The sequence below is a fragment of the Podarcis pityusensis genome, assembly GCF_964106645.2.
Source record: "Podarcis pityusensis genome assembly, chromosome: 7".
Lineage (NCBI taxonomy): Eukaryota > Metazoa > Chordata > Lepidosauria > Squamata > Lacertidae > Podarcis > Podarcis pityusensis.
In genome coordinates, this window is record NC_138031.1 from 52,358,586 (window position 1) to 52,430,674 (window position 72,089).

General features: G+C 41.1%; 1 long non-coding RNA gene across 1 annotated transcript; it reads right to left on the reverse strand.

Annotated features, from left to right (window-relative positions):
- Positions 1-9,100: 9,100 nt before the first annotated feature.
- Positions 9,101-37,920, reverse strand: LOC308481705. Its single transcript, XR_013988829.1, has 3 exons — positions 37,789-37,920; positions 33,700-33,774; positions 9,101-9,420 (listed from the first exon to the last, which is right to left on the reverse strand). It is a non-coding gene; the product is annotated as an uncharacterized lncRNA (long non-coding RNA).
- Positions 37,921-72,089: the final 34,169 nt, after the last annotated feature.

Genomic DNA, 72,089 nt, shown 5'->3' on the forward strand with positions numbered 1-72,089 from the left:
CAGAAAGTGGATCTATGAAAATAAGGCTTTGAATGTACTTTAATCTTTACTTTCTGTATTTCTGAAAATCTTAATAAATATCATTAAAAAAAAAAAAAAAGGATCTAGGAGTCTTGGTTGACCACAAACTTGACATGAGCCAACAGTGTGACACGGCAGCTAAAAAAGCCAATGCAATTCTGGGCTGCATCAATAGGAGTATAGCATCTAGATCAAGGGAAGTAATAGTGCCACTGTATTCTGCTCTGGTCAGACCTCACCTGGAGTACTGTGTCCAGTTCTGGGCACCACAGTTCAAGAAGGACACTGACAAACTGGAACATGTCCAGAGGAGGACAACCAAAATGGTCAAAGGCCTGGAAACGATGCCTTATGAGGAACGGCTAAGGGAGCTGGGCATGTTTAGCCTGGAGAAGAGGAGGTTAAGGGGTGATATGATAGCCATGTTCAAATATATAAAAGGATGTCACATAGAGGAGGGAGAAAGGTTGTTTTCTGTTGCTCCAGAGAAGTGGACACGGAGCAATGGATGCAAACTACAAGAAAGAAGATTCCACCTAAGCATTAGGAAGAACTTCCTGACAGTAAGAGCTGTTTGACAGTGGAATTTGCTGCCAAGGAGTGTGGTGGAGTCTCCTTCTTTGGAGGTCTTTAAGTAGAGGCTTGACAACCATATGTCAGGAGTGCTCTGATGATGTTTCCTGCTTGGCAGGGGGTTGGATTCGATGGCCCTTGTGGTCTCTTCCAACTCTATGATTCTATTCTATGATTCTATGACAAGGGAAGAGGGGGTTCTTCTATCCGAGGGTTTGGTTACTAATCATCTTAAGACATTCTCAGAAGAGATCACACATACACAGAAGCATTTATAAATGGGGGGAAGAAGAGATCTAAAACACTTCTGCATGCCCAAACTGACAATCACCCTGTCCTAGTTGAAGGCATCTGATACAAAAAGCTTTGCTGTGGGCTGGAAGCCAAGTACTTTATGATTCAGGCTAACAATAGCAAATGATTTCATTAGCATGGGCTCTTGAGTTCTGCCAGTGGCCTTGACTCATTTACCCCATCATTTCCCTTCCCACTCAGCCCCTTCCCTGTTGTCCCTCCTCAGCTGGGATCACAACATTGCCTTGCTTTGCTGAATTCTATTTTTGTCCATACCAATCAGTCTTCCACATAATGTATTCCCAAGCAATTTTTTTTTCCTGAACAACATCTCAAGTGCCAAATACCAGACTTCATTAACTCTCCAGGACCCCCTATCCCCATCCCCAGCTGCCTCTTAGGACACAGATATCTAATGACTGCAGAAGCCTACCATTCCTAGATTAGTCTTCACCCAACCAAACATACTTTCTCCCTTTACAGTAACCATTTCTATCAGCAACAATAGCAAAATGTAACCACTATGTTCAGAGGCAGTATCTTTCTGAAGAGAAGACCTTGGAGACAAGCAACAAAGGGACACATTTGTTCATTCTTCACTGCTTGTCAGCTTCCCAGAAGTTTTTTGTGTTGCCACTGTTGAAAGCGGTGGGCTAAACAAAGACAAGTGATTTCCCCCCTAAAACCACAAACTGGTTTCAAGGCAGGGCTAGGGTCTAAGCTGAATCATGTCTTTCATCCCAAATTTGCTGCTACACAGAATGCAAAACAGTGAAGTTGAGTGATAAGAGATTTGCCTGTTAGCAGAGAAGGAGGATAGGAAAATGCCCTGATCCAGCATTTAAGCATCTATGCACCCTGACTTCCAAGATTTCAATTTATTCCTCCAAATCCAGAGAACAGCTTATCCCCTTGTGGCAATGTCAAACTCCTGATTTGATTGAACAAAGCTTGCATGGAGGATGAACTATGCTCGGTCTGTATTGAGCATTTGTTCTGATTTGCTTATGGTGAGGTTGAGGTTATATGGCAATCAACACTCATACTGATTTGCTTATATGGTGTTTACACTTATTCCCATTAATCAATTGTTCCTCCCACATTTTTCAGTTCATTTCCCTATCACTTTCTTAACAGGAAAAAAGTCAGATCCTTTCTTAAAGTGAACTTGTTGTGCAAGGGCACCCAAATATCTACTTACATGTTTTTAACTTTTAGTGTAAGGTAAAGGTAAAGGGACCCCTGACCATTAGGTCCAGTCGTGGCCGACTCTGGGGTTGCGGCGTTCATCTCGCTTTATTGGCCGAGGGAGCCGGCGTACAGCTTCCAGGTCATGTGGCCAGCATGACTAAGCCACTTCTGGTGAACCAGAGCAGCGCACGGAAATGCCGTTTACCTTCCTGCTGGAGCAGTACCTATTTATCTATGTGCACTTTGACGTGCTTTCGAACTGCTAGGCTGGCAGGAGCAGGGACCGAGCAACAGGAGCTCACCCCGTCGCGGGGATTCAAACCGCCAACCTTCTGATCGGCAAGTCCTAGGCTCTGTGGTTTAACCCACAGCACCACTCACATCCCTCTAACTTTTAGTGTAGAATATGCTTATTGTTGCTATTATTATTATTTTACAGAATTCAGAATTCTGTAAATAATGCAGAATTCAGAGAAGTGCAAATTTCAAGACACAGCTGTTTCAGTACATATATTGTTTTGGAAAATGACTGGTAACTTTGCCTTTAAATGCAAATTGAATTTCTCCCTCCTATCCCTAGAGTGATGGCATGTCATCAAGACACAGCTCTCTTGGAGCAATTGCATCTGCATTTCAGCAAGAGTGAAAGACAACAGAGTATGTTGACATGAGACTCGATTTTAGTGTCAAACCATGGTTTGGTGTTGTATCTAAATCAACTAAGAAACAAAACGTGTTTGATTTGATATTAATTCTGCCAAGAAAGAAGTTGCAGTAAAACATCAGGAAGGAACTATGGATGAAATGCTTCGTCTAGGAAGCAGAATAGCAGTTATTAAATCCAACAATGACAATGATTTGTCAAAATATGTCAAAACTAAAATCTGCCTATAAATTGTAATATTCCATTTTTTGTGACATTAACTACAAAATGAAATGGGACTGCTGACACACTGGATGTTTCAATAGCTGCTCAGTGTTTCCAGCTTTTGGGCCATTGCAATGCAAATTAAAACCCACACAGTAACACGTTGCTTTAGGCATATAGCACACGGTTCTACAATAGCTTAGTGCTATGTAATGGAATTAATGTCATTGCTGATTTCACCCTATGGATGCTATATGCAAAGAGTGATGGAATGGGGCCTTACTGTCCTGAACAGCCTGTATAGGCCGTAGGAAAGCATATGTTTCTGTGTATATATATTGGGGAAATGTATATCTTTCTTGTATGCACTGCTGCATCTTGCAAAAGAATGGATATTTTTGAGGAGCATAGAGTTAACTTGAAGAAAGGCAAACGAAGGAAGAAAGTAGATCAAGGGATCTCAGCATGAAAATAGAAGTTTTGAAGTCTGAGAAGGCTTCAAGGGACCAAGTAGGGATTTTGCTAAGAGACTAGTGAGTTTTAGAGTCTGTGTAGACCAGGCATAGAGGGTTGTGCTTATCTTTGGATGACTTTAAAGATGACTTAGACAAATTCATGGAAAATAAGGCTATCAATGCCTATTAGCCATGATGGCTTATTCTGCTTCCACTGCTGGAGGCAGTATGCCTCAGACTACTAGTTATGGGGTGTACAAGTGGGGAGAGTTCTGTTGCACTCAGGTCCTGCTACTGGCTTCCTACAGGAAACTGGCTGGCCATTGTGAGAACAAGATGTTGGACTGGATGTGCCTTTGGTCTGATCCAAAAGGAACTCTTCTTCTTGTGTTCTTATATAAGGAAACCCTGGAAATGTCAGAAATGGCTACAAAACCAAACAAAACATAGTTGGAAAAGTGGAGGAAGGAGCTCAGTAGTAGTGAGAGTAACACAAGTGGATAACTGAGTTCCTGGTAAAACATAAGACTGTACCTCTGTCTTTTACACAGTCCCTTAAGAAGCTAGCACATATTACAACATGCAATATGCCTCATTTTTTTCACAGTGAGAGTCAGCTGGTGAGAGCCAACCTTCAAATCCATTTTGGTAGTGAGAGAAAAGTGACAGAAAAGCATTCTGCGTATGATCAAAGTCTCTCTGCCTCCCTCCCTCTTGATTTCAGACAGACACTTTTCTATAGAGCATCATGACAACTGACAATTACTCAGGGCATAATTAGGATCCTGCTTTAGAGGAAGTCCTACATAGGTTACACTTCTGGCCTTTTTTTTCTGTCCTAGCATGGTTTCTGGAACTGTACAATCTTAAGAAATCTATTTTTACTGAAAGTCCACCTGGAAAGACATTTCCCTGTGTGCTGTGTACATGTCAAAATTGTGGATATTTGCCAGGTCAGTAAAGAATACATGTTGCCACCATCAAGTATGTGGGGGAACGATTCATGCACCTGCCAAAGAGGCCTACAGGAAGCAAAGTCCCTTTCAAGCTAGCCTGTCAATGCTCACATCTAAAAGGCATCTAACAAATCCCTTCCTCTGAGCTTTTTCTATCTTTCTCCATTCTACTTGCTCAAATAAAACTGACTTCATTTGAAGTGTAACACTTCCCTGCAACTTAAAATGCAGTAGCATTCCTGCTGATTCTGGTGCCAGCAATCTGCCATCTCTGAGCTGAGCAAGGTTGTTTCAGATCTAAGTGGGATGACATTGTCCCTTTAAGGGATCATTTTTTCCCCTCCCACAGCTTTCAACCTCCTAGAGAAACTCTTTCAACAGATAAGGACATCATAAAATCTTTTCCAGGTTTCTCAATTTTATTTTCTTTGACAGCATCTGGGTTTGTTTTTTTTTATTTAAAGAGATTATCTGGAAAAAAATATTGTTCTTCACTGTGTCACCTGTATCTCCTTTGCTTGCTTTTTTAAAAAAGTGAAGATTAAAATGGGTAACATCATGATCAGATATGTAGTTCTACTATGTTATTAGAAGATTAGAATTTCATCTTTAAAAGTAAATACATTTTAGAGTCTCTTTACATGAGCACCTTGGTAGACTGTAGGTGTAGCATGGTGAAATCTAGTTTCCAGAGCCATTGAAAATAGTTGTTCATCTCTGTATAATGGTCTCACTTTCAAGTGTTGAAACACCCATTGTCACTTACACAGCTGCCAGTTAAGGGATATTTTATTCTACCTGCCAGCCAGCAAACATGTATCAGCAGGGCTGATTTCTGATAACCAACCATTGTGAGAGGTTCTCTTTTTTGAAGTCCTCATATCATCTTAATTTGAAGTCCTCCATTGTTTTCTCACTTTATATTTGATTTGGAGACTGTATATCTTGGCTATCAGTTAAGAGGAGGTTTCAATGGAAAAATTAACATCTCCTCTTGTGTTCAACCTTGGTGAGATTACAGGCAATGGCTTTAAGGAGGGTGAGGAAAGATTTGTTACCTGAAGGCAGTGTCCCCACATTACAATGAAATTAAGCTGCATTCTGATACTGTCAGAACTGGAGTTCAGTAATTCATGTATAGCTTATGGATTAGTTCTGCTTTCCAACAACATGCCTCCCAGCTACTTCTCTGACCTTTATGCCTTCAGTTGGGAGGTCTTAAGGGGCCTTTTATCTATGTTGAGCTACAGGTGGTCAAATGTCTCCCTATGATCAGGAACCCTGGTTACCAAAGGCTTCCAATTGCTGTATGTTCAGCTGAGCATGGTTAGAAGACCTTTCCTTACCTTTGTGCTAAACACCTGAAGTGGAGCCCAGTGTGGGTGTAAATGTTGGTGGCAGCCAATTCTTATTAAGTCTGAAACAAGCTACAGGTAGGGTGACATTCTGTTTATTTAGAACAATAGGAAATACTAGAATGTGATGGGAAGTATAGGATTTTGTTATTGTGTGTGCATGTAACATCTATCATTTCCTTTGCGTATTCTTTCCCCCCCACTTTTGGTCTAGAGTCTATTGACAGATATAATTTTTATTCATTCCATGACCATATCCACTGAAAGTTCACCCAGCGCAAGGTTGTGCATATGCTCCTTTGTGACCACCAGTGACCAACCATGCAACTTTTAGAGAAGACTACAAAGTCTCATGGGCTGTGGCATGTTAAAAACTAATGGTCTCACATCAACAGACTGAATTCACCTAATAAAGCCAGTGTGGTGTAGTGGTTAAGAGTGGTAGTCTCCTAATCTGGGGAACCGGGTTCGAGTCTCTGCTCCTCCACATGCAGCTGCTGGGTGACCTTGGGCCAGTCACACTTCTTTGAAGTCTCTCAGCCCCACTCACCTCACAGAGTGTTTGTTGTGGGGGAGGAAGGGAAAGGAGAATGTTAGCCGCTTTGAGACTCCTTAAAGGGAGTGAAAGGCGGGATATCAAATCCAAACTCTTCTTCTTCTTCTAAACCTGTGAGTAGAGGCCTTATGCAAGGGATTCCACTTATGAAATGGGGCTTTCTTCCTTTTCCCCCCTGCACCCCCTACAATTGGCTTGGAGGGTTTCAGGAGAGCCCTAGAACAGCATGCAGCAGGGAGGAGCTTCCATCTGGGAAGCTGCTATGATTGCAAAGCTGGAACATTTGTAACAATGCAATTTTGAATTCCACTCAACATGTTGAGCTTTCGTTTCCTTCAGATTGAGTAACTATGACCAAATCACCTGCATGTCAATAGTATGTCCCCCAGGGTCCACTTTAGGAACTAAGTAATGGACATTCAGCAAGGTATAATTTGATTGACCCTGGCTGCAGCTGCTACCTTAGATGCTCCAGGATGTGTTGTCCTAGCAGTTCTGTAACCACACAACCTTGTGAGGGTGGGGAGGTCTCCACCAGAAAGAAACAGTGGGGACCACCAGGTAGCACAGAATTATAGGATGTTTGGGGCCACTGCATGTGGGGAAAATTAAGATGGTGGCTGCCCAGAGCCTCATCAGCAGGCATCTTCATTGGTTGTGGGTCCTGACAGATGTCCTGAAATGTTAGGTGATGATGTTGGATCTGATGGGAACCATTGAGCTGTCAGTTATTTGGAGCGACTTTCTTAGTTAGTGTGGCATTTGGCCCTGAATGTCATTACAACCATTGATGGCAATGCCCCAATTTTTCTGACCCAACTGCCAGTTTAAGAAAGGAATCTCATTTTTCCTATACAGCATTAACATACAAATACTATAAAAATCTGACTGTTGTTAATCATTATCTTTCAGCAGTTATTTTCTTATTTTTTTAAATATAAAGTTCTTTTTCCATGCTGATGATAAAAACTTGTTTTACTGCCTGCAGTGTACCCTGTGCTTTAGATTTCTATGCCTTCATATTTTGTATCCTTATCTGTTCTTCCATTTTCTGCAAAAGACTTTAGTACTCAAAGAGCAGAGGGATGCTACCTGCCATGATTTCTGCCAGTACAGTGATGTATTTGCAGTATGAGACACAGACCATTTTCTCCCTCTGGAATTACAGTGAGGAGAAGTGTTGGGTATGCGTGCCTGTGTAGTATTATTATTTTCCATTGAACTGGGGCACTTTAAACTGTTCTGAGAGACTATGTCCCTAGTCCCTGACTTAATACGGAAAAATAATAATGTAAGAATAGCAGTGAATCGTATACAGGAAGGCTCCAGCTGTGATTGCTGGCTTTTTAGTCTACAAAGCAGCACTAGGAGACTCAACTCAATTTAAGGGCTATGGCAGGCTCTATTTCACAAATGAGAAGTTTAGGCCACAAGGGAAGGGGAGAACAAGAATTGTATGCATGTGTTCATCATTAGAGTTGAGTGAACCGTTCACTAGATAGCTTAGCTTTAAGCAAATGGATATAAGAAATCTTTATATACACTGATTCATTATTAGACTGATCAGTAACCCTAACCCTAACCCTTGGGAAAGAACTGGACTGATTGGGTCAGTCAATTGTTCCTTCTTACCTCACAGAGGGTATATTCACACCAGGGCTGACTCTACCATAGAACAGTGCTGTACCACTCACAAAGCCTCTCCAGAAGCAGGCTACATCACAACATAACATCATCCAAGAGGCACAACTGGGGAAAAGGAACATAGAACACTCATACAAATGTTCATCTCTCCCAATAGAGCTCTGTGTGATGAAGTTACCATCCCAAGGCCTATTCACACTGCAGGCAAATGGGATGTATCATGTGGGCAGGATATATCCATGTATTAATAGAAGTGTTAATTGCATGGTATTATCTTCATAGTGACATGTATGAAGCCGACTTACAAATCCCACTCATTTATGGCAATTTATTTTTTGTTGTATTGTACTGCTGGTTTTGTATACTGCCTTTGTGTATTTCAGTAAAAAATAAATAAATAAATAAATGTGGTGGTAACAACAACAACAACAGCCCATATAAATGATTCTGTTATATGAAACCATTATTGCTGATGTGACTCTAGGAAAATTGCATTGCCGCTATACGCCATATGAAAGCTATCCAGAATTTTATCCAGAGGGGTTACTCAAAATGCATGGGCCAGCTTCATCATCCAGATACTAATGCATATTCCAGCCATGTCCCCCAGCCTACTTGTGACCAACATCAGTCTGAAGGAGGACTATGTGCAGGGATACACAAGTATGAACACTGGCTTTGTTGATGTCACATCAGCCAGCAGGATGCAGACAGTGGAGGTTACTCTATCAAGGCAAATGGGGTACTTCCTCACCATCCTCAGTTCTTCCAATTCCAATTCTGCCCACCTTCCTATTTAAAAGTGGCCAGCTTCTAGTGTGGGCACTAGCTCTTGTGTTATGGATAGCCTCTTCATACTTGAATATGGGTTATGGGAGAGGTTTGCAATGTTGTGTGAGAAATCCCATTGAATCCTGAGCGAATGCTACAAATGTGAACACTATAACATGAAAAGACCATATTTTTCAGTCTATGAGACGCCCCCTATTTCGGGGGACTCTGATTTAAGAAAATGGAGGGCGATGGCCCCGTGTTTAAGATGCCCCCTAATTTTGGACATAATTTTTAAGGGAAAAAACCTAGACTTAAACACGGAAAAATATGGTGAATGGTGTACTCCGAAGCTGATGAAAAATCTCAGGGCAGGTGAGGAGGCGTAAGTGAGCAGAAAAAGCACACAGGCTAACTTCCATAGTTACCAACACTTTAGTTATACAGACAAGCAGCTTTTATTCCTCAGATGTTTGTTATAGACCTTGACCTGTAGAGAGCCACAGATGATTTATATTGTATTAGTGGTAGTTCTTCCTTGCTCTCAACAAGCCTGACTGATATGTTGGATTAGCCGTTGTGCACTCATGTTTTCTGCCTCATTTTCCAGGGTAAGGGTTTGTTTGTTGGTAATCCTCTTTATAGCTCTCTTTCTTCCATAGCCCTTATTCAGCAAAAAGCATTGGACAAGGTATACTGTTTCTTGCTCCTGGGTCTGGTAGATATTGACAAATCTCTGTGGAGAGGAATATAAGGCCCAGGGTTAAAAGTGAAGAAGTGTATCCAGACAAACTTAGTTGTGCTTACTTCCAGTTGAAATCAACGGGACTTAAATCATTACTAGCATGTCCCATTGATTTCAGTGGGAAGGAGAAACAAATGGTAAGACACAGATTCCATATATGACAACACCAATCACAGGAAGAAAAAGCAAGATGACCTTAAAGAGCTCAGGAAAAGGTTTATTAGGCCCAACACATTTCATAATAAATCCTGTGTCACTGATGTAGAGATAAATAATATAAAACTATGAAATACTTATATGAACCAGTACTTAATGGTAAGACTTTATATGGTCTCAAAAGATCAACAGCAACCAGGAACAGGACAAACAACTAATCCATTGTTTAGAAAGTTCAGACTGGATTAAACTGGATTCAGCCCAATTTCTTTCTTTCTCATCAGCAGATGAAGCACACCACAGTGAGATCTGATTGAGATAGACGTGGTTTAACTTCATGATATTTTGCATGTAGCTTGTACACAGTTTTCTTTGGGATCTGAACATATGGAAGAGCAGTCAGTGCTTTCCTTGCTCATTGCAAGCACACTCTGTGCCCTATTTGCCATACACACCATCTGTTGTTAGGGCATATGGATTGGGCCGTTGTCATGTGCTGAGCAGATAGTTGTACCACCAGAGATTAAGCAAGTAAAGGAGGAGAAAAGCAGCAATGACTGGATGCAGTCAGGGGTGAATGATGCGCTACTTCTAATACTGCTAATTTATTTAGTATTCAGACTTCACTGAAGAACCTTTTGTCACATCATCCATCACAGAATGGCACTGGAGAGATGGAGTTTAGAAAAATTAAAAACCTGTTTGTTACTGTAAACCAAAGAGCATGAACAACATCCATCAAACACAGACAGAGGTGGAAGATAAACAAGAGTTGGTTGGAACCAATTGATGTGCACTGATTTTTTTCATAACTCCAATTTATTAAAATGCTTCTGCTAGAGATTAACTATCTGTAGTGCAATATTTATCTTCTCTCCCCTTCCATCTGCATGGCTGCACATAGCAATTTCAAACACTTAAAAAAATTAATTGGAGAAAAAACATGTTTCTTCTTATTTTTTATAGTTTTACAGCTTATGCTAACGCCTGTATTTAGAAGACACACCACAGCTACATTTTTCAGTATGTTATAGCACATGGCAGGCATAAAAGGTATGCCTCCTACAGTAATGCTAAAAGCTGCTTGGCTTAATTCCCCCTAGTGTGTGCACAAGTATATGAGCTCATCCAGTGAATGGAACAGGCAGCCTTGGGGAGGTTCTATCTATCTCAGCTTCCATTTTATTTTATTTAAACATTTTATATACTACTTAACACAGTAGTCTCTAAGAGGTGTACAATAAGATTTAAATAAGCATAATAATGATAAAATCAGTTAAAACCATAAATAAAGGAAGTATTTGCTCAGCACCAGAAGTTCAACAGGAATTGGGGGAGGAGGGCATGTCTGATCTCAGCTGGAAGTTTGACAAAATTGGGCCCAGAATTGAGCACATGGCTCCTGATAGAGGTGAGCTGTGCATTCAAGCCACCACTAGGCATGACTCCTCCAGATGGTCCTTAAGGTATCCTGGACCGAATTTGTTAAGGCCCTTGTAAATTAATAGAATAACCTTGAATCAGTTTCTCTGTGAATTAACACTTTTCCATGTCTAAACTGGGTATGATAGTAATTGTACAATCTCACAGGGATTCTTGTTTTGATCACACACCAGAACCTTAACGAGCATCTATAATTTTAAATGGAATTTATGGGGATGCACAGCTATAAATAGGGATGTGGGTGGCGCTGTGGGTTAAACCACAGAGCCTAGGACTTGCCGATCAGAAGGTCACTAGTTCGAATCCCTGCGACGGGGTGAGCTCCCATTGCTCGGTCCCTGCTCCTGCCAACCTAGCAGTTTGAAAGCACGTCAAAGTGCAAGTAGATAAATAGGTACCTCTCCGGCAGGAAGGTAAACGGTGTTTCCGTGCGCTGCTCTGGTTCGCCAGAAGCGGTTTAGTCATGCTGGCCACATGACCTGGAAGCTGAACGCCGGCTCCCTCAGCCAGTAAAGCAAGTTGAGCGCTGCAACCCCAGAGTCGGTCATGACTGGACCTAATGGTCAGGGGTCCCTTTACCTTTACCTTTACAGCTATAAATGATCACCAAAACAGCGATAATCAAATATCCTGGAAGTAATTCAAAGCAGTACTAAACAAAAGTCCTTTAGTGGTGTCATAGTTGGGCTAGAAGAATGGCTTGTGCAAGATAAGGCACAGGAAGTCAGCATGGGTCTCATTACTGGTTGTACAACAGATTGTTGTAAGCTCCAATACTTCCTGTTGTGAAACCTGTTGCATGATAAACTTTCACTAGTGCAGCTGTTGGATTTCATATGGCACAGCCATTATTCTTGCTCTTATGCTAGCACAACCCTTGCACTGGCGGTCAGAGAACATTGAATCTGGAGTCATGGCTAGTACCAGATGGTTCCAGGCTGGTGTGCAATGGGTGTTGCACAACCTAAGAAGGTATGATCCTACCTTGGGAAAATTGCCACTCTTTTCAAAATTATTTTGATTTCCTTTGGAGGTTCTCAAATGTTTTAACTGTTTAAGAACCTTAAAATTTGCTTCTGATTCTACACTAGATAAAGATTTTGCTGCTGCTTGAAGGATTCTTAAAATTTGGATGCTTAGATGACACTAAGCCACCTTATGCACTTTTGAAAAAATAAAAGGAATAATAATAATAATAATAATATGCAGTAATTATGACAAATCGTGATTCGTTCTTTCCTGTTTGGCATCTCTAGTATCCTGCAGAACAACTTTTAGATTTACTGAAAATGACTCTGAACTTCACTTCAGTTTGAACACCTCTAAACTTCAACCATTCCCATGTATCATCCAGACTCTGTACTCATAACACTGGGAAGTAGATGCAATTTTCTTTTAAGGCAAACTTAATTATATTTATGCCTTTTCAAAATGACTGCTGCCAAATTTATATCTGAACTCATCATATCAGTGGATTAGACATTCTGTATCATTCCCTGCTGCTGACTTCTGAGCATTATTTACTTGATTATAAAGCCTGGTTTGATGGGACACAATCACATTTCTGTTCTCAATTATCAGCCCAAACTGTGTTAGTCAGAGATCCCTTTGAATAAAGAAAATGACCTAATGGGTTAGTTCTCTGCCATGGAATTCAAATGTCTCTATTCAAATGTCAAACCAAACTCACTTTCGCTCCCCCTAACCTTTTTAAGTTAGCTAAAAGTATGGAAGCAACAAGCAATTTGATTTGCAACTTAGGGGCAGTTCAAGCATTATTGAAACTGGCATTCCTGTATATGCAGTGGAGCACAGGCTACATGTCTGCTGCCTATTACATATCAATTATAATGTGATTCATATATCTGCACAAGTACACATAACCTCTGCAATCCATCTGCCTTGAAGGAGGAGGAATGGACGCTTTAGAAATTATGAATCGTATATCACAGCACCCAAATCCATGCTGTGTGTGCACCAGTAATCACTACTATCCCAAACATGCTTTCTTTTTTTTAATTCACAAGCTATATATATATAACTGTCACTATAAATAGCATTTATAAGCGGCACCAGGATGACTGTGAAACTCTTGTATTGTTTTGAATGTGAGTGCATTATACTGTACAGAGTCAAACGAAAGCCAAACCGTTTAATTATTGCTTTCTGCATTCATATTCCTTGGACATGATTCTCTTGTTTCCAGTCTTCCTTTTCTTTTCTCTCTGTTAAATATGAAATGGGAGTAATTAATTTTAGACTCCCTAGAGCCTATTGCAACAACCTTGGGAATTGGATAACAGTCTGCACGAGGCAAACCATGTTGTCAAGATAATTTTTACTACAGCTTGATGTTTCTTGTGCTGTTCTAATAAAGACCACTCCATTTCACGCACATAAAACTATATTGACAATCAATCCTCCACACTCTGGCTATTTCAACCATTTGTGCTCTTCCTTTAATGCCCTAGGACACCTCTGTGTTAACTTATAGTGTGGTAACGTCAGCTGCTTGCATGCATAAGAATTTAGACAGCTGCAAATTTTATTGCAGCTGTTTATCTATTGAGGGAAGGGCAAGTAAGCATTCTTCCCCCATCCCTTTAAATTGCACAGCAGAAAACCCTTGGTACATTTTCAGGCTATGTTTTCATTGACTCCCACATAGCACCAGATCTATTTACTCAGATTACTACCTATTGGTAGAACCAGATTATCACCACAAAGATAGGAAGACACATGGAAAATAGGATGCTGAGTCAGACAACTCATCCATCTACCTTTGTATTATCTGCGCTGACTGGCAGTGGCGCTCCATAATTTCAGACTTGGGACATTCTCAGCCCTAACTGGAGATGCCAAAGAATGAACCACATCTCACATTAATTTCTCATTCTAATTCCAGGTGCTCAGCTTGTGGAGTCCTTGAGTTTCCATTCTTCTCTAGCTGAGCTTCTAGTGAAGCACTTTCACATCAGCTGGCTAACAGCTCTAAGATGGCTAATTAACCTAATTGGCTTATCTTAATGATTTAGGACTATCTACAAAGGATCCATACAATGACCAAAACATGGAAATACACCTCAGCTTCCATTTTATCATGATGGTGATTAGAAGAAAACGAAGCTGATTTTACAGAGGTGACCTGCTTGCTAAACAGAGCTCTTTAATATCAGCTGCAAAAGGTCTGAAAACTACCAGTTTGGAATAATAAAGCTTGCCATTAAACAACGTTATCCACTGGTCTTGCTGCCAGCCCAACAGAGAGCATGTGAGAAACATAGCAGGGTTCTGTAGTCTGTTTTGTATTGTTTCTGCATCTTGTCTTGCACATTCAGGGATGAGGTTGTATGAATTTTTCAGCATATATCCTGCCCAGCTCTGGAAGCTCAGAGCAAATGGTTCAGAACAACAGATGATCTCAACAACTACTTAAAAAAGAACAGATGGCCTAGGTGAGGCAGGTATCACTAAGATCTTGACCCTCATGAGGCTGGATGTGGGGAAACCCTTCATGCCTCAAGGGGCATAAAATGTCTTTGACCGTAACTAGCTCTCTGTGGAAGGGCTCTTGATCCAGCAGATGTTACCACATGAGTTGAGGTGATATTTCCTCTGATCTGCCCTTCCCACTATAGGACCCTGCACTGCCTCTCATGATGCTCTGGAGGGTCCACCAACCTTCTAGAACAGTTAAGGGAGCAACAAGGCTGCAGAGAAGATGTATCTTGTGAATGTCCCTTTGTTCATCAGACCCAAGCAGATGTTCCCCTCCTGTTGCATCATTTAGACAGCATTGGGATATTTTTTCACCCAGGCATTTGTTACTTGAAAGGTGGCAGGTTTCAGCAGAAAGTGTTACAGGATTCAAATTGGTTTATTTAATTGCTTAACTTTTTGTAATTGTTTAGTTATTTCCTTGTAGAACTACTAAAATATAAACTCTGTTATGTTGTTTGTTTAATATTTCGTATTTGGGGCAACATTTAATTACCGGTATACATATTTATTTATTTATTTTTAAAAAAGAAATTACCTATTTAATTGGAAGCAGAATGATGATCAGAACAGACCATTGGCCTGATCCAGTCGCTCTCCTTATGCCTTCAGAGGCTGAAGTAGTCTCCTGACTGCTACCTGTTACCTGTAGGGCAGGTGTGGGCAACTTTGGGCCTGCCATAAGTCAGACCCTCCAAGTGTTGCTATTTTCCAGAGACAGTCCCTGATTTACACAAACCATCCTGGTTTCTGATTTGATCTGGAAATGTCCCACTTTTCCTTCGGGTGCCCCTATTTTCATCAGAGAAATGTTGGAAGGTATGGTAGGAAGTCCCTCTTTTCATTGGAGGATGTTGGAGGGTATGGAGTTATCTGACCCCAGAACTGTCTGAAAGCAGCCATGTATAGGGAAGTTTTTTATGTTTTTATATATGTTGGAAGCTACCCAGAGTGGATGAAATAATCCAGTCAGATGGGTGGGGTATAAATGGCAAAAATTATTAATATGGAATGGGACATCCCTATTTTCATCAAAGAAATGTTGAAGGGTATGCATAAGTTGTCAAACTACAGCTCCCATGATCCCTGGCCCATTGGCTTTGGTTGCTGGAGCTGATGGTGTAGCAACATCATGAGAGCTAAACATTTCTCATACCTGTTGTAAGGAATGCTGCTGCTCCTGGAAGCATCTAACTGACCACTGTTGAAAACAGAATGCTGAACTAGGTCAGTCCCTGTATTGAAGCAGCTGTCTTCTTATCTTTAATAAGGGTTTTTTATTCAAATGTTCATAGAGTTTCCATCGCTTGCTAAATATAAAAAATTAGACCATGTCACAGTAACTTTCTGGTGCATTTTATCCTTTAGATGTCCTTTGAGAAATCTTGATGTACAACCTAGTCACTTTCAAGTGCTTTTATTCATTGAGAATGTGATTTTAAATGCCTGTTATTATTTTTCAGAGAGACCAGGGTGTGTGTGGGGAAGTCTGCATAACATCAGCACTTCAGTAAAGTGTAAAGCAGAGTGCATTATGTAATAGCCAAGGTTATATATATATATATATATATATATATATATATATTGCAGAGCTGCTAATTGGAAGATGAAACGAGCAGAGCAAAATGCACAGGCGGTGTTTTCCACCATGTACCATATGATTAAAAGATCACCTTTTTTGCTTCATACCCGCCATCTGACTCAGTTTTTTTCTGATGGATTCAGCATCTTCCTGAACTGTATCCAACAGAGAGAGAAGGAGAGGGAGAGAGCTAAAGTAAAATAAAAAAGTAGAGCTTGTTAAGTTTTGGGGGCAAAAAGCAAGCAAGCAAGCCGACAAACAAAAACCCTCTATCACGAATTGTTTGTGTCACTCACAGTTCACCAAAGAGATTTTCCAGAGAACTACACTACGTAGTTTTGACCGTTGAAGTGAAAATCTTTGCGGAGCTTACATTTTCAGGAATAGTTTGTCGTTTTCCAATTGCTTTAGGATTTTCAAAGTTCACTGTTCATTTTGGCTCCTGGTTTCTTTTAAAATTTATGTTACCAGATGAAGGAGCTAATCTCTTTTGATTCAAATCCATTCACTCTGGGAGTTCAATTTAAAAAGTTAGTACGTCCTCAGAAAGAAATTGGGGGGGGGGGAGCCCCAGCAACATGAAATTGGATTACTTTCTTTGGGGGGAAAAAGGTGACTGGCAGCCCCATCTGTAACTAGTTATGCTGATTTAGCTCTATTGATTCCAGAAGGAGAAGGGACCAAACAACTTAAATCTATGCATTTAATTGTGTTATTTCTTCCTGACCATTAGAGAGGATAAAAGAGAAGAACAAGATAAGGAAAACAAAAAGTTGCATTAAGCTATGAAATTGACACCCAAATCTTATGGATCACCTCAGACTGCAGTTGCGGCAGAAACCTAATCACATATTGTGGCAAAACCTCCCTCTTGCTTTTCTGCCTGGCCCATTTCCACCTGTGCTGGCTGGTTGAGCCCTGCCTGACTACATTTACCAAGGCTGCTTCATTTACTAAGGGTGACTAGAGATCATGGATCCATTCAGAGCATGTTATGGGAAGAATCATGGTCATGTAGGTTTTTCTGGCCCCTTGCAGGAGACAGAGGAATTGTTGGTGGGTGATGCCTTAGAGCTTAGATCTAAAGGGTGACATGAGACAAACTGTTCAGCTGTTGTTTGGCATGCCGTTGACATGTTTTCTGCTACTTTACATTATTGATTGTTAATACTGCACTTTTCAACTGCCTCATTGTAATGAAGTGAATTGGTTTGAAACCTTCTGAGACACCTTACTGATTTAGCATAGCTGGGTAAAGATTTATTAGCTAAAAGTGGTTACAGTGGTACCTCGGGTTAAGAACTTAATTCTTTCTAGAGGTCCGTTCTTAACCTGAAACTGTTCTTAACCTGAGGTACCACTTTAGCTAATGGGGCCTTCCACTGCCGCCGTGCGATTTCTGTTCTTATCCTGAAGCAAAGTTCTTAACCCGAGGTACTATTTCTGGGTTAGCGGAGTCTGTAACCTGAAGCGTCTGTAACCTGAAGCGTCTGTAACCCGAGGTACCACTGTATTAATTTTGTGATAATTGGGACATACCCAACTAAGTTATGCGCAGAGCAGTCCCAGACTTAAGCCTGTTGATTTCAGTGGGTCTGTTCCCTGTTGGATACATATTGTTTGCGTTCTTTTCCTTTGGATATAAATATTGTTTGTTCCCACAAGTTCACAGAGGAAGGTGGTCCATTATGCAGCATGACTCTGAATACAAGCTGCTGAGAATCAGAGGAGCGTAGGATGGTGTTGCACTCATGCCATGTTTGCGGGCTTCCCATGGGCATCTGGTAAGAAAAGGATGATGAACTAGATGGACCTCTGGCCTGATTCCATAGGTTAGTCATATGTTCATTAGGGGGAATGCCACCAGCATCAAAATGCCAACTCCCACCTGCTTACCTTCTTACTTATCTCCAGTCCAGGAGATGGAGCTACCCATAAACTCCTTTCCCCACTTAGAAAAAGGGCTGTTCTTGAAAAATGTTGTAGAGAGGATGAGGAGGACAAAACTAGACTTAGTTCGCTCTGCTTGTTATTGGGTCTGCTTTCACCTACTCCCTGATTTCTGCCCTGCCAGTGCCAATGGGTACTAACCACCAATAGGCATGTATAGACCAAAATATCACCAGTTTATTACAGCAACAGACGAAGCCAAAATATAGCTGGTACAGGATGCAAGAAAAAACTGGGAGGTCACACCACCATGCATAACTGTCATTCTGTAGATAGAAGATGCTGCAAAGGTTTTAGTAAAACACAGCTCTTTACAGTTCAACTATAGATTGCAGCCAAGTAGACTAATCCTGTTAATGTTTATTCAGGAGTCTTAAACTTTAAAGGAGACTTTCCCCCCAATTTGCATAGATATGCAAACTTAATCAAATATAAATTCTGATTTTGAAATTCAGATGGTTTTTATTCAAAAAATTTAAGACTTATTCTGAGATCTTTTTATGACTCTTGGGTTTTACTTTCAGCTTATTTCCATTCACAGTCATTTTTATTTATATTATCCATTTTTTGTTTTTGTTTTTTCCTGTTAACTTTTGCATTTTGATACTTTTCTTCAGCTACCTATGCCTTAATGATAAATGACAAGTCTGGGGCAGTCCATCATCTGGTGACCTGTTTATAATCTATCTTCCTCATTTCTTGATTTTAAAATGGCATTTTTTAAACAAATAAAAAGCAGCCCCTTTTCTCACTGCAATGACTACTGATGCTATGCTTAATATGATGCAATGTTTAATATTCAGGGCTAGTTTTACTGCAGTGCTTTTGGTACAGTAAACCTTTATGCTTTTATGTTTCTCTTTTTTCCTTCAGATTTATTTTATATCAAACATTTTTGTACCCAGCTTTGTTCTTTCCTGATTTCAAGAAGTGTAAAATCAATAGCCATAGCAAGAATACAATGATAAAACTAGAAATAAGATTCCTAAATTAACTTCCAACACTTTGAAGGACCCAGGATGCCTAACAGCAATTAAAGAAATTATACAAATGTCATAACAAAATACAAATATCATAAAAATACATTTAAATGACAACAAATTTATAACCACTTTTAAAGATACAGTAGCAAAAACAATAAATTCTTCCTGTTGATCTTGACCAGCATCACCAAGTGCTGGCAAGATTAATGTGTTTTTAAGCAACATCAAAACTTCAGCAGTAGGGAGGGCAATCCTATCTCAGCAATGGAGAAGTTCCATAAAGAGAGGCCCTGCCCCCATGCCACCACCCTATGGGTCTCAACCAGGGCTGATCCATCCATGTGGCAAGGTGAGGCGACCACCTTGGGGGCAGCAGATTCTGCCTTCAACAAATACATCACCCACTGCTGCTGCTGCTATGGTGAAAGCAGTGGCTGTGGTGCGCTCCTTGGAAGTCAGATCTGCCATCTCCTTGGCTGTCTCCCCATGCCTCCTCTGCAACATCCCATCCCTAGGGAGGAAATGGCAGAAGTTGCCTTCTCCTGGGTTCTGCGCCTGCCCAGTATGATTCAGAATGTGACCTCCCCTGTGTTAAAATTAAAAGCAACAACCTTTTAATTCCCACTTCAGTTGTCAGGTAAGGTTGATTTGACACCCACCCCCCGTTCCCTAAACAGTCGTATCTTGGAAGTCAAAAGGAATCTGCTCCAGAAATCTGTTCAACTTCCAAAATGTTCGGAAACCAAAGTGTGGCTTCTGATTGGCTGCAGGAAGTTCCTGCAGCCAATTGGAAGCAGCAGGAGCCCCGTCAGATGTTCGGCTTCCAAAAGAATGTTTGAAAACCAGAACATTTACTTCCAGATTTCGATCTTTCAGGAGCCAATTTGTTCGGGAGCCAAGGCATTTGAGATCCAAGGTATGACTGTATATATTTTCATTCACTCCTCCTTCCCTGGTGGGGGCATTTTGTGGTTTACCTTTGGTGCCAAAATGTATTGGGCCAGCCCTGCTCTCACCTCTTGGTTTCTGTTGCCCTGTAAACAATGGCAAACAATCACATTGAGCATGTGTCACTCCCCTCTGGAACTAAAGGGCAATTCCCCAGGTTTGCACATGCTCATTGACTAAGAACATTGTTCAGTAACTTGGTTCTGACCTAATGAGAAAAAAAGCGCAAATTATAGGTAATATTTTAAACTGGGAAATAATAAAATTAAACAAAAAAGAAATACTTCAGGGCAAGTTGACTTATCAAGCAAAAACAGCTAAGAACAACAGAGCACTGGAAATTAATTCAGTACATGTAGGTTGGCTCCATATCATTCTGACAGGTCTCGCACCTACCAGTCCTTGAAACAAATAATAAAAATTCTTCCTCACCTCTCCCCATCTTCTCCCATATCTATATATACTTAAAAGTCGTTTTCCCAAGAGAACAATTTACTGTTTCCTTGAATTGGGCATCACAGTTGTAGACAGAAGGAATGCAATGACCCCAATAAAGCAAGTTGCCTTGCCCACAAAAACTGTCAAAGCTTTCTTCCTTATTGTTTTCTAGGTTAAGGAGTTAGCAAAGTGGGAAACTTACTTATTATACAGAATCTGTCTAACTCCTCGCAAACTTTAAACAGACACACTAAGCAATGATGACAACTTTGGCCAAGATTTCTGTTTGTGTTTGTAAAGAAATGTACTGCTTTAGGAAGAATGTTCCTTCTGTGTTTGTGCTCTCTCTCTCTCTCTCTCTCTCCTGCTTTCTCCTTTTAAATGTACATTAAAATACACAGGACTCTTGCAAATGTGATTCTTCTAAATGGTAGTGTGGGAGAAATCAAGGTACCATAGCATAATCTAAACTTTCCAGGATAGTTTCCTGTGGGTTTAAGTGGTGTGCAGATAAGAATGTGAAAGTTCACAGAAAATAGCAGAGCCACATGTAATGATATATTGATTTTGTAAAAGTTCAGCATGGATGCATGTTTCCCAGCTACAAGTGGGACCTATAACAAAATGTTACCGAATGGAGTGTTGAAAGCTAGTTGTGCCAGCCACTCAGCCATACCCTTTTCAAGAATTCTCCATTCCACCACCACTCCTCAAAAAACAGTCAACATTCAATGAGCACTGTGCATGCTCAGGCATCATTGTGCAGTTTGGACATTTCCCCTTTATTTTTACTTTGTTCTGCAAACTTCTAGGTTCACGAAAGCCTGATGATTCCTTTCCATGTGTGTGTGGTGACATTTTGGCTATATAAGTATCTTCATTCAGATAATGAGTCTGGTAGTGGTATATAGGATAATAAATCTATAGCATTTTTCACTCTCTTTTTTTAAAAAAAAAATAAGAATAAGATTCTGATCTCCTTAAGAGTTAATTTGCACAACCAGCTTTCCCATTAGAGGATATATTCAGTGTTGAAAAGAACTTTTACAGTTGAACTTTTCAAGAGCTTTTGTTTGGTTTGGTTTGTTCTGAGTAGTGCCACCAGCTTTGCTGAATACCTTTCCTAGAGAGTTGTGCTAATTTATACACTGTGTTCCTGAGGTACGAGGCTGCCTTTACATTTTGTAATTGTGCTTTTGCATTTTCTATTTGCATTTCAACTTGTGATTTGATTGTTAAAGTTGTTTTGGTTCCATCTTTTATGGCAAAGAGCAGGAGATAAATGATGAAACTGAACTTACTACCAATGTTTATCAGTAATTCAGGTCCATTAAAAATAAGTAACAAATGGATGAGGGGGGCATTTTTATACCTCAAGCTAAACTCCAGTGTATCTCTTGATAGTAAAATGTCTCAATACCAAACCAAGAGTATGATATCAGAAGATATCTGCTTCCATGGGTCACTTTTGTTATGAGGAAGAAGGAATAAAAACAATATCCTGTGGCATTTTATCTCACTTTATATGTCAACATTGGCTGGGACAAAAAAAAGGGGTAAAATCTGTATACAGTGGTACCTCTAGCTGTGGACACGATCCGTTCCGAGGTGCCGTTCGCATCCCAAAAAGTCCACAACTAGAGTGGCGCTTCTGCGCAAGCGCAGAGTGCAATAGAGCACTTCTGCGAATGTGCGAAGTGCGCAGAACACTTCTGCGCACACGCACGTGGCAAAACATGGAAGTATACACGTGTTTGCAAGCCAAAAAGACACAACATGAACCTAATGCAACACGGGGTATGACTGTAGTATAAAATACCTAAAATGTTCATTCAATAGCTTAATAATTGCATCACTAACTTAAGTCTAAGTGAGTTCATTGAGACCTTAGTATAACTAGAATCTGGTTTAGAACCACACCCACACCCCCCCACACACACCCCTTGAAAAAATATACAGGAGTGCACCATTCATGGTTGTGATCTTTCTGTAAGAAAACCATCCCCTTAATTTAAGAAATGGCATTATTGCCTAAAACTGTGCTGATTTTTTTACTGAACTAAATTACTTAATTATAGATTTTGAAAGATCCTTGTTGAAGGGAGCACTGGAGCTGTGTCCATGATTCATGTTCTTAGCATTATTATTCCATTCTTTATCCTGCCTAATAGTCTACCAAAATATCTGAAATCTGAAACTGCCAGCTTTTCAAGGACTTTTTGGGCTTGGATGGTATGTAAAACAGTTTGGGTGCGTGTTTTTTCTGAGTCAGGTGTGCTATTTTTGCTCATATTACTCATTTGAATTTCTAAGGGATCAGCAGCCTGCTTGTCATTGTATAATCCAGGAACGTTAATTAAATAGATCAGCACATAAAAGCAACAATTTTCACCTCAAAAACCAGCATTACACTGAGTAGGTCATGTTTCTTATCTTTAGAGATTGCCAAGAACACTTAAGATGACTATAATTGGGGAGGGGAGGGGAGTGGAAGGATGTAAGAATCTTTAAAGTTCATCTCAGTGTTCAGCTTTCCATGGTTTATCATTGTGTTATGCATTCTTTTTCAGTATCTCGTCTTTTAATCACATTTCCTCCAGTTGGAGAAAAAAGAGGATAAAAGCATCCTGAAGGAAGAACGTAAGAAAAGGGTTGATTTTTGCCCTCAGTCATATTTAATATTTGTTCGCTTGCTAGTGATCAGAGGTTTATTTTCAGTTGGCCACAGATTTCTCTTCACAGTCTGGACAGAAAGAAGGTAGAGTAGCAACATGGACTGACTCTGTAAAACACTGCCATGGAATTCAGGGAGACTCCTCCCCCAATGCATTTTCCTGAATTTTTCAGCCAGTGTCTGATCACTGCATGCATATCAGTTAATATCTTAACCCTGCTCCACTGAATTGAAATTTCAGCCTTCACGACATAGGAAAATGGTCACGTACATAGCTATTTTTGTGGAGGAGGGTCAAAATATTAACTGATATGCATGAAATTTCATATATAGCTATATAATCCCTAGTGCCTTTGGAGCAGGCATTTTCAAAAAAAGAGTTTTTTTATGAACCGCCCTAGTAGGGCAGTAATTGTTCCTTGATAATTTGTAACCCCCCTCCATGATGGCACCTGGGGCGACCCACCCCGCCCCCCTTTCCTACGCCCCTGGCCTGGAGTTGCCTGTGAGGCTCTGATTGATTGCCTGTGTGTAGGTGCTAATTTCAATCATTTGTAATACAGTCAGAGGCCTATTAAAGGGTGCTGATTTTGATGCATTCCAAGTTTGCTAGCACAGTGTCAGTTTTTGTATCTGACTCACCTTAAAACAAATTGCCTGATTTTGACAAACATTTGAAAAATAACCGTTCATAATAACAGTGCCAAATATTAGTGATCAAAACCACAAGAGGACTGATTGACTGACATTTAGAATTCTGGTATTGCTAGCTAGCATATGGAGGAAGAAAAACTAGCTCAAACCAAAGCGTTTATGAATAAAACTGTCATTTGGACATATGTTGCTTCTATTTAAAACTGCTCTTTCCATGTTTATATACAGTCTGGAAAGAGAGAGAGTGAGAGGATCAGGAAGAAGTCAGGCGTTTTTGAGTGTTTTAAAAACAAGTTAAATTTCACTTCATCTACAGAACATTTCAGATTCTTCTGTTTCTGCATTATGCTATTTGTATGTTTCTGCAATGGATAGAAGCAGGAGTCTCTCTATCTTTTTTTGTTCACTGAAAATGCCATTAGTCATAAATACCAAGATAAGCTTCTGAATTGAGCTTTGTACCATTTAATATGTCAAATCTGAAGATAAGATTGGAGTACACAGACAATTAGGGGTGCCAGTTATCTTCCATATATTCAAAGCCATAAAAGTAAAGTAATATGATTTTTCTTTATGTAATACATCAAAGAGAATTTTACAGCAAAGACATGAAGCAGTGGTTAACTCTTCCTCCTTTGGAAATTAGTAGCAAGAAACTCTTCAGGTTTTTCCATAATATCGACTTTATTCAATCAGTTTAAGAAAAAAACAAACTACAGTGCAATATACCCCAAATATACCCAGCCCCCCAAGGAGGACATGCAATTAAAATCTTAGTTCTTTATGTTAGGATATTTCCGTTCCACCTTAAAAGGGAGCAGGCTTTGTGAGTCACAGAGTCTGTGTATTTCCTGTTCACAGGAAGTTTATGTTTTGTCTTTTGCTTTCGTTTCTCTCTGTGTGTCTGAGACACTGAAGCAGGCAGTCATGTTTTCTTTGTTCTGTCCAACGCTGAATAAAGTTGTAAATATGCTCTCCTGAGTGCATCTTTCGCTGTGTGAATTCTGCTGATAGAGCGTGCATCAGCTCTGGAATATGTCAAGCTATTTCCGGGAGCTTGTGTTGCTAATTGCTGATACTGTATCTACGGGAGATCGATGGACGTCCGGAGGCGACGTAGAGTCATGATGGACTTTGTCTCCCTGGCAGTATCCCAACAACAGGTTATGGGACCAGATTCACGGCACTTACAGGAGAGTAAAACTGCGAAAGAGACTGTGAAGGTATGTGTGGGAAAAGCGAAAACAAATGAGGCTTTTCTGATGCCGCGGAAGTCTTTTTGAACTCCGGCCGGCTAATTGGCCTGGGAGTCGAGCCAAGCAGGCCTCAAGATTTATGAGTAGCCAAGATAAGGAGTTTCTGAAGTGAATAAGGCTCACAGCTCAAGTGAAGAGCTGGAATGGAGTTTTTACAAGCTTCTGAAGCTGCTGAGTGCCCAAAGTTAAATCGGCACAATTATGAGACCTGGGCAAAATGGTGTGAAAGTCTACTACGACAGTTTGGAGTGTGGCATACTGTGTGTGAAGCCCCTCCAGTTCCTCTGACAGATTGATGGAAGGCCGAAGATTCAAGGGCCATAGACGTAATTGTCTCGTCCGTCTCTCTGGAGGAAATTGCCACGCTAGCTGGCAACACGACTGCACGTCAGATGTGGAATGCTTTGAAGATAGCCCATCTGCCAGTCATCCCAGCCCAGAGTTTGACTGCATCGGAGGTCCTGGCTGTTTCCCAGAATGCAAGTGAATGCAGGGATGCCGAGGGCACCGGTTGCAAGCTGCAGGAGGAGCTGACTGTGATGTCATCCCAGGCAGCATTCCAACCTCCAGGGGGAGCCAAGGAGTCGGCAGCTGAGAGCTCTGTTTCTTGTGGGAACCAAGGTCATCCTCACAGATACCAGAAGGCCAGAGGTAAACAGAGACAGATGCCTGCAGATGGCCTGAAGAAGAAGGGGGGTGAAAAGCCCACGCCAGTGGAAAACAAGGCTTTGTTTGCTGGCACAGCTTCACCAAAGGCTAAAGGCAAGTCTGATGGCCAGGAGCAGGGGGGCAAGCAGCAAAAGCCCACGCCGGTGGAAAACAAGGTTTTGCTTGCCAGAAAAGCTGCTCCAAAGGCCAAGGCCAGATTTATTATTGATTCTGGATGCACCCGCCGTCTGGCAAAAGACCGGCATCTCTTTATCTCCTTCAAACCTCAAGATGGTGAGATCCACCTGGCTGACGGAAAGACATTACGAATTGCAGGAGAAGGGACTGTGAAACTGGCAAGTCTGCACACTACCATCAAAGATGTACTTTATATTCCAGGTGCTGCAGACAATTTGCTCAGTGTCCCACAGCTGACTGGGCGTGGCTTTGAGATTTCCTTCAAGAGGAGCGTCTGTGTCATCAGGAAAGGCAAAGAGGACATTTTGCATGCAAAGTTTGTAGATGGATTCTTCTGTATAACTTATGATGACAATGGTGCTGTTGTGTCTAATGTTGATTCTTGTTGTGTTGCACAAACTAACAAAGTTCTTCATGCAGGATGCATTCATGATGCACATCGCAGATTTTGTCACCTGTCTTGGCAGGCGCTGGCCAAGATGCCTAAGTTGGTTGAGGGTTTGAACATCAAACCCTATAAGATTCACATGAAATGTGTATCTTGTGCAGAGAACAAGGTGAAGGTTGCTCCAAAAGGCAAGGAGTCTAGCAGGCAGGCTTCCAAACCTAGTTGGTCCACTTGCGCCCTCTTTGGGTGGAGCAAGGTACTTCATGGTTCTAATTGATTCTTTTTCCAGGTACATTCATGTGTTTATGCTCGAGCAGAAATCGCAAGCGTTTCCTAAGTTCAAGGCATTCTGTGCTTGGTTGGAGAACGTTCACAGTAAGCGTATCGGCTGTCTCTTTACTGATCGAGGTGGGGAGTTCACTTCTCAGCAGTTTGAAGCTTTCCTGACTGAGAAGGGAATCCAGCATGACATGTCAACGCCTAGATCGCCATGGATGAATGGACTTGCGGAGCGAGCAAATCAAACGTTGCTTCAAGGCCTAAAAACCTTGTTGCATGATGCCAATCTCCCTGAGAAATTTTGGGGGGAGGCTCTGTCGACTTTTGTTTACACTTTTAACAGGAGACTGTCATCGCCTATTGGTTGTACCCCCAATGAGAAGATGCTTGGTAAGAAACCCAACATCAAGCACATGAGAATCTTTGGTTCTGACATGTGGGTACACACCCCACAGAGCAACAAGCTTGGGAAGCGTGGGGCACATGGTTTGTTCATGGGGTACGAAAAGGGAGCATACAGGGTATGGATGACTGACTCTAAGTCCATTAAGTTCACAAAGAGGGTTGAGTACAATCCTAAGTGGGGGGGAAATGTGGGAATTTTCCAGAGTTACCCAGAGGAGGATGAAGGTGATGTGAAGAAAGCAGATAATGTTGAGGAAGCTGAGGATGATGATGATGATGATCAGAGTTCGGATTCCAGCTCAGTGGGCGGCGCTGCTGCTGGTGTCAGCGACAGTGATGACACAGCAGACTACAAGAGCGCAAAGGCCTCACTCAGACCATCTGATGCGTCTGACAATGAACTGGAAGAACCACTGTTCACCATTGGTCACTTTTCTCCTAAGAAGGAAGAGATGAGTCCAGAAGACTTGCGTCTAGTATGCAGGTCTGAAAGGGCGACGAAGGGCAAACCTCCAAAGAGATTTGCTGATGAGTTTGTAAGACGGCAACTGCTGTTCTTAGTAGCTCAGAGAAGGTGTGGGAACCTTCAAGCTTCAAAGAGGTTCAGGAGTTAATCTCTAAAGATGCTGAGCCTTGGCTTAATGCCATGAAGGCTGAAGTTGATTCCTTGAACAGGAACCAAACTTGGGAACTGGTACTGGTAGTCCCAAGAATGAGACTGGTTGGCAGCAAATGGGTCTTCAAGGCCAAGACAGACCAGAATGGCAAGGTTGTCAGACACAAAGCCAGATTGGTTGCCAGAGGTTTTTCACAGGTACCAGGACAGGATTACCACGAGACCTACTCACCCACCGTCAAATATGAGAGCATTCAGCTGATGCTCAAGATAGCTGCAGAGGAGAAACTGCATGTTTCCCATCATGACATTAATACAGCCTTTTTGTACGGGATTTTGGGGGAGGAGCTGTATATGCTTCCACCTGATGGAATGCAGATACAGAAGGGAATGGTCTGTAAACTGCGGAAATCCTTATATGGTCTTAAGCAGAGTGCCAGGTGTTGGAACACAAAACTCCCTGAGACATTGCTTTCTCTAGGTTTTCACCAGGGCAAAGCTGATCCATGTGTGTTTGTCAAGGAGGAGGGGCAAAACAAACTGTATTGTTTATGTTTTGTTGATGATCTTCTGATGTTTTGGAAGAATCAGGCTTTGTACCAAAGCACCCTAGCTCAGCTGAAGGAGCACTTTGACATGAAGGATCTTGGTGAGGTATCCAACTATCTTTCTCTGCAGGTGGAGAGGGACCAAGCAGGTAATTTTCTGGTACACCAAACACAGAAAATTGCTGATGTATTAATCAGGTTGAATTTGGTTGATGCAAACCCAGCAGACACACCGATGGTGACAGGTTACCAGGTAGATAGTACTGCTGAAGCGTTTTCTGACACTACGTTGTACAGATGCATTCTAGGCAAGTTGAATTTCATTGCTAGATGCTCAAGACCTGACATAGCTGTAAGCACTAACCTGCTTAGCAGACATGCTAACAATCCTACTGTTCAGGATTGGAAAGCTCTGAAGTGCATAGCCCGCTATTTGAAAGGGACATTGCACTACAGGCTGAGGTTCACCAGTCAGAAGACTGGAGGTCTTGAAATCTTTGCAGATGCTAGTTTTGGAAGTGACACCACGGATGGTACAAGCACTTCTGGAGTATGCTACATGTACAAACACTGTCTGTTTGACTGGCTGTGCAAGAAGCAGACGACAGTAAGCCTAAGTTCCTGTGAAGCAGAGCTCAATGCTCTGTCATTTTCACTCATGGATTGTGAATGGTTGATACAACTGTTTAAGGACATCAGAGTTTCTGTGAAATGTCCTTTACAAGTGTATCAAGACAATAGATCCTGTTTGGCTTTGCTGAACTCAGAGAGTTGCAAGCAAAGAACCAAGTACTTGCAGATTAAGCTACATCGTGCAAGAGAGTATATTCAGAAAGGACTCATTCAGGTGTCCTACATGGCAGGAAATGAAATTCCTGCTGATCTGTTGTCTAAGGTTGTTAACAGAGAACAACTTAAGGTTTACGTACAGAGGTTGCAATTGGGTTGAACCACAGGTACTACAGGTTACACGGAAAGGGGGAGGATGTTAGGATATTTCCATTCCACCTTAAAAGGGAGCAGGCTTTGTGAGTCACAGAGTCTGTGTATTTCCTGTTCACAGGAAGTTTATGTTTTGTCTTTTGCTTTCGTTTCTCTCTGTGTGTCTGAGACACTGAAGCAGGCAGTCATGTTTTCTTTGTTCTGTCCAACGCTGAATAAAGTTGTAAATATGCTCTCCTGAGTGCATCTTTCCCTCTGTGAATTCTGCTGATAGAGCGTGCATCAGCTCTGGAATGTGGCAAGCTATTTCCGGGAGCTCGTGTTGCTAATTGCTGATACTGTATCTACGGGAAAACGATGGACGTCCGGAGGCGACGTGGAGTCATGATGGACTTTGTCTCCCTGGCAGTATCCCAACACTTTATTGGCAAGACACCCAATGACATCAGCTCCTAAGGTGCAAGAGTCACATGCACTGCTCCTGCTAAATAGCTAGGCATCTCCTTCTGCAGTATTCTCCGACTCAACAGTTGGAGCAACAGCATGACCATGCCTCCATCAGCACATTTAAACCCCCTCTTCTGATGCAGTGTGTTCAAGCCACCAGCAATTTTTCCTGTGTGTCAGCTCCAGCTACTCCTCCTGTTGTTTTAAGCTTATTCTCACCATTGGAAACTGTGAGGGACTGTCTCTTCCACCTCTGTACCTTCCTGCAGCTCTTCTGCACCTACTCTTCTTCTCCCGTCTCTGAATGCCCAGCCTCTTTCTCTTTTCCCACCTCAGAACCCCATAAATCACTGGCCCCTTCCCACTACTGTCTGCCCCGACACACTAGCATGACAAATACACCAGTGGAGATTCTGCCAGTGGAGCTATGACGCAGCAAGGATGTATAGAGGACCAGCTGAAATGGGGTGGAAATGTGGGCAGCATAGGGAAGGAATGGACTTATGCTGCATCCTGTACTCTTTTCATTGTCACTATCCAATCTCTTCAAAAGAAGCATGCAAGCCATGGGCATGGCCGAAAAGCATGTGTGCTTTTTCCATCAGGGGAATTAATTCTTAATTCTAGAATTTCTCATTGCTGAATTCAACAGCATAATGGAAAAGAGAACCAACCGAAAATTTAAAGCTGCAAGCAGAAATTGATCTTTTCCCATATATATATATATATATATATATATATATGTATAAGATTATACAGGTTGGGCGGCCAACCTGTATAAATCAAGCTCTAAGAAGATTGAGCCTTCCTTCTCTTAGAAATGTCTCATTTTCCCCACTTCAGTGTGGTGCAATCCATCTACACCAAATAGTATACCATAGAAGATATCAATAGACTGCCGTGGAATCAAATGGCTTTATAATCTGGTGAATTTAAGAAGGTTCCCCAGCAGGATTCATATCACTATAATTTTGAAGTCCAGATCCAAACCTCATTGGTTATGACTGATGAACTATGATTGCACTGATGTTGTATCATATGAATATTTGTCACTCTATTTTTGATGTAAACATGTACTGACTAACATGCTCTGCTTTCCAAAGTGCCCACTGGAGAAAAGTAATAATGCTATCACCAGTCATATTCTAGGGGGAAATGCACATGGTGCAAAGTTTAGAATAATATTATATATCTAGTTAAAAGTGCTCAGTCTAAAGCCCAGAAGAATTCTGTCATTGTCACCTTTCATAGATTCCAGTTTTCTTCACAGCTTGGATTAAAGTGACACTTTCTGATGAAAGCTGAGTTATTAAGAATACTCTCATGGAAGTCTATTCCACTGAATTCAGCTAAATGGGTTTAGAAATGAGGCAAAGTATGTGAGGTTACAACCTTTTACTGGGCAACCTTCATTGCTCAAATTAGGAGCATACCTGTGCACATTTGATTATGAATAAAGTCCACTAAACGTACTTTGTGAGACTGGAGTCAGCATTGTCACCCAGGGGAATGAAGCAACTTCAGGCAGCCCTGTGGAATGGTGGTGATCAATTTAGTGGGCGAAATCTGGGCAGCTTAGGATACAGTGGATCTCCAGTTCAGCTTGCTGATTCCCAGCTCATTAAACTCCAAACCCTGGCACAGCTGAAGATACACTTATGTAAATTACTGAGTCAGGGATTAAGCAGCTGAGCTGAGACAGGCTGAATTCAGGTTGGTGCAAAAAAAACACCAAAGTGGACATGATGGGGGTGAAACAAAAGAGGACTTAGGCTGGCTCCTAAGTTCAGTTTGGTTATGTGTACTGGAAACTTAGCACACTATTTTAAAGGGGTTTTTTTGCCCTCTGTTAGGCTTAGACAGAGCAACAGCAGCTGCCCTGCTGCTAGATGGCATTTGGATCTGGTGTAACATTAACTTAACACCAGTGTGCTTTATGCCAACTTTTTCAGCATATGATTGCTCCCTAAGGCAGAAATTGATATCTGTGTGGCACAGGAAGGCTTGTAAAGTGTTCTCCTGTATGTGTAGTGCCATTTGAGATCAACTTCAGGTAGCAAAATGTCATGGGCAGAAAAGCCAAATTCTCATGTGATGTCACCAAGCCTGCGGTGGCATTTCATGAGACGTTGGCGAAGCCTTGTGACACTTGAAGTTGCCTTATGTACCTTTAGCAGTAATGCAGAGGAGGGCATTTCAGCAATGGTAAATCAATTTCATCATCACTTTACCACATGCTGAACTCTTCACAGATCCATTCAGGCCTCATCCTCAGTTTGATTCCAAGAATTGGCCTTGACATTTATTATAATCTGCATTTATTTTCTCTCTGTGTTTAAGCAAACATCATCCTCAAATGAAGTGACTTGTACTGCCTCTTATTCAAAAGGCTGATTATTAAAATGATCTGCTGCTGGTTTTGGATTTTCAAATAAATTTGGTTCCATGGTAATTCTACTGCACAAATGGCAAGGGCTGTGTCACAATTTGCTGTTCTGCAAGATTGCATTGGCCAGTTGACAAGTGAGAAAACAATAGACAACTCAATACTTTCAGTGTGCAACAACATAAAATGGATGGTGTGTGTGTGAGAGAGAGAGAGAGAAGAAAGAAAAAAAGAAAGAAAGAGAGAGAATAGATGGAGGTTTATCTTCACTGTTTTATAGGATGTCAGCTTTTAAAAACACTCATGAGGATGGTCTGTTTGTCCTCTGTATTCATAGTTTATCTTCTTAGGAACAAAATTATAGCCTCATAAAGTTATGCAATGGAACTGTAACTGTTTAATTAGAATTCAGCATAAAGTATTGTAGACACTTCTCTAAAATTGATTGTTTTGGTTAATTGCTAGTAATAAAATAATATTAAGCACATTCATTGATTAAACTTTTATATGCAAAAATACTGTAAGAATATGAGCAAATAATATATATGGTGCAATTATTACATGCCCATAAGGACTTATTTAATTTTATAAGGCTTGTTAAATGCTGAGTATTCTTTTTTCCAACTCTATAATAAGATGCTCCTAGCTGCAGTGAAATAAGTGGTTTCTGCAGGAACGTGTATTGGATAATCTCAGTGCTTGTAGCATTATTTGATTTATAAATAGGTCAATGTTTCAAAAAGATAGCTTTCAGGCAATAAAACAAGCAGTGAGATTATTTCAAACAAGTGAGAATAAAACCACTAGTTAAAGATGATAAATTCTCATTGACCCTACACCGCATGAATGAAGACAGAAATAACTTGGTAGGTTTAACCATCTTATCTTTATTTCCTTACATATCTGCAACTAAACTAGTTAAGGCTAAATAATTATCCTACTGGCTCCCAAGATTAGAGCTACAAACCCTCATTTTCAACAACTCTCCTTGGGCTAAGAGATGCTGAAAGAGATGGGACCTACTATATGAAATTAGCTGAGGCTGATGAGAACTCCTCTAGGAATGACTAGGGCAAAAAAGACTGATATTAAAGTCAAGGTTAATTGTAAAAGAAGAGGGAGTGTCATTAGCTTTAAGCCTGTTTGATGCTATTTCAGGACTCCAAGATTCTATAGGGTGACAAGGTTGCTTAGGATAAGCTTTCTTACAGCACCATTTCATAGGTTTTTATTATTATAATTATTCATTTTTAGTAAAGTCTCATCTGCTTTCATTTACTCCCAACTCCACTGCACCTGCCAGTTGTGATCTGTACATGGTTTGATCCAAATGTAGCAATCAATGAGTCCTTAATACCCAGAAAAGCAGAATAGGCAAAAAAAGAGTCTTTCAGTTAAGTGGTCAGGCTGCTGCTACAGGAAATTTGATGAGGCCTCATTGCCTTAAATTAGAATGGACATGTCTATCCTTCATTGGCCAAGGTGCAATGTGGCAGCATCACCAGGCCAGTGTGTCCCATGTCTCCAGCCGTTTAAGTGTTGGGGGCAAAATGCTGCGCACCGTGAGGAGCATTAACAGATTCACTAAGCAAAAGAGTTGTATAATTCTTGCCTCTCCTAACTACAAATTATATTATTTTCAGGTAAAAATGTAAAATAAATAATGAGTTGCTGAAGGACATTCAGACATGGTTCAAATTTAGCCCGTTAGTCTAACAGCTTAATTATACTGGATTTCTGAAATTTGATTTAAAATACTTCTAGAAAATGTTGTAAGCCCTCTCCCCACTTTTAAAAATACTCATCTCCCCCCCCCAAAAAAACCACTTACCACAATGCTGTAGCACTCTTTCCATTCATTTTAATAAACACACAGTAGTTAGGACTCTTAAAAGGCTGCACAAACCTAAGGAAAAAATAACAGAAGACAAAAATTGAATAATGAATCATTAATGTTTATTCTTATCTCAGTTTATTTTTATTCAAATATCTTTCTGTTTTCTAAGAAACAACTAAATTGGATGAAATGCCCTACCACTCAGCCAAGGGAAGAGGAAAGTATAGGAAAGCTGATTCACACTAATAACAATGACATGCAAATAGGGTTAGGGAGGTGACAAAAACAGCTGAACTGAGACAAAAGTAGACTAAAGTACTGGTTTCAATTGTTTGGAAACAAGACAATAGCCCACTGGTCTTCTAAACACCATTCTTTACCAGACAGAACTCAAAAAGGAAGAATGGACATATGCTAAACAAGGTTACTGCAAAATCCCTCCCCCAATTCACAGCAATTGAAGTGTTCTGGGAAAATAATTCAGTTTGATTAAAACCTAGACCTGTCCATCAAAATGAAAACTGCCCCTACACCTCCATGTCCATGATGCTCAGATCAGAATGTTTTCCGAGTCAACTTGGCTTTGCTTTTTTAAAAAAAGAAAAATGCAGTGATCTCTTTATTTCAAATGACACCCAAGTCCAAAGAGTGACTCAGGACTTTAGAGAACCCCTGATCTGGAACGGTCTGACTCAGGCATGTGAAAATCTCATCTGAATCATCCCTATTGCAATTTTGGCTGCGCACAGAGATTAGATGCACCCCAAGCATTTAATATGGATATAAATTTCATGCAACTGAATGTTGCGGGAGATTATAGAAAAATGTTTGGGCTTGGTTGGTGGAATGTGTTTTATCTTCCCAAAAACAAAATAGGGTAAGGAAGTGGTACTGTTGTCACTATTATTTCCACATTAGCACACAGGTGGTTCTGTGGTCTAAACCACCAAGCCGCTTGGGCTTGCTGATTGTAAGGTTGGCAGTACAAATCCTTGTGACTGTTACGATATAGAAGCAATGCAGCTGCAAACTGCTAGCTTGAAAAGTAAACATGATGGGAATGTTGTGACTGTCCGTGGGAAACAGAGGGACAGTCAGCTCACAGGGCAATGCACCGGAATTAGCTCAGAGTGTAATATGAGCTCTTCCTCTTGCTCTTGTACAGGAAGTACAGGAGGTATTTGTCTCTCTACTGCTGGAGCTTGAAGAGAGCAGTCATGTTTTCTGTTATGCTTCAAAGACAGAAATAAAAGCATGTAAAAACGTTTCTGTCCATCTCCTTTTCCCTGCCGGGAGAGCAGGGGGGGGGGGTGTTCTTCTCACGCTGAGAAGAATCGCCTATCGCGACCTAGCCTGGATCTTGCTGGGAATGCAGCCAGGAAGGTCAACAGGAGACAAAGCCGGGTGCCTGGGAGTGTTGCCAGTTACTCCCTATATAGGCTTGATTTCCGACAGTGACGGGGTGAGATCCTGTTGTTTTGTCCCAGCTCATGCCAACCTGGCAGTTGGCAGGAAAGCATACCAACGTGAGTAGATAAATAGGTAGGAAGGTAAATAGTGTTTCCATGTGCTATGGCACTCATCATGGTGTTCCGTGCACCAGAAGCAGTTTAGTCTTGCTGGCCGGAAAAGCTGTCTGTGGACAAATGCCGGCTCCCTTGGCCTGAGATGAGCGCTGCACCCCATAGTCGAATTTGACTGGACCTAACCGTCCAGGGGTCCTTTACTTTTACCCCTTACCTATTATTTCCATTCTAAATTAATTGAACCAGTACACACACTGTTAGGTGTGCTCACTGCCCAAAAAGGAAGTGGATTTACAGTTAGGAGAGCTTGAAAAGGATCTTGAAGTTTATGGCATGCAAGTTTATATCTATAGATATAGGTAAATAGCCAGCCATTAGCCTAGTTACCATGTACCATTAGTGGCAGCAGTTGCTCAAGGAGGAGATTTTTTACCAGCCTGACTAGCTAAGATGCTTTGAACTAGCGATGCAGCTTAGAACCATATGTTTGTGAAGCATGTATTTCTGAGCTATGGGCCTTGCCACACAACATGCAAGACAAAGACATTCAGCTGGGCCTTGGGAGCTAGTTGAAATCCTCTAAATTCTACACAAGGGCTTATTCTCTCTCCCCCTCCCCCCCGAAAACAGAGCATATTTTGTGCTAAAGCGTTTGCATGGCGATAAACAACGAACCCAATTATTCTGTTTTTACAGAGTCATCTTAAAACAACCCAACATCTTGTACAGGCAATAAAGTCCACAAATGACTTCAGAAGAAAGTGTTCATAAATAAAAGGAGAGGTGTTCTGAATAAAAATGATAAAACTGACATTTTCTCGCCCAGTTTGCTAACAGCATATTCACCTTTTGTAGGCAGGAGAATATGGAGTCAGGTGTTCGTGAGAATAAAAGTATCTGTAACTTGTTGAGGATTTTAAGTGCCAGATAATCTACAGTTTGCTAAGAGTGCAGCTGGAAAGAGGTTCAAACCTCAGGTAGATGATAAATGTGCTTGAAGATATTCATTGTATTAGGCACTCACCAGATCGTTATGTGAAAAAAGAACTGTCCCAATTTTATCATAAAAAAATGCAATCTCAAGAGGTCAGGTCATTTGCCCTTTATAATAAATGAAAATATGGTCAAGAAATTGAAGCTGTAATTTTATTCCCAATCTTTTACTTCTAGCAGTTTCTGGACAATGGTTTAGCGTTTGATCAACTGGTGAAGAGTGCTTTGCACACTATGACTGTGAAGGAGAAATATCAATATAATGATTCTCCAAAGCCCTTTGCAGTGGAGAATGCAGTAACATGTAAATTTGAGGCTCCCAGTAGAGAAGATGCTCTCATTGTTTCACACAGGAAGGCCTTGGAGAGAAAAATACATTTCCCCCGAAATGTCATCTAACAGATGAGGCTAGATGCAGGTTCATATGAAGGGACCTTTAGAAACATTTTTAGGATAATGTTTTTCACTCATGCCATACCATTCTTATGCCAACCCTTTCTACAAATATAAGAAAAAGCCAAGAAAGTTGATCAGGGAAGAGGACTTGATATCCGTTGTGAATAGCTTCTGTGTCTGATAAACATGAAAAGCTATTACATGGATTCTATGCATATTTGCTAGGTAAAAGATTCTGGTGAATAATATAACACAGGAGTCACCCATATGATGCTAAGTAGTGTCCATGAAAGGTCACAGTAATATCCCCTCGAAAATCCACAGAGAGACTGTTTGCTCTTCCTGCTCAGTTCCTGTATGAACTGGCTCAGCCTCTCCTACCTTAAATATACTCATATTTCCTATACAGTGGTACCTCGGGTTAAGTACTTAATTCATTCCGGAGGTCCGTTCTTAACCTGAAACTGTTCTTAACCTGAAGCACCACTTTAGCTAATGGGGCCTCCTACTGCTGCTGCGCCACCGGAGCATGATTTCTATTCTCATCCTGAAGCAAAGTTCTTAACCCGAGGTAATATTTCTGGGTTAGTGGAGTCTGTAACCTGAAGTGTGTGTAACCTGAAGCATATGTAACCTGAGGTACCACTGTATTTCCCTTCTACAACTGGTTGAGCTAGGGATATGAGCTGTGGCATTAATCAAGCCAGATACCTTAGGAAATCAAATGTGGCTTCATGACAGCCTCAGTCTGTGACCCTTATGTGAATAGAATTCACCAAAAGTGAGAGTTTAATGGACAGCATTAGCTTAGGTCCATTAGTATGATGAACATTGGATGCAACTCCAGGATTGTTGATGATACAATGGTCGCTTGCCCCTTTCTGGATGGGCAGAGTTTGCAGCCCCTTGCAGTCCGACTCCATCCCTGGCAGCCATGAATCACAAGCTTGGCCAACCAGTGAGATTCTGACCAGCTGCACTACAGGGTGAAATTGTCGCCAAAACATCAAAATTGAACAGGCCAATGAGGAGCCTGCTTCAAAATCTGTCTGAGGACTGAGAAGCTGCTTTGGAACATTGCAGCATATGAGCTTTAGGATAATGAGGAAAAGGGGAATTGTAGTCTGTTCCCTTATCAAGTGATCCTGTCCTTATCGAAAAGTCTCACCAAGGCTTGGAATGTGCCATTTTCTTTTAGACAAGTCAAAATATGCCTTTGATATCTTCAAAAACATGCTGTTCAACCATGAAAGAAGTTTAGAGTCAGTGTGGTGTAGTGCTTAGTTATCATGTCCGACTAAGCTTTCAAAGTCACACATACAATCATGGAACTGACTGGCCTTAGTTAAGCCACCAACTGTCACTCTAAACTACCTCAAAGGGTAGTTGCGAGAATAAAATAGGAGCGGGTGGTCATGTACCCTATATTGTGCCCCTTTGCAAAAAGAGGGATATCAAGGCAATAGCTAGATATGTCAACATAGATTTTGAAGTGACAAGGCAAATCTGTTAAATCAGTCATATTAATTTATTGCACAGAGGCATCACTTAAAAAAATAACTGCCATTTGGAATAAAATGACACATCACTTTATAACAAACCTCTCTTTCTTTGGATTAATGTGGGGTTTTTTATCCATGAAATCAAAACATCAAATACCCAAATTGTGGAATAAAGATAAACAGTCATTTTTCTACCCTCAGGGAAAGTCTGTCCCTGAATTACTATTCCCCCCCCCCCAAAGCCTTGTCCTCCCTGCCTTATCTGACTATCAGAACAGTGCTTTGCCCCTTTAAAAGTCCCTCAGCACAAGAAATGAAGTGTTACGAATAACAGCTCTGTAATTTCAATATGAGATACATTTCTCATTTTAAGAGGTTTATTACAAAGGTCACTGCTGAATGAATAACATGTGGAAATAAGATATTTAATAGAAGTGCACAGAACTGCAACAGCTCTCTAAAATCGAAGCCCAAAAGAGGCAGCTAGGATCATTTGAAGGACAGACATACAAGTTGCTGTTTTAATGTAACATTCCTTGTAGTAGCTGTTTGCTTGATATTTTCCCTTGTTATCGAACTTCAGAGACTCACTGGTGGTAGCTTTACTGCCTTAAAGTAGAAATTTAAAGGCTACTATATCTCAAAGAAAAGGCAGACACAACTATCTGGTGAGAACAAGAGATTGGTAGATAAATGGATTAATGTTTAACAGAAGCCCAGGCTGTCGTTGATATGAAAGATCTTTTACATCAGGGAGGTGGATTATGAATGCTTCCATTTCTGTCTGACAGGGGAGGATAAGCAGGAAAAAAGGCCTCCTATAATCAACCAAACAATGTGTTTTTAGCAGACTTACAAGAAAAAACACTTTCTGTGCTCTTCTTATCTGCTTATTCCCTTGCTATTTCCTGCTTCTTTAGTTGAAAGGGAAAGCTGATGGAATTTTTGGCGGCTAAAGAAAGAACTCAAAGGGCAAGAGAGCCTTTGCTCAGACCTACAAAGTTCTGGCCAGGTGACAACCTTTAGTAGAACAAACGGGAAATGCAGATGAAAACACTGTTGAAACCATCTGCCCTCTGCAACCCCACAGATGGGGATATTATTCAGAAAAGTGGAAGCCTGACATGGTACAGTTTCTTTCCCCCCTCCTCCTCCTCCTGGATTTGGGAACATCTCACTTTTTATTGTGTTGTTAATTGGTGTATGTTTGTATACTGCATGCTTCCCTTGTTTTCTTATAATGGCAATGGCGCTCACCTGAGAGGTGCCGGAACCGAGTTCTGGAGGGAAAAGCCCTGCTTCCAAGAGAGAGCTTCACTAAAGAGTACACCCAGGTATCTAAATGAGCAAGTTTGTTCTATTGCTTGCTGATCCAAGTACTATTTATACCTAGGACTGTGTTTGCCCCCCAAAAATCATCCCAACTCACTCATCCCAGTGGATCTCAGATTAGGATTGTGTCCTTAGTGTGGTCATTAATTTCAGTGGGTCTACCCTGATTAAAATTAATTGATTACAACCCATTCACATTGACAGGTTGTGTTGCTCTCCCATATATAGAGATAGATAGATGATAGATATAATAATAATAATAATAATAATAATAATAATAATAATAATAATAATTTATTATTTATACCCCACCCATCTGGCTGGGCTTCCCCAGTCACTCAGATAGATAGAACAGGAAGCATGCTTATAACCTATTGTTCATTTCAAAATGAACTGCCGTGTTGAGGCACACTTAGGTCCCATTAAATGTGATATCACATTGAGAAATTGTTTTTCATTGGATTACTCTGCTGCAGTGCTGTAATATTTTAAGGCCCTCGCCCACATGTTCAGGAAGAAAGTTAATCCCTTTTACTTCCTCCACAAAAGCCCCTGGGACCTACGTGTATGTCACTTTGAGGGCTTAATGCACTCTGGGGGTGCTTCTGTGCATGTAAATGTTATCTACTTTGGTCAAAAGGAGGGCAAAGTTGTAACTGGTTTATATTTCCCATACAGAGCTTCTATTGTATAACAAATGTATTGGAGTGCATATTACAGGAAAAAGCAGAGGCTGCCTACACACAAAACTGTTGACAGCAGAAAATGTAGTTTTCCCCCTCCCCAAACTGAAATTGTCCATGTTTTTCCTCAACTTTCAATCTAGATTTATTATAGATCCTGCTGTCCACAAGGGTGGGTGTGCTTTTTTGATACAATTTGAAAACCTTCCCCTTGATTAGGTTACCTGTGTTTTTTCTTCCCTGCACATGCCCCAGGGGAATGAAGAAGGAAGTACTGATTGTGATCTTGGCATTCACTGACCCATAATATCATTGGGCAGATATCGATACACACAGCCCATTGCCAGGACTGCCTACATCTGTTTTCACCTGTTTTCAAATGAACACACCATGAGGTAATGCAGATTCAATCCAAAATTCTCTAATTAGTTTTTATTATCCGGATGAAACCAGTTTCTGAAGAAGAGCTTTACAGGGGCAAAAAAAAAAGAAAAGAAGAAAGAAAAAGCAGTAGATCTAGAATGTGTGTGTACTAGGTTGAAAAACATAAGTACTCAGTCTTCACTGATTCTAGAATAAAACACAGCCAAAGAGAGTGAGCACAGAGTGAATTAGAAATGGATCAGATTTTTTTTTCGTTAAAAAAATAACATCCACAGATAAAGATAAAAAACAAATCTTGAGGTCAGTGCATATGCCTAGTCTCTAGTACTCACAAATTCAGCCTGTTGTTCAGGAGAACAAATTGATTTCTGTGAATGATCAAACTGATGATTATCTACAAATATTTGCCATTCAGTTGAACCTACAACAGAGCATAACAGCTTTCAATAAAACATTCATTATGATGCTATGAGGCCTTCAATGGCACATAAAATAGATCCCAAACTGCACATTACACGCAACTTTCCATTACATACTGCACAGAAATGTCCTTGACATTCAAGACTTTGCTATACATATTTCAGCATGCGTCACTCCAGGGTGTATTTGAAAATACCCTCCACTTGCCTTTAATAATAATGACTTGTCATATGGAATCCAGATCTTGGCTAATCTAACATAATACGAACTTGATGGTTTTTATTAACTGTCAAATGAAGCCCAATTGCCGTCAGAAACATTTTCCCCTTCTGTCATGCATTTGTTCCTAGCATGCTTCATTCCTGACCACTAACGGAAAAGGTTAATAAACTACAGTATTAGATGCCATTAATATTCAATATGCATGGCATGCGAATAATTTTGCAGACTTTTGAATTTTGGAAGATGTGGGGCCATTAATGTGTCTATTCTGCAGCCTTGTAAAAGGGCACTATGCTGGATGCGCCCCCCTAATTTGAAAGCTAAAAGGTCTGTGAAGATTCCTCACCACATTAGTCCCTTCCCACCTTGATTGAAATTCAGGTGGTCGCTTCTGAATTTTGCAGGGCTCGTTTTTCCTTCACTTTCTATCTCCTCTCCCATTCTTGTTATTATTAATCCAATTGTCTTTTATACACATCTTTACTGAATAGCAATGAATGTGAATGGAATATAAGGTAATAAAGACTCCAGATGGCATTTGGGGCCATTTGGTCATTAGTATCAAAAGGTTAGTGATCATCTGTACTTTTTATTTCAACAGCATTATGAACCAAAAGAAAAGAATCCACCAGTGTATACTTGAAGTGCAAAACCACCTCCAAACAACTCCCAGAGTAAATTAGTTGTAAACGGGGATTTTTTTATTTTATTTTGTTCTTTGAAGGCAATTGTTTTTTGATTGATGAAATACTTGATCAGCCGTGGAAAGGTGTTGAGTATGGTTTTCTTTTTCCTTTTTTAAAAAAATGTTCACCACATTTCTTTCCTTTCCCCCCTTTTCTCCCTGTAATTATTATTATTAATTACATAAGAAAATAGCTAGCATTTCTTCACATTTCAAATGACGTCGCTCCACCATTAAAAAAAATATCCATAAATTAGGATAAACAAATACAAAAGTGGGAAAGTTTTTTGTTTTTTGTTTAAGCTGTTGGCATTGCTAGGTGTTCTGGTTTGGCAGCAGCAGAGCTCTGGGTAATGTCTCCATTCATCCTTCCCAGAATGCCTCTGGGTAGCATGTTAATAGCAGGGAGGCTTCCAGGAAAGAAAAGTAATGGTGGTCAAAGCTCAATTGCTGTTGCCCCACACCACCAGAGCTGGCAGAAATACAGTTGGATAAAAACAAACAAACTTTAAATGGAAGGGCAAAGAAAAGAAAGGAAAAAGACACTGGTGTGTGGGTGGGTGTGGGTGGGTGTTCATTTATTGTCAGATTAAATTTGAGATTTTTATGCACAGTGATTCATAAATGAAATGTTTAAAAGGCAAGACCCTCCCACCTCTTGTGGGAATCTGTTCCACTGTTGAACAGCTCTTACTGTCAGGAAGCACTTCTGATATTTAGTTGGAATTCCTTTCTTGTAATCCATTGGTTTGTGTCCCACCCTCCAGAGCAGGAAAAAACAAGCATGTTTCATTTTCCTTGTGACAGCCCCTTAGATATTTGAAGATGGCTATCATATCACCTCTCAGTCTCCTCTTTACCCAGTTCCATCAACTGTTCCTCAGAAGGCTTGCTTTCCAGACCCTTGATGATCTTGGTCACCCTCTTCTGCAGACATTCCAGCGTTGTGCAGAATCAGAACCAGGATTTTAACCAGGATGGCAGAAGGCAGCTGAAATGTATTCAGAGACCAATAAATTAAATAAAATAAAAAAAAAGATAATTAAGTTGGTCCATGGACCACAAGCACAGCTCTGGAACCAGCAATTCGCTAAGGCCTAAAGACAGAAATCCTAAATTGCCTTACATATTTTCACTTCCAATTGCCTATTTTTAATAAATCATGAGCCTTTGTTTAGAAATTAAGATTTTTGAAACAGTGCAGAAGGAAATATACTTTACGGACACATACCTGGATTCGATTTGAAATACCTTTGAACTATGCAGGCATTGTCATTGATTTTTTTTTAAAAGTTTTCTTACAAGACAGAATCTTCAAAGGCTCCACTCTATGGGTTCCTGCAAAGAGATTAAATCATTTAGAAGTCTAATGTACATGTAGTCTAGCTCAAGACTCAGTGTCAGTTGAAATCTGGGTCAACAGATCAAACCTGCTGTACAGATGAAGCCTTGTAGGAGATAATGACACTCTTGAAGTCCCATTTCATCATGAAAGAGAGGGTAAGCACTATCATACTTATGAAGTTCCTACTTCTATCATTTAATTTCCTGTAGAACTAATGGATCATTTAACCCCATGGTAGTCCTGTGTAGTGTGTTTCAGTTTATTTGGCCTCACAGTAATATTCTGTTGTTTCATTCATTACTGTTTGTATATTGATCTGTGTTCCTTGACAGTGTTGAGGTAAAGGATAAGTCTGCTTTAAATTAACAGGGAAAATATCACTGTCAGAAAAATGAAAGCTAATAAGATATTCATAGATGTGAATTAGCAATGAATATTAAAAGGTACCTACTTTGCGTGGACATTCAATCAGCTAATTATCCATAAAAACTTACTGCTTCTTGAATTACTGCTTACCAAAGAGTACTTTTGGCAGACTTTGTGATGAATCCTGGCCAAAAACACTCTTTCATGTACTGCATGGAGGGGAAACCACCTTGAAATAATGTTCAGAAGTGGTAGTATAATTTCTTTGATACGGAGAGAGGAAGGTTGGCATGTTTTATATTCCAGCGGGTAGCTAATTAGATTCAGGAACCAAATGTATACAACGTGTTCTGGTTTAGGCAGCATATTTCTATACATTGTGTGTAGCACACAGGATCTTCATTTTTTATTTTAGTAAGTTAAAAAAACAACAACAGACCATGCACAAATGCACAGAACAAATTTATATCATTCCCCTAAATAGAAAACTCAGGTGTAAGTGCCAACAGAAAAAAGAGCCACTAAAAAGAAGGGAAAGATATCAGCATCCTCCAGAGAAGTTTGCAGAAGGACAAAGGAAACCTTTTAAAAAAAATATCTTGTGGGGCAAACTTCTAGATCCAAAGCCGAAGAAAAATCTGCTATACTTTGCAGTCACAGAATGCTGAATGACAGCAGGCAGCTGTTTTTTCTTTAAAAAATAATGTTTAGGGGTACTTTCATTTTCCTACTCATATTGAAATACTGCCCCTCAATGAGACTAAATTTAGATTCACAAAATGTTTAGGGGTATGCGTCCCCCCATAAAAAAAGCGCTGACAGCAGGAAAGCAAAAACAAAAAATGGGAGCAGGGGGAGAGGGAATGGAATATCCTGGGAGAGGCATGACAGGCTGACTGGAATCCTGAACAGGAGCATTTCTGTTAGTAGGGTCAAGATAAACAGCAGCATTTCCTTAGAGGTCCCACTTGTTCCTCTGTAGTTAAGAGTGGATGTCCTTGTACTTTCAATATGGTTTCTAGACTAAATGTCTATGTTCTCTGTCAACTGCTGGAGGCAGTATGCTTGTGAATACAGTGGTACCTTGGTTTTCGAACATAATCCATTCCGGAAGTCCGTTCAAGATCCGAAACATTCAAAAACCAAAAACTGAAAGCGGAAGCCTCAAAACGGAAGCCTCGACATGGAACACTCAAAACGGAAGCTGTGTTTCTTGTTCAACTTCTGAGGCACATTAAAAAACCAACGTGTTTACTGCCAGGTTTTCGGCATTCGAGTTCTGAAACATTTGACTACGGAGGCATTTGAAACCAAGGTCCCACTGTATCAGTTGCTGGAAACAGCAGGAGGGGAGAGTGCTCTTGCACTTAGGTCCTTCTTGCAGGCTTCCCACAGACATCTGATTGACCACTGTGAGAACAAGGTGTTGGACTAGATGGCCACTGGCACAATCCATTACATTCGTAAGAGGCTACACATTTCTTATTAAGACCATCTATTTATGTACTTACAGTGCTTAGATGTACATAGAAGGGAATGAAGAAAGAACTGTCTGTTGGGATACTGCCAGGGAGATAAAATCCATCATGGCTCCCAAGCCGTGTCCGGACGTCCGTCGATCTCCCGTAGGCACGCAGTATCAGCAATTAGCGACATGAGCTCCAGAAATAGCCTGCCACATTCCAGAACTCAATGCACACTCTGTCAGCAGATAATTCACAGTGAAAGATGCACGCAGGAGAGCATTATTTACAAGTTTTATTCAGCGTTGATCAGAACAAAAGAAAAACATGACTGCCTGCTTCAGTGTCTCTGACACAGAGAGAGAAACGAAAGCAATAGAAAACATAAACTTCCTGTGAACAGGAAATGCGCAGACTCTGTGACTCACAAAGCCTGCTCCCTTTTAAGGTGGAATGGAAATATCCTAACATCCTCCCCCTTTCCGTGTAACCTGTAGTACCTGTGGTTCAACCCAATTGCAACCTCTGTACGTAAACCTTAAGTTGTTCTCTGTTAACAACCTTAGACAACAGATCAGCAGGAATTTCATTTCCTGCCATGTAGGACACCTGAATGAGTCCTTTCTGAATATACTCTCTTGCACGATGTAGCTTAATCTGCAAGTACTTGGTTCTTTGCTTGCAACTCTCTGAGTTCAGCAAAGCCAAACAGGATCTATTGTCTTGATACACTTGTATAGGACATTTCACAGAAACTCTGATGTCCTTAAACAGTTGTATCAACTATTCACAATCCATGAGTGAAAATGACAGAGCATTGAGCTCTGCTTCACAGGAACTTAGGCTTACTGTCGTCTGCTTCTTGCACAGCCAGTCAAACAGACAGTGGTTGTACATGTAGCATACTCCAGAAGTGCTTGTACCATCCGTGGTGTCACTTCCAAAACTAGCATCTGCAAAGATTTCAAGACCTCCAGTCTTCTGACTGGTGAACCTCAGCCTGTAGTGCAATGTCCCTTTCAAATAGCGGGCTATGCACTTCAGAGCTTTCCAATCCTGAACAGTAGGATTGTTAGCATGTCTGCTAAGCAGGTTAGTGCTTACAGCTATGTCAGGTCTTGAGCATCTAGCAATGAAATTCAACTTGCCTAGAATGCATCTGTACAACGTAGTGTCAGAAAACGCTTCAGCAGTACTATCTACCTGGTAACCTGTCACCATCGGTGTGTCTGCTGGGTTTGCATCAACCAAATTCAACCTGCTTAATACATCAGCAATTTTCTGTGTTTGGTGTACCAGAAAATTACCTGCTTGGTCCCTCTCCACCTGCAGAGAAAGATAGTTGGATACCTCACCAAGATCCTTCATGTCAAAGTGCTCCTTCAGCTGAGCTAGGGTGCTTTGGTACAAAGCCTGATTCTTCCAAAACATCAGAAGATCATCAACAAAACATAAACAATACAGTTTGTTTTGCCCCTCCTCCTTGACAAACACACATGGATCAGCTTTGCCCTGGTGAAAACCTAGAGAAAGCAATGTCTCAGGGAGTTTTGTGTTCCAACACCTGGCACTCTGCTTAAGACCATATAAGGATTTTCACAGTTTACAGACCATTCCCTTCTGTATCTGCATTCCATCAGGTGGAAGCATATACAGCTCCTCCCCCAAAATCCCGTACAAAAAGGCTGTATTAATGTCATGATGGGAAACATGCAGTTTCTCCTCTGCAGCTATCTTGAGCATCAGCCGAATGCTCTCATATTTGACGGTGGGTGAGTAGGTCTCGTGGTAATCCTGTCCTGGTACCTGTGAAAAACCTCTGGCAACCAATCTGGCTTTGTGTCTGACAACCTTGCCATTCTGGTCTGTCTTGGCCTTGAAGACCCATTTGCTGCCAACCAGTCTCATTCCTGGGACTACCGGTACCAGTTCCCAAGTTTGGTTCCTGTTCAAGGAATCAACTTCAGCCTTCATGGCATTAAGCCAAGGCTCAGCATCTTTAGAGGTTAACTCCTGAACCTCTTTGAAGCTTGAAGGTTCCCACACCTTCTCTGAGCTATTAAGAACAGCAGTTGCCATCTTACAAACTCATCAGCAAATCTCTTTGGAGGTTTGCCCTTCGTTGCCCTTTCAGACCTGCGTACTAGACGCAAGTCTTCTGGACTCATCTCCTCCTTCTTAGGAGAAAAGTGACCAATGGTGAACAGTGGTTCTTCCAGTTCATTGTCAGACGCATCAGATGGTCTGAGTGAGGCCTTTGCACTCTTGTAGTCTGCTGTGTCATCACTGTCGCTGACACCAGCAGCAGCACCACCCACTGAGCTGGAATCCGAACTCTGATCATCATCATCATCATCCTCAGCTTCCTCAACATTATCTGCTTTCTTCACATCACCTTCATCCTCCTCTGGGTACCTCTGGAAAATTCCCACATTTTCCCCCCACTTAGGATTGTACTCAACACTCTTTGTGAACTTAATGGACTTAGAGTCAGTCATCCATATCCTGTATGCTCCCTTTTCGTACCCCATGAACAAACCATGTGCCCCACGCTTCCCAAGCTTGTTGCTCTGTGGGGTGTGTACCCACATGCCAGAATCAAAGATTCTCATGTGCTTGATGTTGGGTTTCTTACCAAACATCTTCTCATAGGGGGTACAACCAATAGGCGATGACAGTCTCCTGTGTAAACGAAAGTCAACAGAGCCTCCCCCCAAAATTTCTCAGGGAGATTGGCATCATGCAACAAGGTTTTTAGGCCTTGAAGCAACGTTTGATTTGCTCGCTCCGCAAGTCCATTCATCCATGGCGATCTAGGCGTTGACATGTCATGCTGTGTTCCCTTCTCAGTCAGGAAAGCTTCAAACTGCTGAGAAGTGAACTCCCCGCCCTGATCAGTAAAGAGACAGCCGATACGCTTACTGTGAACATTCTCCAACCAAGCACAGAATGCCTTGAACTTAGGAAACGCTTGCGATTTCTGCTCGAGCATAAACACATGAATGTACCTGGAAAAAGAATCAATTAGAACCATGAAGTACCTTGCTCCACCCAAAGAGGGCGCAAGTGGACCAACCAGGTCTGTGTGGACTAGCTGGTAGGGTTTGGAAGCCTGCCTGCTAGACTCCTTGCCTTTTGGAGCAACCTTCACCTTGTTCTCTGCACAACATACACATTTCATGTGAAACTTACAGGGTTTGATGTTCAAACCCTCAACCAACTTAGGCATCTTGGCCAGCGCCTGCCAAGACAGGTGACAAAATCTGCGATGTGCATCATGAATGCATCCTGCATGAAGAACTTTGTTAGTTTGTGCAACACAACAAGAATCAACATTAGACACAACAGCACCATTGTCATCATAAGTTATACAGAAGAATCCATCTACAAACTTTGCATGCAAAATGTCCTCTTTGCCTTTCCTGATGACACAGACGCTCCTCTTGAAGGAAATCTCAAAGCCACGCCCAGTCAGCTGTGGGACACTGAGCAAATTGTCTGCAGCACCTGGAACATAAAGTACATCTTTGATGGTAGTGTGCAGACTTGCCAGTTTCACAGTCCCTTCTCCTGCAATTCGTAACGTCTTTCCGTCAGCCAGGTGGATCTCACCATCTTGAGGTTTGAAGGAGATAAAGAGATGCCAGTCTTTTGCCAGATGGCGGGTGCATCCAGAATCAATAATAAATCTGGCCTTGGCCTTTGGAGCAGCTTTTCCAGCAAGCAAAACCTTGTTTTCCACCGGCGTGGGCTTTTGCTGCTTGCCCCCCTGCTCCTGGCCAACAAACTTGCCTTTAGCCTTTGCTGAAGCTGTGCCAGCAAACAAAGCCTTGTTTTCCACTGGCGTGGGCTCTTCACCCCCCCTTCGGCTTCGGGCCATCTGCAGGCGTCTGTCTCTGTTTACCTCTGGCCTTCCGGCCTCTGCAAAGGCGATGACCTTGGTTCCCACGAGAAACAGAGCTCTCAGCTGCCGACTCCTTGGCTCCCCCTGGAGGCTGGAATGCTGCCTGGGATGACGTGACAGTCAGCTCCCCCTGCAGCTTGCAAACGGTGCCCTTGGCATCCCTGCATTCACTCGCATTCTGGGAAACAGCCAGGACCTCCGATGCAGTCAAACTCTGGGTTGGGATGACTGGCAGATGGGTTATCTTCAAAGCATTCCACATCTTACGTGCAGTCACGTTGCAGGTAACGTTTTAATTTCCTCCAGAGAGACGGACAAGACTATTACGTCTATGGCCTTCGAATTTTCGGCCTTCCATCTTATCTGTCAGAGGAACTGGAGGGGCTTCAGACACAGTATGCCATACTCCAAACTGACGCAGGAAACTTTCACACCACACAGCCCAGGTCTCATAATTGTGCCGATTTAACTTTGGGCACTCAGCAGCCTCTGAGGATTGTAAAAGATCCATCTCAGCTATTCACTTGAGCCATGAGCCCTTATTCACATCAGAGGCTCCTTATCTTGGCAGCCATAAATCTTGAGGCCTGCTTGGCTCGGCTCCCAGACCAATTAGTCGAGCCGGACATCAAAGAGACTCTGCCGCGGCAACGAAAAGCCTTGACTTTCGCTTTTCCTCCACATACCTCTCAGCAGTCCGTCGCAGTCTTACTCTCCTGTAAGTGCCGTGAATCTGGGCCCATAACCTGTTGTTGGGATACTGCCAAGGAGATAAAGTCCATCATGGCTCCCAAGCCGTGTCCGGACGTCCGTTGATCTCCCGTAGGCACGCAGTGCTAATTCACATAGGCAATTAGCGACATGAGCTCCAGAAATAGCTTGCCACATTCCAGAACTCAATGCACGCTCTGTCAGCAGATAATTCACAGCGAAAGATGCATGCAGGAGAGCATTATTTACAAGTTTTATTCAGCGTTGATCAGAACAAAAGAAAAACATGACTGCCTGCTTCAGTGTCTCTGACACAGAGAGAGAAACGAAAGCAATAGAAAACATAAACTTCCTGTGAACAGGAAATGCGCAGACTCTGTGACTCACAAAGCCTGCTCCCTTTTAAGGTGGAACGGAAATATCCTAACACTGTCCAGTGTGGAATTAGGACATATCAAGATTCCTGGCTGGGCTTGAGGGGATATACAAGGTGAATCATTGGCTAGGAGCCTTTAGGATCCGCAGGCTCTAGGGTAGGAACTAAGCAGCATCCGGCAAAGACTGATGTCCTGAACCTTTAAGGAGCACTGCAGTTCTTAACACTAGCTCTGCCTGAATTATAATAGCAGCATAAATTACAGTGGAGCTTGTTTTGGGGAATGTTTCCTCAACTCCCTGTGGATTGCTACTGTCCTTCCTGTGGTCATTTATCTTGGCACAGGCTGATAAAGTGAGATCACTAAACAGGATGCTGTCGTGTGTTGAAGCTCAGCACAGACTTCAGCTCAATTCCTGGATACTTCAATGTAAAGGAAATGTAAGTGAATCTGTTTTCAAAATTAGGTTAGAAAGAAACTACAGCTGGCAACATCTGATGGTAGAAGGGGAAAAAAAGATAATTTAGGGCTGCTTACAATGAGATTTTTCACTATTGTTATTAACCATATATATTCTGCCCTTCAATATAATTTTCTCAGGGTGATCCAGTAAAAAAGAAAAAAAAATCACAATGAGTTAATAACAACACTGAAAGTCACAGAAAAACATACAAAGGCTGGCTGTGATAAAAGCATCACATCTGAACCAGTAAGGAGGCTGAGAAAATAAAAAAGGGCTGATCTGGCACTTCAAAGATAGGAAAGAGTGGATAATTCCATAAACAGTTACCTTGCATTTCATATCTGACACTGGAGATATGCAGAAGAAGGCTTGTATGATGATCTCAGCGCACAGGGTAGGAGGATGTGGAGGCAGTACAATAAGTCACAGAAGGCACTTTCAGGTATGGAAAAACCAATATAAGATAGTTGAGCCACACATCATATCTGAGTTGTGCAATATATATTTTTAACCACATTTTTTTAAACAAATATGTGGCCATAGAGTAAAAAATGGCAACCTCAGAGAAAGAAAAAAAAGTAGATAGTCTAAGGTAAGGTAAAGGGACCCCTGACCGTTAGGTCCAGTTGTGGCCGACTCTGCGGTTGCAGCACTCATCTTGCTTTATTGGCCGAGGGAGCCGGTGTACAGCTTACGGGTCATTTTGCCAGCATGACTAAGCTGCTTCTGGCGAACCAGAGCAGGGCATGGAAACACCATTTACCTTCCCGCCGGAGCAGTATCTATTTATTTACTTGCACTTTGACGTGCTTTCGAACTGCTGGGTGGGCAGGAGCAGGAACCGAGCAATGGGAGCTCACCCCGTCGTGGAGATTCGAACTGCCCACCTTCTGATCGGCAAGTCCTAGGCTCTGTGGTTTAACCCACAGCACCACCCGGGTCCCAGATAGTCTAAAGAGGACCTAAAATGTTGGCTGAGGCCCTTTCTAAGCTTTGGGGCTACATTTCTCTATGAATGACCTTCCAGGGGCAATATGTTTGGGGCTAAAGGAAAGAGCCAAGGGGAAAAGAAGTGAGGCTACTCACTCTATCTTTCATACACACCCATCCACAGACACCCATTCATATGCAAGCATCTGTACATGACACCTCTAAACATGCATTCTCACACATAATACACCCTCTCTCTCACTGCTTCCCCCCACCTAACAATAATATAACAAAATACTGGATTAAGAAGTACTTTCAGTTATTACATAAAGAGCTGTAAATATTTTGATAATTTGAATTTGCTCTGCTAGATATATGTACTATGCTCAAGGCAATGTATTACTACAATATAATATAAAAGACTTTCGGTATTTACACAGAAATCTATACATGTCTTAAAAATAGTAATTTATTTCCTCTCACTCACCATTAATATTATAAATAGTATACAGTGTCTCATCTTTGAATAGTATGCAGTGCATCGTAAAGCTCACGATAAAATTATGCATACTATTCAAACTTTCTTGCGTTGACTAACTTCAAATTGTTATCTTCTTTGCATCTAATTAAATAAAACCATACTGATTAATATCCACACTGAATCTGTCCTTCCAACCTTCTTAATGGATTCTTTGGTATTATCTGTGATTCGTGTGAGGGCCTTCTCAGTAGTGGCGCCCACCCTGTGAAACTCCCTCCCATCAGATGTCAAAGAAATAAACAACTATCTGACATTTAGAAGACATCTGAAGGCAGCCCTGTTTAGGGAAGTTTTTAATGACTGATGTTTTAATGTATTTTTAATCTTTTATTGGAGGCCACCCAGAGTGGCTGGGGAATCCCAGTCAGATGGGCGGGGTAGAAACAAACAAACAAACAAACAAACAAACAAACAAAATAAATGATAATATTTTTATTTATTTATTTATTTATTTATTTATTTATTTTCTTTTGCAGGGGATTGGGCCAGGTGAGCCTTTGGGTCCCTTCCAGCTCTACCATTCTTACGATTCTGAGACAACATCTCTATCAGTCTGGGTGATAGTTAGAAAACTTACATTGACCTATTCCTTGTACTTACAATTGATTTAATTTCTGGTGCTCTCATGAAGAATGTTCTCAGCAATGAGTGCAATTCCACTCTAACGGAAGATATGTGTAGGTATAAGCCAAGGTTTTGCATATGAGCTGAAGTGCACTTAAGATGAAGCTGCATTTCTGCACACCTTTCATTAAGAATCTCTGTATGTATGTAGTTTACAGTGGCAATAAGGTTCTGCCACATGAGCTCCCTGGTGCCACTAATTCATGCATAGTTACACAGGCAGTGACTTATCCTCAGTCTCACAACTAGCAGCAGTATAGTAGGCAATGAATTAAGGCCCTGCGGTTTATGTCCCTCCGTGTCTTATGGCTTAATTAAAAATGAACTGGTTTATTAAAGTAGGAGAGATGAAATTCCAGCCCTCAATGTGTGTGGATTATACTCTGAGCAACAGAAAACCCTGTTATGGAGCAGCAGTGTTGGATTAGGGAGACCTGGCATCACTTCCTGGATCAGCCATGAAGTGATCTTGGTCTATCACTGTCTGTCAGCCTAATCTATTTTACAAGGGAATACTATGAAAATATGAGATTATAATCTCATTATATGCAGTCATGCACTCCTTAATGAAACTACTATTAATAAAACAGGAATCTAATTGTTTTAGGGAGACTTTGCCTACCTACCCTTTCACTCCAGTGGGTTTTCTCCTGGCTTCAACCTTACTGCGTGGCAAGGTCAAACCTGTATCTGACATATTTATTTTCAGTTACAAGCAGCTGCAGAGGTCTTTGAATTTTGACTGAAGCCTTCTTCAGCCTGGACCGCATGAATGCAAAGGTTTATAGTGGGGAAAAGTGTGTTAGACCCTTTCCTCCAACATTGCCAGGTGCACCCTCACCACGCCTGATGTTCATGGGTTTAGCATGAAGGTGTGAAGGAAGTTCGTATATGTCTTTGCTTTACAAGCATTCTTGAGATTGGGGCTCCTGCTTTATCAGGGCCACCAATCATGAGGAAGCTTGTAAGTACCATTTAGGTGAATGCACAGCATTCAACAGCATCAAGAAGGCCACAGGGTCCTCATTCCTGCTCTAAAAATGTAAGAGTCTTGCTGGACCAGGCCAAAGGCCCGTCTAGTCCAGCATCCTGTTCTCACAGTGGCCAACCTACAAGCCTACAAGCAAGACTTGAGTGCAACAGCACTCTACCCAATTGCAATCCTTAGCAACTGATATGCAAAGGCATACTGACAGGGGACATAGACCATAACCATTACAGCTAGTAGCCATCTCCTCCTTCAGTTTGCCTCATCATTCAAGTTGGTGGCCATCTGTACCTCTAATGGGAGCAAACACCTCTTGTGGGAGCAAATCTCTGCATCCTTTTGTTCTTGTATTTCCAAGCCAAATGCCCGATGAAGACAATGGATGGTGGATATATTTAGTGTACATATTTCCTATCTTGGAGTCAGACTGGAGAAACCTGGGTTCAAATTTAGGCAGCTCAGTGGTTGGCCTGAATTTTTTTTCACTGGGTTTTTGTGTAAAGAGAAAATGGGATGATTTGGTGCACACCAGCCTGGCATCGTAAGAGGAGGAGTGGTGCATACGTGTTATCACAGAAATTGCTTCTAGTAACAGTTATTAAGAAGAGGAGATTTGGGTGGGAACCATGAAGGGCAAAAGGAAAGAATAAATGGCCTAGAAAGCAGGATGAGCCTCTCTCATTTTATTGTTTAAAATTCTGAGCAAAACTTCAGTATCGATTTAAGTTCCCATGCACATCATCCTTCCAAATGAAGCTCTGATCCATGCCGCTGAAATTACGAAGTGCCAGAATTACTTTAATTCTTTCTCCTCAAGAATGAACCTATCCCTGTTTTTACCCAATTATGAGGTCTGTTTGTTCCACTATTTGTATTCCTCTAATTGTCCATTGCTAAAAGTCTGTCACTGGATGATGCCTAAGTACATTATCAAACATTTTGGTAATGACTCATGCATAGCAGAGATATCTTTCTTTATTTGCCTAATCAGTATCACACTTTTCAGTTTTCCTAGATCATTACCTCTGGCATGTGTCACAATACTTCTGGGGCCTCGGAAATTAGCTAACAATTCAGAAATAAAAACCAGCAGTCGCTGCCAAATTACTCCTTTCTCTCCTTGCCATGTGGTAGACTCTTACACGTTGAAGCTTAGGAATGTTTAGCACTGAAACAAATATCTTGAGCAGATTTTGAATTTATTGGATTTTCATTCTTTGAATGATTGGATTAACAACTAATTCATGGCTGAATGAATTGTTTCAAAGCGCAAGAATGCACAGAAATGTTTTAGGCATTATAGGAGGTGTTTGTTATTCCTCCACTTAATTGTTCACCCACCTTGTTATCCTTTTCAATATTCAGTGGATTTTATTATTTGATTTAAGGTCCTGTATTATGGAGTCAATTTGATAACCTTTACCAATTACTTCTTAATATTTCAGAGGGTATCAACTGAATTTTATGTGTCTTCAGGGTTGCTGTTTGTTTTGCCTTTACTCGGGGGTTTTAAAAGAAGCATAAGTTAAGAATCAGCCCTGAAATTGACAGCTATCTATCTCAAAAAATATAGGTGATACCCAATGTATGAATTTCAGGGCTGATTCAGTGGATCGACTCTGAATTACTAAAATCCATTCATTTAAATGGGTCTGTGCTTGGAATGGCTTAGTCAGATGTCACCCTATGCCAGTTTTGAGTTTTAAAGAAGTATTTGATTTCTAAGGAACTCAAGCACATCTAAGCATATCCCAAGGATGGGGAAGGTGTGATATTTTTCTTAGAATCAGTGAATCATAGAATTGTAGAGTTGGAAGGTACCCTGAGGGTCATCTAGTCCAACCCCCTGCAATGCAGGTATCTCAACTTAAGCATCCATGACAGATGACCATCCAAAACTCCAAGGAAGGAGAGTCCACCACCTTCAGAGGGAGTCTGTTCCAATGTCAAACAGCTCTTACCATCAGAAAGTTCTTCCTTATGTCGCATCAGGTTCTTCTTTCTTGTTCCATTAATTCAGATCCTACCTTCCAGAGCATGTGACAACCCTTTAGATATTTAAAGATGACTATCATATCTCTTCTCAGCCTCTTATCCAGCTAAACATACTCAGTTCCCTCAACCATTCCTTATAAAGCTTGGCTTCCAGAACCTTGATTGTCTTGGTCACCCTCCTTTATCTATGTTCCAGCTTGTCAATATTTTTCTTAAATTGTGGTGCCCAGAACTGGACACAGTACTCCAGGTGTGGTCCAACCAAGGCAGATTGGGACTCTATACTTCTGTTGATGCAGCCTAGAATAGCATTTGCTCTCTTTTTTGCTGCTGCATCACACTGTTGACTCACATGCAAATTGTGGTCTGCTAAGACCCCTAGATCCTTTTCACATATACTACAGGCAACCTCATCTTTTTTGTACAGCTGGTTCTTCCTGCCTAAGTGTACAACCCCACATTTGGCCCTATGGAAATTTGTTGGGGGTTTTTTTTTGGGGGGGGGGCAGTTCTCCAATCTGTTAAAGTAATATTGAATCCTGATTCTGTATTCTGTGGCATTAGCTACCTGTCCCAGTTTGGTGTCATCTGAAAATGTGATGAGAATCCCCTCAATTCATTCAGCCAGATAATTTATAAGGAGGTGGAAAACAATGGGCCCAGGACAGAACCCTGCAGCATCCCATTCATCACTTTTTTCCAGGATGATGATTAATCACTTATCCAGTTGTTCTTTCCTGGACTGAGGCTAAATTGTAGCTTGTGTCTGAGGATACAAATGCAGACCTTTCCCTATGGGATGTTCAGAACTTGTACTTTCTGAAGCCAATCAGAAACAGTGTTAGGACAGAACCAAGCAATATTCTCAAGTGGGAGCTGCACGGTTAGACCTTTCCCTAGACTGAAGAGAGAAAGAGAGCAGACTTGTATACAAAACAGTACAACTTGCACTCTGAAAGGCAGATAGAAGGGTGCCACCGTACATGATGTAGCTTCTGAAGAACAGATTCCAGAGTACTTCCATTCCTACAACCATTTCCTCTGCACAGATAGGAGAAGGAGCCAGTAGGACAAATCATCCAACTTTCAGCATCAAGAAGGGACAAACATCATAATAAGCATTCTAGGAACAGCAGCTGCAAATGGTGTTGAGAGGTATTTTTAGACTTTGGGCTTAATAGTTTTCCTGGTTGTGTATTTATTTATATAATAGTGTATATTAATTTAAAATATGTCTGGCATGTCATTCTGTGGTTGCGGGAGCAGAGAAGGCTTTGCAGACTTACTGGTGCCTGGGACGTCTGCTCCAGATACCTGCTCTGAGAGTGCCACTGAGAGCTGCTGATATGATTTACAGTGCTCATGACATATGCAGCCAATTAAATGGGACTCTGGTCTCTAGAATTCATAGTGACCTGAGCTAGATGTCTGGGACAGAACCAAGTCTCCAAATGAACGTGGATTTGTGGATAATCTTTCATGCAGTGTGGAAAGAAGATAGAGAAGGGGATTCATGTTAACAGTTTGTACTGGGTCCAAAGAAATTATGCTTGGACGTGGCATCTACCTTTTTCTGGACTGCCTCATTATTACGTATATCATCTGACATGTATTAAGTACAATGCAGCCAAGTCCTCTAATCATTTTGAATTGATTTGGAACTTTGGGATTTGTTTTCGTTCTAAGGCAAAGCATCCATTTCTTTGTACTGGGTTGTCTTGTGATGTCTGTAGCATGGTGCGTTTCCAATTGATTGCAAGGTTGTTTGTCTAGAGCATCATTTTTTAAAATTACCTTTGTCTATTCTGTGTCACACTTTCTACATATGTCTGATGACTTTGTTTAAGTCACCAGGAATGTGGAAAAAGGACACTATATGAACAATTTATTTCTTCTAACATGTTAAAATAATGGCATAAATGCTAATAATCATATTTATGTGCATAGGGCATTTTAGAGCCCACTGAAAATTTACCATCCAAATTAATTGTATTTAAATGTGCCAATAAGTATTTAATTTATGCTGGAAGGCTGTCAGCCCCCAACCTTTACATATGTATCAAAAGAGATTATGATTATACCCTACTATATAATTTGCATCAATTTCTGATGTGCTGTTTATGAATCAGAGCCACGTTAGTAATACCCCTTTGAAAATTTATGGAAAGTTGCCTCTTGGCAGCAGTTAAGGGGTCTCTAGCAGGGGGAACACAATTTCACTTACATTGCTGATAATGGTCCTGGGAGAGATTTCTAGTTGGGCATCATTGTCCAGGCACTCAGCCAATCACTTTGTAGCCTGAGGGTAAAAATAGACAGAATGCAGAGGGGATTTGGAGAATTACTTGCATTTCAATACACTAGGTGACAATGGAGAACACAGCTATAGGGAGGGCCTGCTGATAGGTGATAATATGCCTCCAGGAAAGTGATATTAGAGATCATAGATTCCTGTGAATTCTATTTTGCAGTAATTGCCACCTAGCAGCAGTGAAGAAAGCACAGGAGATTCTTGGCTTATGGCTCTGTACGCTGGAGCTAGTCAAAGAGCTAGAGACTCGTTGTGACAAGACAAATAGTTTTGAACTCTTTGTGGAGCTCATCAGGCCCAGGGGCACTCCTGTCACACTCCTGTGACACTCCTGTCTTCTCTATCTGGCCCCCAGAATTCTTACCCACTGGGGAGAATGCAATTGTCTTCTCTTGAGGAACACAAACACTTCCATATGCATATTTCCATAAGTCCAAAGGCTGGTACAAGAACCACTTTCGTTGCTGTTCATGCCTTAAGTACAGAAGGAAATCATTTCCTTTCTTCTTATGAGACTTATGGAATCTCAGTTAGCACATCCACATGCTCCTTTCTAATCCAATTTTTTGAGTCTCAAAGAGCAACTCCCCCCCCCCCCCCAGGTCTCCAAGTCATAAAATGAAGGAAAATATTAATGCACATCTTCCTGGACATTCAGAGATTTTCCTCTACACTGTTTTGGGTGGTGAGCACAATCAGATGGGTGTCCATGTCCAAGCCAGAATTCAGGTTTCAGACAGGACCCTGGACAGCTCCAAAGGAAGCTAGAGCTTCAGACACTGGGTGATATGATTCCTGCTGGAAGTACAAGCTGTATGGGCTTCAAGCCCCATGGGGAGTTCTTGTGAAGTGGTCATGCACCACATGATTTTGACACCCTTGACCACATGCAGAGGATGTCCCTTCACCCAATCAGGTTTAGAAGTCCAGGGACCTTGTGCTTCTTTCTGTTGATTAATATGATCCCAGTCTTATGCTGCCAGTTGGATGCATAGCTAGACTTCAGCAGAAGGACCCTGATGGCAAACATGTGAGTACCTATCTAAGAACTTCAGGTGACAGTTTTAGGATATAAGATATATTCAACAGGCCTTTGCTTTACCGGAAAGATAATGTTCTACCAAGTGTCTTGTTTTATTTGCTGAATCTGTCCCTGTTTTGAAATGGATCTGTATGAGTCAGTGGGAACATATATTGGTAAAATTGAAATAACCTCACTGGCTTCCCTGTCCATTTCCAAGGAGTGCTAGTGCCCTATACTGCTTACAATAGCCCAGGAAGGAACATGTGCTTCCATACCCATGTGCCTTTTGGGTTACAACAAGGGCAAGGATGCCACACTGCTCTTAATCTTGGTCTTATGAGGTAGAAGAATGATTGTGGGTGCTGTCTGGAGAGATCAGGGAGTACCAGTGGACAAGGAGTGTGAGACTTTTGCCCTAATTTTTACTGTGGGCTTAGGTTGGCGAGAGAGCATAAGTGGGAATGAGGATCCAACTCATATGTGCATAATTGTATATTTGGTGGCTAGGGCTGGTTATGTTGTATTTCTGTATTTTGAATCTGGTAGTAGATATTATGAACCCCATATGCTAGTTGTTTTAGTTTATCTCAATGTTTTGATAGTATTTTAAAAATTATGAGTTGTGTGTGTGTAATATATATGAAATGGTAATCACTCAGAGAGTCATTTGAAATATGAATCAGTATAGAAGTTATAAATAAACAAGCAATACATTGTATCAAAGTAATCTTTAGCAGAGCTTCTCTAGCTGGTCCACCAGCAAGTGACCCAACACTGGAACGAAGGGAGTACCCTCTCAGTAATGGCACTCCAATTGTGAAATTCCCTCCTATAAAAATGCATACTTTATGATGAATTACATTTAGATTTGTGTGTGTGTATTTCGTTATAAGTAGAGATTTTCATGTTAATGTAAATTAACATGTAATGGAACAGACTTATGAATTAGCACATGTAAAACCGACACATACTGAAAATCAGTGCATAAGGAAAGTGCTAGACCTCATTCCCTGCACACCCCGTCCAGAAACACACACACACACAGAGTAAAATCTTGTAAAATAAAATATAAAGCGGGAACTCCCACAGCCAATTTTCACCTTCTGAATTTAAGGACTTTTAAAAGCCACACTGGACCTTAAGATTTATTACCAATTTTCCTGGTGGTTTGTGGGATATCGTGTCCATAAAGTAAAAATGACAAAGCAGAGAGGCAAAGTACACAGATTGTGTCTACTGCTGCATGTAGTTAGCAGGTTACAACAATGATGGTAGGTTGGGAGAGACAAGGAGAATGGAAGTGCTGCACCCGAGGTGTGTAGATTCTGCTAGCAATGGATGGAAGCCAGGAACATTTCATAGATCTCTGCCAAAAGGTAAAACAAAATCCTATCAGACTGACATCTTTTCTTTTCCCTTGCAAAGAAGCATGAAACCAGTGCCAGAAAACAGAGAGGCTAGAGTCAGTTTCACATCCCTGCTGATGTTTCTGCTAACTGGTGTTTCTGAATTACTTCCCGGTGCGTATTCATTCCCTTCTAGGGGTTCTGACTCATTAAAAACCTGCACTTGTTAGGTGAGAGTATGTGGTGTGTAAGAAGTATTTGGATAATGCTCTTTTCTAAACACTTTCAGTCAATCAAGTTGCTGGGATATATACAGCAACACTGAATTCTAAAAAATAAAAATAAAAATCAGTTACAATCAGAGGTACGGTACATATTGTTTGGTATGATACTGTTACACATCACCCCATTCTCCAAGCAGTGAGAGATTGCAGGGGTTTGAGATGCTTATGCCAAGTTGCTTTTTTTGGAATGAAGGTCATCTGAGACTGAGGTGTCTTTAGGATATATGGTTTTATTTACACATATATACAAGCTGAGGATGAGTTGGAGAGGATCACAGCAATAACAGCCTAACAGATATTGCTTCTCCATCAGTCTCATCCTTGGGTCCAGCCCAGACCAAGCATGTCTCTGTGTCTCCAACTTTCCAGCTCAGCTCTTACGCATCACATTGCCTATTGTTGCTCTGCCTACCAGCTACATGGGGAGGCCCACACATGTGCCCTATGGCATACAGTCAGTCACAACTGTTGCCCGGACAAAGGGACTGGTTTGGCAAAGTACTGGAACCCAAGAACTGATATAACCTGCATGCTTGTTAAAGAAAACCAGGATGGTGTTCATTGTCAATTTTGTCTTCCTCAAATCTGTTTGTTGTGTATGTGTGTGTGTTGCCCTATTGATGGTAAAGTTCAAATGATATTTTAAAAACTGTGAAACTGATGGAAATGTTCTTAGCCTTGTAAATTAATGAGTAGACCTGCAGAACATGGCAAATACAATCAGTTCATCTTTTCAAAGCTCCAGCATTTTATGTACAAGCTGGATCAGCCAATATATTTAAAAGGCACTGAGGCTAGCAGTGCTTTTCAAGCCTTGACAGTTTACTGAACTCTGTTCATTATTAATAGTGCAGCTCGATGGAGAAATATTTCTTTGAATGATGAATCAATGGTTGACTTGGACCACTCAGAGAAGCTCTTAGGCTTGTTTGTGTTGTTGCAATTGATGCCATTGACATAAAGTTGAAGCTCTGGGGTACAAAGGTAAATGGAGAATGTTAAGTTGTGTGCCATCATGTCATTAGGAAAATATTGCTTTGTCTTGCATGCTCTGGGTCCACTCACTTCAAGGTCTATGTGCAAATTGCTTTTTAATGAGAATGAAGAACCTGAATTTTTCAAGGCTAGGACAATGTGTTTAATTTTTGTCAGTAATATGGAAGCAAAGCCAACACTTGAGCACCTGTGTTGATGTGCATATATGTGTTTATGAGAGAGATAACCTGTTGTATGATCATGCTGTACAATTTAAAGCTAGTGTTTATTTTAAAACACCATTCGAATCCATCTGTTGCATTCATGCCTATTATACTAGTCATGATAAATGCTTATCTAGACTCCTATAAATAAGAAATCTAAGGCCTGTTTCTTCATTGTTACACAGTATAACAGGGTTGGAGAACACAGGGATCTGAATCCATTGCTGAAGCAACTCTGAGTATTTAATGATTTTTCTTTCCTTCATAAAATCTTTTGGTGAGCTAACCATTTTGAACCCATAAATCCTAATTATAATATATTCTTGCTTGTTGAAAGTAAATTAAAGTAAATGCAGATACCGATGGAGAAATACCTGGGGATAATAATGATCTGAAGTTATACCAGTTATTCAATATTGCATCTTGCTGCAAATTTTCCTTGCTTGCTAGTAAAATATAAAATGACCTGGAGCCCAAGTGTGGCCTGATAGTAGTATTTAGGTTGCAATGATATGCAGACAAGGACAATGCAAAACTTAAAAGAGGGTATGGAGCACAGCAATATTAAAAGAACTTCAAATTCAAAACGAATAAATAACTTTAAAAGAACTGTAGTAGCATATACTCAGCTGAAATAGGATGGTGAACATGATCTAAAATTTCAAAGCAAGAATGTCTTTCTTGCTGTGAAGCAGGAAACTCGGAGGATGTCATTATATTCCCCCTTTGAAAGAAAGATGCAGCCAAATAGAGAAAACTAATGTAATTAGAGTTGTAGAAAGGCTGGTTTTTAGATGCATCCAAAATTACATAGTGTAGCGTGTGGGCATTTGAAATACAGGGTATTTGAAAGCCATCAGCTTGAAAAAAATGGTGACCTAAGTTATGCACTTTTGCATATCCAGTAATTCTCAATGTTCAGTGGGGCACTAGAATCACACTATCACTCCTCAACATACATATAACATAACAGAGAATCCATGAATACAAGAACAATTGTATCCATCCTTATGGGGAAAAGTTTGTGGGAACTACATTTGCATGCATCCATATGGACTATGCAGGACACAGAATATAGATCTGTTGCATATTGAGGGTGTGTGCATGGTCAAATATGTGAATGGGAGGAATGGCACAAGGAATGGCATCCCGCCTTGTGGATCAGGATCTAGAATCAATCTAGACTGAAAGCAGCTTGCTGAGGACAAGCATGAATGGGAAACTGTGTTTTTCTATTATAAACAGGATAGTGTGTATGCAGACTAATGGTGAAAGTCTAAATGGGAATTTTCCTTGCACAGTTGAAACCCTACACAGTTAAAGGAGGAAAGTGGTGCACTGGAGTTGGGCCCATCTTGGGACGGCCTCCCACGTGTTTGCTTACATGCAAGGAGAATGAATGCCCAAATAGAGCTAAAGGTCTAAAGAATCTTTGGGGCTGGTGACGAAAAAACTGCACAGCTGCACCTTTAGCTGTCACATCTAGATCCCTAGGAAATCTTTGCCTGCTACATTTCCATGTGACATGCTGCTCTTAAATGCATGGGGAAAGGCCATTGTAAAAGATAACAACCTTAATGGGGGAGAGGAACCCTGTTCAAGCCCATTGCAATAAATGGAGGTAGTGCAAAGCTAGTAGCTTGCAGACTGCAGCTGTTGTATCCCCCTCTAAAGGTACTGTGATGGTTTCAGCCTGTGGAATATGTGTGTACTTCAGAATGGTGGCATCCAACTTTAAAAAACATCAATATGATTATCATGTTCTTCACTAACTGTTTATCATTTCAAAGGTGTTCACAAGATATGAAATGCTGACGAGTTAAATAGAAGGGTCAGAAAACATCCTTATTAACTGTCTTATTTTATTTGGGAAAGTGTCTGTTGTAAAAGAATGAAAGAAAGAAAAGAAAAAAGCATTGCAATTACTAATTTTGGTTTTGGTCATTTTCTGTGTTAACAGAGCACAATTCCAATACCCATAATTCATCCTAATACTGATGACATCTTCATTGTCTGACAACTTTCCCTCTCCTTTCAAGGGTGAAAATGGGGCTGGAATGGAGGCTGAGAACATTCTGTAAAAGGAGTGGCTTCTGACATCACATTCATTCTGGTAAGAGCAAACATGCAAACACTGAGAGCCTTGTTCGTTTTTGGTACTTAGATTGGGGACATGGTGTAGCTTTTCCCAAAAGACACCCTGACCTATGGATGACTCTAGACAAGTCAGCATATCGCTGAAAGACATTTCCTTCCCCATCCTGGTTCCCTCCAGCTTTCTTGGACTATGACTCCCAAAATCACTGACCATTGGCCATGCTGACTGGGAAAGATGGGGGTTATAGTGCCAAACATCTGGGAAATCCTGTGTAAGTACAGTGATTATGATCTGAGGGCAATGATTGTGGTGATGCTGCCAAAAGTCAGATGGCATTTCCATGTTACAAATTTCCCGATCAGTGTCCAGCCGTGCTCTGGTTCTGGGGTGGTCTCTAAGCTAGAAGTGGAGAAAAAGCTAGACCTCCAGGACAGGAGACTGGTCAAACTCTGGAGGAGTCTGCTACTATTTGGGCAAGACATGGCAGTCAGTTATGCCTCAGTTTCAACCATGTACGTTTGAGGAATCTACCCAGCATTGCACCTCCAATGAGTGCAAATTGGCAATTGCTGCAGCCGCTAGTGCAAATGTTTGCCTCTTCCACTGTGGGGTCAGCATGGGTTCACTACTGTCATACCATTCCTGATTTACAAGGTGTGATCTACCAATTATGATATCCGCTTACCATGCACTGGGGGTGTAGAATGCGCAAATGCCCCAATGCTCATGGTATAAGGTTGAGGAAAGAGAGACAAAGAAGAATAAGTATACTGGGTTAGATCCAGATTTGCTTCTCCATGAACAGAAAGGCTCCTTCCATTTAGGGGGACAAGTAGGATCCTGTGGAGACTTCCTGTATCCCATAATCTTCTAGAAAAGCTGTGTGTGGGACACAAGGGGCTGTGGGTAGAAAGAGGAATTGTTGAACTCACCTTCCTGATCCCTTTGATCACTGTGAGTGGAAATCTGCTGAAGATTGAGCTCAGTGGATAGAATCCAGGGCCATGCCTAGGCTAAATCCACTTAAACCACTTAGTCATATGACTACCTTAAGTGATTTCAGTGGGCCTACTCTAAGCAAGCCTTAGCATGGATCTAATTTTTCACTCATTTCATTTTTCTGTTCCTGTGTACTGGGATAAAGGGGGCTAAGAGAAAGAAAATCCAAGAGCACGAGCCAAATATTTGAAGCCTCTGAGCTCTCTAAAATGAGGTGATTGTTCCCTCATAGACTCTTCTCCTCAAGATAGTGTGAGTTCTGCACAGACTGAAAGTTAACTGCTTTTTATTCCTCACATTGCAGTTAATAGTTTTTATTCAAATTACAAAACAAGATGAGTCGGGCGTTATTTATCACAACTTCTGAGGCTCCACAGGACACTTTATAATAACAACACTACTGTTTAAAAAATGCCTGAAAAGTTAATAGATGCCTGCTGCTCGGGGGGGGGGGCATGCAGATGGACACCTTTTATAAAATGCAAAACCGAGCTCTAGCATTTGGAAGGAGAAAATATCTTTTCTTCAAGACACACAACGCAAGGTACTTAGAAAGTGCAACATAAGATGAAGAGCTGTAAGCTCACTTGGGGGCATAAATGCATTCCTGAATGTGTTAACCATATGCCAGGTGACAGAAGGTTACTTCAGTGTTATTGACTCACTTTGCTGTGGTGTAATAAGAATCTAGTACTGGCACCTTAGCAGCTGCAGTTATCCTTATGTTTCAACATATCAGTATAGGAAGTGTTTTGCATCTCTAGGGTGAATATAATACCCTCTAAGTCACAAAGATATATTCCTGGGAGACATCTCAGAATAGCTCACTTCAGAGCTTGCCAAGGAGTGATGTGCTGCTTCTCAGAACAAACTATTACAAGGTATCCAGTAACTTCTTATATATTTCATGTTGTAGGTATTTTAACCAAAGAATTATTTTCCTTGTTAGAGTTTAAGTACCAACAGGAACCCCCCCCCCGCCCCCCAGTGCTAGGATATAATTCTCTGGAGACTTGCCCATGGTCTGCAAGATGTGAAATGAAGGATATTCTTTTACTGCTTACGGTCATTTGTTACACAAACACAGCTATGGATTAATAAGAGTTGTGCACATGACAGTAACATTGATTCTGAGGGGATTTACGCATATGTAAATGTATACTGTAGGGCAGTGCATGGCCCCACCTGACCTGAGACCCAATCTAGGCCAATTTGGGACTGACCTGACCCTGGATCTGGGCCTTGAAGCAATTTAATGATTAATTGGGGTTTAAAACTGAGGTCAGGAGGGGTGGTGCTAAAAGAAGGGCACACAGTTTCTATTGAGGTTATTAATCTTTCACATTTGGAAGCAATAGGACGGAAAAACTTGACTCTTCTTGAAATGAAAATTGTCCAGTCCGAAAATATGGCTCAAAGCTTTACTAACAGAACTTTCTCCAAAACAAACATAAAACAAATAAAGTTATATCCAGATAGTTGCATAATATCATGTGCTGATCCCAGAAATATGGATTTCTTTATCCCGAGGTAAAGACAAAGCTCTGTCTGCATTCCAACCTGAGGCTGTTCTTCCTGGGAAATATCATTAGCACATCCTTTCTCTTTGGTGCTTCAGAACAAAAAACCACTAACATACCCTAAATGGAGACCTGTGACTGGATCCGTTTTCATGTGATCTAAGTTAAACACCTCAACACATGACAGAGTCAGCAGAGATACATTCTCACTTAATCATTAACTTTTAGACTCTCTGGCAGCTTTTGAGTAGCTCAGTGGAAGTTTCCATGCTATGCCTTCAACATGATACATATAGATAAATACAGAGTTGTTTTCAGCTTCAAAGCACAATTGAACAATTATGTTTAACATTTTCTCCCTTTCTGCTCCCAACCACATTTTTAAAATCCTGATTAAACTTGTGGTCAGGAGAGGGACAAGTGGAGAAGGAGATCCTGCACCCCTCCCCTCCCCGCACACTCCAAAAGACAGCACACAGAACGCAGGATTGAAACATGGGTTCATCAGCTCATGAGTGGAGAGTTCAATCCTGCTGGGTACAACTGCACCAACACATTTCCTGCAGGAAAAGGTCTGGTGAAGGAGACTCCGGCAACCAATAGGATTCAGCCCACCAGTAAGTGAGCAGAGATTCAGTTCTGTTCAGTTTGACTGCATGCACAACTTCCCCTGCTGGGAACAAAGCTAGGAAGTTATTGAAAAGTCAGAAGCAAAAAAGAAAAGAAACACCACTAGAGGCAACTGATGATGGAAAAGGAATGGACCCAGAATTACAGTGAAACAGTTTATACTCAAGTCATGTGCTATATTGCAGTCTTTCAAGTTCGTCCAGCATCTAAACAGTCTTCCCACCACCATCCTGGACCCTTACCTGGAGCTAATAGCAGCTTCATGGGGGGGACTGACATCAGGAATGGATGTGAGAGTAGGATGGATTAAACACCCAGAGCATCACACCACTCATCTTCAAAGCAGCCTCAGAGTGCTGCTTCTTAATAAAACAAAAACCACAGGAAATTTTAATAACGGATCTTTCACCTCATGTTAGATTTGAACAACAACAACAACAAAAAGGGATTTTAATCCAGTTTTATGGGAGCTGCCCTTCTTTCTGTTGTTGTCTTTCAAGTTTAGACATTACAGTATAACCTGAAATTCACAATGCTATCAGCTTTTAGTGACATGATGTTAAATACACCACTATGTGGCATTAAGTACTTTTGAAAATAGCAAATAAAAGCATATATTTAGTAGGCTTTCTCCACCCACCCCGGTAACTGATCCCAATTAGCACTTGCCTGAGAACTCAGCTGTTCATGTTTTGCACATTTGCCAAGGTTTCTAGTGAGAAGCACTTGCAACGAGTATGTTCCCTCCCTTCCATTAGAGTTTACACCACAATGAGCCTGATATCCTATCGATCTGTACTGCACTGGTGAAGGTGCCAAAAGTCTCTCTAGCAGAACAATTTCCTGTAATTGTAGTTGTAGAAAAGAAGGAGGGGGGGAAGCCTACCTGTAACATTCTAGTAGAACTTAAAATTGATTTAATATTTCAGGGGTGCTAAGCATTTCTTTGCAATATGTAACTTCATTATGCAGGCCCTGGAAACAGCTGATCTGTGTCCAAGAGGCTCTTATTCAGTAGCAACTATTCCCAGTGGCTATTTTCTACCTCTGAATTCTTCTGAATTCCAGTAACTGGGAATCACAATCTTATGCACATTATTTAACGAAGCAGAAGTTTAACTGGTTAGAGTGGGGCTAGATTTCTTGTATGTTTACGCTACTGAATACAAATTGCTGAAGATCACAAGTGGAGAAAGAGCTGTTGCCCTCAAGTCCTGCTTACTGGCTTCCCTGATCCAAAACAATTCCTATTTATCTACTTGCACTTTTTGGTGTGCTTTTGAACTGATAGGTTGGCAGGAGCTGGGACCGAGCAACGGGAGCTCACCCATTGCTGGGATTTGAATCACCGACCTTCTGATTGGCAAGCCCAAGAGGCTCAGTGGTTTAGACCATTCTGCCACCCGCGTCCCTTGTGTATCCGTACCTGTGGAGAACTTAGTTAACTGTTCTGTGCCCACCCCATAGGTCAGCATTTGGAGGGAAGAATACTGCGGAGCCCAGTTCCTCTCCCATGTCTCCTTGATCTAGCAGGCAGTGAGAGGTAGGTTGGAGAAGCTTCCCTTTACTATGAATATGTTTCTGGGTGCTTACTGGGGAAGCCTACGCTAATCTCTTTCCTTGCTCTTATTCACTGCCAATTCAAACTAATTAATCAGCCAAATTAGTACTAACACGCTGAGATTGTATTTTTCAATTTTTCAAAATGCTCCCTTGGTCAATATTGGGGGAGGGGAAACCCCAGACCAAATCCTAATTCAACTCCCAAGTGAACAGCAATCATTGCTGATTGTTACCCCACATCATTACTGGGGATTGGTTGGCTGGCTAATACACAGGATTGAAGGTTGGGGTTGCTACCTGATAAAGGTGCATTGAGTTTTATTCCCATTGGCCAACTGATACACCATCATCACAATAAACTATTGAGTCTTGTAGTGGTTCTTCCCAGGCATTGGCTGTGGTAAACCTACCCCCACTAAAGGTTGGAGGAGTGCCATTCTATTCTTGGCTGAAACTTATTAGCAAGACTAAATAGTAGTCTCTAGATTTGGACACACATCCCACATCAATGGGACTCAGTTTGGTCTCAAAACTTGGCAACGGAAAACATTTCCATTCCCATGAATGAACACAGAAATGATCAACAGCTTATTTGTGCAAGTACGTTCAGTAAGGAAATAAAGCTAGATTCTTCAAATATGTTGCCACTTTTGGTTTCAGACAGAAGGACGTCTGTGCCTTAAATATCAACACAATAAAGAAAATATTCTGCAGGTACAGCTTTTACATGCATCAATGCATCTTCAAGCTGTATCTCTTGAATTTCTTTGCACACTGCCAGGGAAACAGGTGGCAGCCCTAAAAGTGGAGCAGAGAGAGCTCTCAAATTATGATGGAAATTATGATGGAGTTGAGAGCCAGAAAACAGAAATGCAGTTGAATGGGTTTAGTAGTTGAGGGAGCTGGGAGAGATAGTTGAAGTCTAAGGCCAGTGGTGTGTCACATGGGTGTATGTAGCTGAAGAGTTTCTAATGTCCCTTTGGCTTTTAGGAAAACAGACCAAGTCAGGGGTGCTATTGCATTGTGCTACACAATGCCCACTATAATTGTTGGCTGTGGTACTGTTGAGGCTTCCCAGATATTACTGTGCATTGTTGCAGCAGGAAAGTACAAAACTGAGTAGAGCTGCTAAGCCCTGGCCCAGAGATAATTAAAAACAAATTAGCTGGCTAAGATAAAGTGTCTTCTCTATTTTGTTTCATGGCTGAGTAAAGAATTGAACATGGATGTCCAACTCACATCCAATTCCAACACTGACCCAGGTGGCCCCAGGTGGCCCCAGACATTCAAAATTTATATACAATGCTATGGGTCTCATAGAACATGTCCATGCAAAAAAAACACAAAAACACAAATCTATGTCTAGATCTGGTTGCAGATTCCTAATGGTGATTTTCATGATGACAGTGCAACATTTCAGCATCAGTGATCACTGGAATTGCTCGAGCTGTGATGTATCATTTTAAAAATGCTATTAATGACTTATTTGGTTGTACTGCATAACATGTTATAGATATTTCCGTAATAAAGTGGGACATAGGGTCGTTGTTCAGCTTTTTTTTTTAGTTGTTCAGCTTTTTTTTTTTAGTTTTGCCCAAAGTTGCTGAGTTTTGTGGGCAATTTCACACACAAAAAAGAAGTTTTTGAGCTATAAAATGACATTGCTGACACGGGTTGCCATACACCCAGAGTTTCACAGACATTTTTTAGCAATTTCCGCCCAGACACTGCTTCTAACTGCAGTATTATGGGTATGTGTGGGAAATTCTGGACATATGGCAACCCTCATGGGACATAAATTTAATGTAACTAACTTGACTGAAAGAACAATGCCCACTCTCTGATGTTATACCAGGGAAGAAAAATAGCAGATGAGCCACATCAGACCACACTCTGAGGTAGGGCACCGATGTATAAAAAATGGATTTTGTCCCATTGATATCCAAAGACTTCATTGCGTTGGTATGTTGGCATGCTCTCACTTGGCTCTGCCTGTATAGTAATTGGTAGGATTTAGGGGCAGGTTTAGGCTCCCCTGAGGAAACATCCATTCCTCACTGTTCATGGTTCTATCCACTGTGGTATAATGTGCTTCTGTTACAGTGGAAATATGACACTTATGAGCCGAGTTGTTCACAATCAGATAAGCTGTTAATGGGGTGTGTCCACTATTCAGTATGTATATTGGCACCCAAGTCTTTCTTTGTTTGTGCAGTCTGTGAACTGTTCAGCTCAGAAAGGGTCACAGGAGCTCAAAAACCATTGCAAATATGCCTTACTTCTTGAAATACCCAATTACTGTAAGTCACTGTGACTCATTTTAAGTTCCTGACATGGAAATTCCCTAGACCTTATTATCAGTAGCAGATGTTGGCAATGACATATCCGATTTCTTCTTGTTGGACTTTTATTGTCACTTTACCTTAAACATGGCATTTGCATTTTTCTTTTGTCATGGAGATGAACTCCTCCTACCCACAGATACAAATCATGTGCTTAGACAAAACCTGAGCTGTCCATGCATCTGTTCTGCACTCTTTCATTCCTTTGCACAACACACTTGCTGTCTCCATTGATTAAAACCTCAGAACCAGTAGGGCATTCTGACCTTTGCATTTGCATTGCCCAGGAAAAAAAAATCCTTTGTTTAATTAAAAGTTTTCTGCTAGTTAGTTTCATATATGTTGGCATGTTGTAGCATAGCAATGCCTGTGGTATTATAAGGGGATCAGTAAACTTGATGGAAAGGCTAGCTCAGAAAGGCAAAAGCTGTCTAGCATCTTCAAAGAGCTAAGTAACAGTCCTTTCTACGGCCCTAAATCACCACTCAATGCTTTCATGTTCTGCAAAGATAGCTAATTGAGCAGCTCCAAGGAAATGCTGAAGCATTTCTATGGAGTTTGTCCCTTTCTAAACTCCTCTCTTATACTTGGTGAAGGAGAACTGAATATTAGCTACTATCCTGTAGCTCCACCTTACTCTCATTTGAAAATTCTGGAAATAATGATCCCTGAATTTCCTGTAACAGGAGTTGGCTGCCAGTGTTTCAAAAACTGTTTATAAAAAATATCAGTGATACGTGATTATTGGTGTGCGCAATAAGCCCATAACAATAGAGCAGATATTCTTATGACTATTAATATTATATGTCATTTATGTTGTGAACAGCACATGGCCCTGAAGTGTGTGTGGTGATGGTTTTGTTTTTTTGGGAAAAAACATTTTCTGCATAGTACCGACATTATTTAATACCATCGAATATCAGTGCTCTTCATGGTGTGTTGCAATTACTGACCCCATCAATTTGGTGTTAGATTATGTTGTCTTGTTTTCTGAGGTACAATGTGGTTGCATCAGGAACGGGGCCTTTTCTGCAGTGGCACTAAGGCTCTGGAGCTCCATTTTGAGGGGAGACGGATCATGCCTCTGTGCTGATGGCTTTTTGGTGTAATGCTGTCTTATTTTAAATGGCGTTTGGGGCTCTGCTCTATTTTACTGTAAAATGTTGTCTGTTGCTGTTGTCTGTAATGAAATTCTTGCTTCCACATTATGTTTACTGA